Source organism: Labrus bergylta, chromosome 1 (assembly GCF_963930695.1).
Source record: "Labrus bergylta chromosome 1, fLabBer1.1, whole genome shotgun sequence".
In the NCBI taxonomy this organism is placed as follows: Eukaryota; Metazoa; Chordata; class Actinopteri; order Labriformes; family Labridae; genus Labrus; species Labrus bergylta.
Genome location: NC_089195.1, coordinates 12,649,830 through 12,717,548, shown reverse-complemented (window position 1 = coordinate 12,717,548; position 67,719 = coordinate 12,649,830). Strand labels below are relative to the sequence as shown.

At 43.6% G+C, this 67,719-nt stretch overlaps 2 protein-coding genes and 1 non-coding gene across 3 annotated transcripts; 2 read left to right on the top strand and 1 right to left on the bottom strand.

The window, feature by feature from the left end:
• Positions 1 to 19,131: 19,131 nt before the first annotated feature.
• On the bottom strand, positions 19,132 to 23,589 carry LOC110001409 (fibroblast growth factor 20-like). The gene is made up of 3 exons (XM_020656905.3): positions 22,779 to 23,589; positions 20,515 to 20,618; positions 19,132 to 20,406 (listed from the first exon to the last, which is right to left on the bottom strand). The coding sequence occupies exons 1-3, from the start codon at positions 23,110 to 23,112 to the stop codon at positions 20,161 to 20,163; spliced, it is 684 nt and encodes a 227-aa protein (XP_020512561.1). The 5' UTR covers positions 23,113 to 23,589; the 3' UTR covers positions 19,132 to 20,160.
• Positions 23,590 to 30,931: 7,342 nt separating this feature from the next.
• On the top strand, positions 30,932 to 64,616 carry micu3a (mitochondrial calcium uptake family, member 3a). The gene is made up of 13 exons (XM_065954307.1): positions 30,932 to 31,265; positions 39,158 to 39,305; positions 40,258 to 40,289; positions 41,838 to 41,916; positions 44,729 to 44,776; positions 46,496 to 46,578; positions 47,382 to 47,453; positions 56,305 to 56,399; positions 56,529 to 56,700; positions 60,282 to 60,390; positions 60,744 to 60,901; positions 61,586 to 61,650; positions 63,053 to 64,616. Exons 1-13 carry the CDS (start codon positions 30,999 to 31,001, stop codon positions 63,057 to 63,059), a joined length of 1,335 nt encoding a protein of 444 aa, XP_065810379.1. The 5' UTR covers positions 30,932 to 30,998; the 3' UTR covers positions 63,060 to 64,616.
• A 1,532-nt stretch (positions 64,617 to 66,148) lies between these two features.
• LOC114921663 (small nucleolar RNA U3) lies at positions 66,149 to 66,365 on the top strand. Its single transcript, XR_003809966.1, has one exon. It is a non-coding gene; the product is annotated as a small nucleolar RNA U3 (small nucleolar RNA).
• Positions 66,366 to 67,719: the final 1,354 nt, after the last annotated feature.

Genomic DNA, 67,719 nt, shown 5'->3' with positions numbered 1-67,719 from the left:
GTTGCAGCGATGGAAGCGTGCAAGTGAACTGGTTCAGATAGAAGTGATTGTACTCAACCTAAAAAGCCTCTGCATGTTTCTAATAAGCTCCACGAGCAGAAACGTGCTCAAACTAGGATCAATAATACTCTTGATATGATTTTATTTTCTGTAGTAACTTTATCTCATTTCTCAATGATAATTTGTTCATCATTTATGTATGTTTTCTCGGCATCATTGTAAATGAGGGTCGCCCTCAATGATCTCTCCAAGAACTTAAATGAAGGTTGATGATGATGATGAATATTGGAGATGCTTTTGAAAAATGGAGAGAGGTTAGAACACAGAAAGGTTTACAGACCGATGCAGAGCTGGCTAAACACTGAAGCTTCAGTGTCCACCACATGGCAACCTGTGTGAGTATCAACTCTAGAGAGGAGGGGGCGGGGGGAGACAGCTCTCTACAATGTTTAGAATTTGGACTGCAGTACCCATTTTAAACACTAGGTGTCAGAGTTACATATTGCTCCTTAGCTAAAAACGTGCAAAGAGAAATCTTTTAAGCCTGCTTCCAAAAGATGACACAGTTTTAGCCGACCCTAGTTCATGTGGTGACTGATCTGATCTGGATCTGAACTGTGCATTTTAGGAAGACCTTAGTTGGAGGATCTGAGCAAGGCGTCTGGTAGGAGGGAGCGAAGACGTCCATGGATCTAAAAACATTAAGAAATATAACAAAATGAAGTCTTTATTTGCCAGAGAAGAGAGTGGTCCAGCTGTAGTTGCAGGTTTAACTTCACATTCCACGTCCTGGATACAGCACAGCATGAAACCCTAAATAAAGACACTGCAGACTGATGCATGATGGGTAACTCCTGTGATGGTTACGACTGTTTGTGAATGCAGTAAAAAAGCAAGGAAGCCATTTCCTGTATTGTCCTTTAGCCATCCCAGACAAACAGTCAGCAGCGTGCAAATGTCTGCCTGTTTTAATCCACCTGGCTGCCTTCAAAGCGAGCGTGCAATTCCAGCACGTTGGTGACATGCAGTAAAAAGTGAGAGTAGTGGATCGTTTGTGAGGCGGGCACACCAACAGTCCCACTTTAACCAAGTTACTGGGATGGTTACTGACTATCGGCTCAGATTTGTTTTGCCCCACCTGTCTTTGCTCAGGGCTGTAGGATCCTGTATGTTTCAGCTCGGGTCTGTTATTTGAATGCTTATAGGTTTGTAAACAGCTTTTTAACTGCTCCAGTAGATTCCTCGGTGAGTGGCTGTGACATCATACCTACAACAGCTAAAAACGAAATCCTCTGAGGTAGTAGAGGAGCACGTCAGGTCTCTGGATATCTGCCGGAGGAGCTGCATGCGTGAACGCAAAGAGCTGAATGTTTCTCTCTGACTTCACCCGGAGTTTCTCCTCCAGAGGTGAATTCTCTGATTATATCCTGCTGCGTTCTCACATCAGCTCACTCTGACTTTCTGCAGAATAAATATGAGGAGGCTGGAGGAGAAACTCCGGGTGAAGAGAGAGAAATATTCAGCTGTTTGCGTTCACACATACAGCAACTACTGCAGATATCCAGAGTTTTTCAGGAGTAGGATGAGATTTTGCAGGAATGAAAAAAACCCACTTCATGCACATGGACGAAATGAGTAAGAGACAAGATGAACAGCTTTGTCCACAGGGGGCGCCAAAAAAGAGACAAAATGCATTTCCTCACAGGAGCGTTGAAGTTGCTCACCTGTAATTTTCTGAAAATTTCATTGTGGATATTTCGGCTGACGCAACAGCCGGCTGGATCAGTCCACTGTAGCAACATGAGGAATATCATCTGAACCTGAAAGCAGGAACAGGTAACAGGATAAAAACAGTTCTCCATTTGCTCTTCACCTGCTCACAGTTTGTTTTCTGCAACCTGTAGCCTGGAAGAGACCGAGTGGCATTATCTGTGGATCAGCCAGTAACAAAGAAAGGGAATCAAAGCAGCGGAGGAGAGATGGGGAGGGGCCGCAGAGATGCATGGCAGAGTACTTCAAAGGTGAACACAGAGTTCACACAGATATGAGGCTCAGACAGCGGGGCAGAGCCTGCATGGACTCTGACAAAAAAAGAGCGGAGAACATACACACAACACAGACTCAGTGGGGGGGCAAAGCTGCCCATACCGTCAACAATAACATCCTTCATCCTTGTTGTGTGTGAGTGAAGGAGCAGCTGGCAGGCACACAGGAGGAGGAGGAGTTGGGGGGCTGCAGGGGTCCAGCGGGGACTTATGGGGGGTGGATGTTGTTGTGGGGTTCTAAGCCAGGTATCAGGTGTATTTGGGCCCCTCGCATTGGGCATCCTATTCACCTGCTGCTCGGGCCCCGGACAAAGGCTGGGGCTCACGGTGCTCCGCTGGGTCACAGACAGACCAGGTAACACGAGAATCTCTTAATGGTTTCCAAGGTGGAGAGACGATGGTAAGAAGAAGATTACAACACGGGAACATGTGGGGTTAAAACACGAGCTGCATGATGATCCGAGACTCCAACATTAACGCGCTCGTCTTTTTCCCATGCAGAAGTTTTAAACAGGATGTTTGTTATTGCTTATTTCAGGTACAGAAAAGTCTGTATTTATTTATTCTACATCCAAACACACAAATCGTTAAAGCTTTATTTATGCTCAGCTCATGGCTCTTTGGCTGTTTTTGCACGTCAACTTTGACGCTCATTTTATTCCTGATCTGCCACCTTTTGTATTCCTGATTATGTGTCTTTGTCTTTGTGTGCCATCCCTCCGTAATGACCATTTCAATTTCAAAATCGCCACACCAACCGGAAGTCTGACTGGGGTTTATGTCATAGGAGTGTTGTATGAAGCAGCAGTGACCTCGGTCGCCCAATCAGGCGTCTCTGCTCGTCCACATAGCGGGAGAGTAACTGTGTGTGTATGTGTGAGCATGTAAAAAGTCCAGTTAGCAACATTAGCACCAGCGCTAGTTTGGTTACGTCTGCCATCGCACTAATCTCATGTAAACTAAAGAGACAGCGTCCCACGATGACGTCACGGAAGAGAAACCGACCGCAGTACAAAAATACAAAGAAAGGCAGATCCATCTTCTTGCCTTTCTTGTCCTCTTTCTAACATCTCTCTTCAGACTCTACTTTCTGTTTTTCTTTTTTTACTTTTCACGTGTAGGTATGACGATCAGTGAAAGCTGGCATGGAGGTGGGTGTCTCTGGGGCGCCGGAGCTCACTGTCTCCTGCCTGACCAAAGGGTTGAAGGACTAACTTGATGAACAGCCCGTGATGAGAGGTCACCACTGGACATGGATGTCCTGCATCTTGCTGCCCATCGGTCTACATAGTTAGCATTGCAAGATAAAAACCTCAGTTTGAACTTTCTACGAGCAGCAGAATATGAGACGAGTAAGGCCGAGGCAGTGAGTGTACCCTGAGAGGAGGGGGGGTCGAAGGCAGGTGCGGCGGCTCGGCATTTGCATTTAAAAACTGAAAGACTTTCGTTTTGTCTGAATTTTTAAAACAAGTTTTCAATCATAGAAATTGAGCTGAACAGTGTATATACAATAAGGTCAGAGTCATAGCGTGTGTGTGCAGGAACGGAGGGCAGGGAGGAAAGTAGAGACATCAAAGAGTAGTGCAGGAGAGAAACAGCTGGTCAGTGTGTGTGTGTGTGTGTGTGTGTGTGTGTGTGTGTGTGTGTGTGTGTGTGTGTATATACCTGAAGTGTGTGTGTGTGTGTGTGTGTGTGTGTGTGTGTGTATATACCTGAAGTGTGTGTACATGAACTCATCTTCAAAGGGGACCCTAGATGTGCCAGCCCACCTGACATCAAGCGTCAGTATAGGAACACATCATGTACACATCCTTGAAAACTCACAAACACACCCTGAAATAAATACTAACACACACACACACACACACACACACACATGTTCTGTACATACAAACGCACCTGTCACTGTGCGTGTTCCTGCGTGTGTGTGTGTGGTGTGTGTGTGGTGTGTGTGTGGTGTGTGTGTGTGTGTGTGTGTGTGTGTGTGTGTGTGTGTGTGTGTGTGTGTGTGTGTGTGTGTGTGTGTGTGTGTGTGTGTGTGTGTGGTGTGTGTGTGTGGTGTGTGTGTGTGTGTGTGTGTGTGTGTGTGTGTCTGTGTGTGTGTCTGTGTCTTGTCAGTGATTAAAGCACACTAAAGTCACACACATAAATCACCGGTTCTGTGGAGGTTCAGGGTGTACGTGTCCCAACATGTCCAGGCTCGATGCACCACAGCTGGGCAGGATCGGCCTGGATTCATCCTCTCTGGAGGAAAGGAAACTGACTGCAGGAGGCTGCTGTCCCATTTTTTACTCAACGATGTTTCTGCGTTGTTGCCAGAGAGCTATGGACATCATTTTTCACTGCAGAAGAATGCTCGGGATTTTTTGTTGCCGCCTCTGTTTCACTTGTAATTCTTGGTAGGCCAATACCTCAGGCCGTCACAAGTTGATAAGGACAACTCCCAACTCTGGGCCGTTTGGTCTTGGAGGGTCAAAAACCAATTTTTGGAAAAAAAAAAGCTTTGATCAAGATAATGTGGATTCACAAATAAACTTTGCTTTTATGGTCATACAGATATAAAAATTTGGCAAAGAGTATCCTGAAACTTGGAGGAAAGTAGCTAAATCAGATTCTGTACTACTGGTATTTCTAGAAATTGAATTTCTGGATTGAAAGTTAGGAACAGTCCACATTTCCAATATGGCGACCACCATCGTTAATGCTAATTTCCACATATTCCGTGTGCACTGTTGTCCATCAGTGCCATAGTTCGCTGCCACTCAAGCTGGACAAACTAAATCGATCCTGATAAGAAGTCAGACAAGGAAATGCACTGAGCGTCCGGTCAATTTTAAAATCAGAATCAGAATCAGGTTTTATTGCCAAGTACATTTACACATACAAGGAATTTGTCTTGGTATATTGGTGCTAAACAATTAACAAGGAAATAAAGCAGAGCTAGCAACAACGGGCAGCTGTGGCTCAGTTGGTAGAGTCATCATCTCTCAACGGGAAGGTCAATGGTTCGATCCCCAGCTGAGCAACATGTCCAATGTATGAATGGATTAGTGTTGTACTTACACTCTGATGTACATCACTTTGGATAAAAGTGCCTGCTAAATGAATTGTAACATTGTAGCTTAAATAATTAGTATAGCTTAAAGTATAAGAATCAATTACAATATATAAAATCTAATTTAAAAATGTATAAAAGGTGCAATGTAGGAGCTGTGCAGTTGACTATGAGAAAAATAAAACAATATACAGACTCCTGATCATATTTTCCATCACTTTATCAACATGATGTCAAAAACAGAACAACTAATCAAACAGGAAAAGACAACATGTTGTTTACATGTTTTTCTCTGTATTCCCACCTGATCTTGTTGTTCTCCTGTGATCTTGTGAACCCGTGTGTACAGCTGCTCATGGCGGCGTTCATCTTTCAGAAATGGACCCAGTGGGTCAGAGCCTGGACGTCCGACCGTGACGCTGAAAGACCGCAGCACTTAGAGAATATGTGTAAACTGACAGTTAGGCTTCAAAACACCTCTTCAGAAACCAATGAGCGACTAAGGCCGTATTACGCGCTGGCAGTGTCCACATTTTCAAAACAAAACCAATGCAGTCTGACATTTTTAACTCTAAAACCCCCCATAGCATCAGCTGTTTTTGGTCGCTGTGCTTACACCTGGAACACCGCCATGCTTGTCAATGTCTCTTCTCCTTCACCGACCAATCAAAATCAAGAAGGGGCGGGACTTCTGATATCAGCTTTGTCAAAAATACTGGTGGAGGGCACAATTTCTAGTTGAAGTGGAGCAAGCAACCTCTGAAACTGAGGTTGTGAGCATCCATGTTTTAAACGGTCTTTGGCTGTTACGGGGGCGCCAGTAGCCCAGTGGTTAGTGTGGGCTCCCCATGTACGGAAAACCAGAGTTCTCCAAGGGGCGGCCTGGTTCCAATCCGATCTCTGACTCCTTTCCCTGAATGTTATTCCCCACTTTCTATCTCTCTCTATGATTTCTGAGTCCACACTCTGCCCTGTCTCTAAAATAAAGGTATTTACCTGTTGCTATTCCACGATAAGGATCACAGCAACATGTGTCCACGGGGGTTAAGTAAGGTTTACTCGTCTTCATCGTTCATAACTCTTTGCTGTAGAGCTTCGTTTACAGCTTTGAAAGTGACCTGAATGAGGCTCCTCGTCAATGAACACGGCTCTCTCTCTCTTTCACTCCCAATGAGCAAGATATAGGATACAACCTGAGGGGACAACGTTGTCTTTTAGCAGCTTGGAAGTGGTAAGGAGTTCACACACACACACACACACACACACACACACACACACACACACACACACACACACATACAGATTTAATAGAGCTACAGCTAGGAAAGGAAACTCCCTGGCTTAGAAAGGCAGTGATCACTCATATCCTGATCTTCTGATAACAACACACATGTGGTTTTCATGTGTGTAAGGGGATGTGTGTGTGTGTGTGTGTGTGTGTGTGTGTGTGTGTGTGTGTGTGTGTGTGTGTGTGTGTGTGTATGTGTGTGTGTTGCTCTTACATTGTCTCATATGTTTCTATTGCCATGGTTATTGTCTGTCCGTCTTCATTCATTAGTACAGCTGCTGTGATGAAGATTTTGAAGCTTTGCTGCCACACGTGCAAACACAAAAAACTTCAGCGTGTCGTAAGACCTCAGGTATGGATTCTTTCATCACAGGTGAGCACGTCACGCTAGCTCTCTCTCTCTCACTCTCTCCCCCCTCTCTCTCTCTCCCCCTCTCTCACTCTCTCTCTCCCCCTCTCTCACTCTCTTCCCCCTCTCTCTTTCTCTCCCTCTCTCTCTCCCCCTCTCTCCCCCCTCTCTCTCTCTCTTTCTCTCTCTCTCTCTCTCTCTCTCTCCCCTCTCTCTCTCTCTCTCTCTCTCCCCCTCTCTCTCTCTGTCTCTTTCTCTCTCTCCCCCTCTCTCCCCCCCTCTCTCCCTCTCTCACTCTCTCTCTCCCCCTCTCTCACTCTCTTCCCCCTCTCTCTTTCTCTCCCTCTCTCTCTCCCCCTCTCTCCCCCCTCTCTCTCTCTTTCTCTCCCTCTGTCTCTCTCTCTCTCTCCCCCTCTCTCTCTCTCTCTCTCTCTCTCCCCCTCTCTCTGTCTCTTTCTCTCCCTCTCCCTCTCCCCCTCTCTCCCCCCTCTCTCCCTCTCTCTCTCTCTCCCCCTCTCTCCCCCCCTCACCCTCTCTCCCTCTCTCTCTCCCCCCCTTTCTCTCTATCTCTCTCTTTCTCTCTCTTTCTCTCTCCCTGTTTGTGTCAAGCTCTCTTGGTTTAGAGAGAAATCATCGTTGAGGAGGAGGTGACACAATCACAACAGAAGACATTATCAAAGTTCAGCTTCTTTTTGGATGCATGTTTGTGCCTGTGTACCTGTAACTGACAATCAGCGAATTATGGAGAGAATGGAGGACGCCGTTTCAAAGGTTGATCTAATAGCACAATCACTTTCAGAAGGGAGAATGGTGTCTCTCTCATGTCATGTGTTTTCAGCACTATGTAACTTTGGCAGCGGGTCGAGGTCATCTGGTGAGAAGTGTGTACGTCTTTACGGCGCTAGTTCACACAGCAGCCTTCAGCTACAAAGCAGCCAGTTAGCCCATCTCTGTACTGTTTGATACAACGGCTGAGGCTAAGAGGAAGAGGACGGTGAGGCTAAGAAGAGGAAAAGGAGAAAGAGCCAGACTAGAGGAGCTAGTTAACAGATGCCCGTTGTCTAACAGTGGGAGGAGTTAACAGCACTAAGTACATTTGACGACTGTGTAGTTGCACTTGGAAACCTTAAGTGGGCGCCAAAGCGCACCAAACCAAATTCCTATATTTCTATTGTTGCTTTAAAGGGGACATATTTAGAAAAATCCACTTTTACAGTGTTATTGAACATATATTTGGGTAACCTGAGTGTCTACCGACCCAAAAAAATTGAAATAAACCCATCCAGTCCTTTGTTTGTGTTCTGCATAAGTCTTACAACACAGAGAAAAATGCTCTGTTTCAAATGTCCTCTCCTTGTGATGTCACAGTTGGATTCTGGTAAAAAAAAAAATCCCCTCCCCTCCCCTGGTATCTCCATCCATGGACTCCACCTCCAGACTAGAACAAAACTTTTGCGCAGGTCCGCCATTTTTATTCTTGCTACAGAGGAGTAATGTTGACTGGGAAACTCAGGGGGGGCTCTTAGCATTTAAAGGGACACACACACCGAAACGGAGCGTTCTGAGAGAGCTGGTTCATACAGGGTCGCAAACCTCATCTGGTGCTTGATTCATGTTATATTCTGACCAAAGCACAGCACAGATGTTTCATTTAGACCACAGGGGACTGTTTGAAAAGGTGGAGAAGGGGGATAATTTGTCCTCTTTAAAGAGTGAATACTTGATTATTTTCATCAGGCCCTTGTGACACTGATTGTGCTACGTCTTTATGAATGTTTGAGTCTTTGTGTAATCATTATCATTTTATTGATCAATGCAGACAAACACTGCTTTGCTTCTCTTTGTAATTTTTGCAAAACATTTTTGCATCCACATCTGTTATAGTGAACTTAAAAACAGACCTGCTGCACCCTGTCTGTGTGTGTGTGTGTGTGTGTGTGTGTGTGTGTGTGTGTGTGTGTGTGTGTGTGTGTGTGTGTGTGTGTGTGTGTGTGTGTGTGTGTGTGTGTGTGTGTGTGTGTGTGTGCGTGTGCGTGTGTGTTTGTGCAAGGATTAATCCTTCGTGTTTGCACTGACAGCTACATGTTTCATAAAAGAGAAACAGATAAAAGCTCAGAGGAAGGCTGTGTTGTTGTGAAGTCATGTTTTGTTCTCAAAATCTGGCAACTCTTCAGCCCGGCCGCTGTCTACACCTATCACAACACACACACACACACACACACACACACACACACACACACACACACACACACACACACACACACACACACACTTGCTTTTAGAAAAGGTGTAATAAAACTTCCCTGTCAGTCTTTCATGTGTGAGGCTTAAGAGCTGTCAGACTCACAGGAGGAAACCACCACAGCTTTGATAGACCTTCGAAACTGAACGGAGCACAGCACACAACGTGCATGGACGTGTGTGTGTTTGAGTGCATCGCTGTCCCAAGACCTCTCAAATTATTATTGCTCAAAGAGCTAACTGGATATCTCAATGGATAAAGAGAAAGACGCACTTTCTCCCAAAGTTTAAACCTTTAGAGTTGTTTTTAACAACACGATAGGCTGGCTTGGAGGTTGAGATTTCACGCCAAATGGGATCATCCTAGCCCTCCACAGAGGCCATGTTGGATATTGGTGTCATGGCCTCTGCAGACGGCCCCCTCATCAAACGCCAGTACCGTCTTCATAACGTCTGACATTTTCTCAAGTCGAGGAAATTACAAATGTGTTCAATGTAACTGTAAAAATGCTGTCTGTTTGTAAATCCTCCCTCTGGGGTCTTTTGGTTCTCCTCTTTGTGTGACAAATATCAGACTGCCGCCGCCTGCTGGTATGGAGAGGTATTGCCTCTCGTGCCTGTGCAGATTGCGTGACCTAATTGAAGATATCAGTTCGGTCTGAACAGTGGGACTTTACGGCCTGACGGCGGCGGTTAGGTGTTTTTTTTTCACAGCTTGTTCTCTGTTTGAATTTGTACCGGCCTCGCCGAAGATAGTGGTCATCAGTGTCTCCCTGTAGTCTCAGCGATAGAAGGACTCTGCTGCATCTTTGAATGTCTCATTTCACTTTAACAAACTCTCAGACAGCTCAGCTGACGAGTCCAAAGTAATATCCACCTTATGACATCACATGTTGACCTTGTGACATCACACATTGACCTTTGTTACCGTTCTTTTGAGCTGTTTGACCTCAGTTTGGGATCCCTAACCACTTCCTGTTTCTGTGCTTAACTTCATGCCCCTATAATCTTCCATCGACCAGGAGCTCCTCACTTTATTTCAAAATAAAAGCACACAGGAAGTAAAGTTCTCTCAGCTTAAGGCCGTGTGTCCGCCTGGCCTTTTTTCTTGACATCATCTTTTGTTACTGTTTTGACTGAGAGACCCCGGTGGTGGAATCTACATACTGCATGTTTAACACCGTTTAGAAAGTTCTCCCATAGACGTTTCGCTCCTTTCCGCCATTCTTTTTATCTTTTCATCAGGGAAGGATCTTGTTAATCCTTCTGCAGAAGTTTGGCTTTGCTCCAAACGTCCTGAAGTCCAGAAAACACGCCCTGAGTGCTGCAACCTTCCAGATGTCACCTCGTCGCAGTTTTATTAATCCATCCATCCTTTTAACTCGATTTCTTATATTTGATCCACACATCGATTAAAATCTAGAATAACTCTCATCACGTTGTGAAGCATCAAATCTAACAAACTAAACCGCATTACAGCTAAAAGAAGGTCATTCAAAGAGTGGAGGGACTGAGCCTCGATCCAAACCCACTTAGGATTGATCACAAATCGGAGATAATCAATTCGACTCCAATTGAATTCACATCAAGCCGAAGGGGAGAGGCCCTTCAACAGAGCAGCAGAGGCAGCGGAGGCGTTCTCCTCCTTCGCCATTGATGGTGCGTTTGACACACATTTGTCATGTCGGGACCTTGTGGAGAAATCCAAACGATTATTCAGTAAAAAATCCATACCGCTCTACTCCCCGGACACTTCTGCAAAATCTCTGCACTCGTTTTTTCCCCCCGTCATTCCTCGTCGACTTGGCTTTGTCCCGGCTGCAATGCGGAGTCACCAGGGTATTATGTATTTATGATGACCGCACAGCCTGTGTGGACTGAACACACACACACACACACACACACACACACACACACACACACACACACACACACACACACACACACACACACACACACACACACACACACACACACACACAGGCTTCTCCCCCCAATGATAAACACAAATGCTGTTCTATTGATCCGCTAATCTAGTGGGGCGGGGAGTGCAAGACTCTCATTTAGTTAAAATCATTACCCCTCCCACAAGATAGATAGAGATGGAGGGATTTACAGAGAAAAGGGGAAAACATGGAGGTAGAGAGAGGGGTTGGGGGAGGGGGGGGGGAGCAGAAGAGGTGAGAGTAAAATCAGAGAAAAGGAGACAGAGGGGGGTGGGTAAGAAGGGGTGAAGAGAGAGAGAGAGAAACATGAAGGACAATGCTGCAAAAAGCATCACCTTCTCTTTCCCTCTGTCTCTAAATTCCTCCGTCCTCTCACAAACACACACACTGCAGAGAGGAGTGTGTTGCAGGGGGAAGTCTTTGCAGTGGTCGATAGCACTTGGCGAGTGATCTATCGACAGAGCGGGAGCGTGTGAGAGATGAGTTCAATATACTTCAATTTAGCTCCACTTGCTTTAATTACTTCCACCCTGTTTGTGTGTGTGTGTGTGTGTTTGTGTGTGTGTGTGTGTGTGTGTGTGTGTGTGTGTGTGTGTGTGTGTGTGTGTGTGTGTGTGTGTGTGTTTGTGTGTGTACACCCACAGAAGCTGAGTCTAAGAGTGCTGTTTGACTACTACGACTGAAGGTTGATAATAAAAAATACAGCTTCGGCCTGTCCGTCTGAGGGCAGCCAAAAGCCACTTGGAAAAGGCGTTAAACCCCAATGCATGATGGTATATGGCTTGGTTGGTTCACTACTTTTCACAATGCATTGTGGGATACAGTGAGCACACTTTGTAGGGTATGATCATGCTCTCTCAGTATGAGGACACCACGGCGTATTCTATAGGCTAATCCTGCAGCACATAATGAGTCATGTGCGATTTCCGGCACAGGGCCATGTCTTTGTAAGGGCTGTGATTTTTTTTTAAACAGCTCCTTTTTGATTTTATGAACGATGCGTGTTATCCATAGTTAGGCTTGTAGCTGACATGACTGACAGGTGGGCGCAGTGTAACGCTTTGTCAGGAGGTTTAAAACCCGCCTCAGCTCCAGCTCTCGGCCTGTCGTTAGGTTGACTGAAAGTTAGGCTGAGACAGCATTTCCAGCATGGAGACCGCCATTGATGGGACTCCAGCGCCCCCTGCAGGAACAGATGGGTGACATCACTCAGGCTTCGTCCATTCACATGCACAATCTGTGGTTTTAGACCATTGTTGGCGGCAAGCCAAGCAGAGCAGTTGCGGTAGGGTGGTCGGTGCATTCTTACTTCTGCTTCCAGTTGGGTTGCCAGGTCTTGTGAATCATATCCCCCTAGAAGCTGAATACAACATTTCAAATTGGGAGCTAATCAGGAGAAATTACCGATCAGGGGATAAAGGGTTAAAAACAGGGTGGCTTCCGCTGAAATCGGGAGTGTTGTTCAGGTCTGTAAGAGAAAAACAGATGAAAACTTTCATTCCCCGGCCGTTTTTATTCCACGTAGTGTGTAATTTGTGGTTTGTGGATATGAGCTGAAGACAGTAGTTAGACGGGTGTTTGACAAGGAATCTGCACGGCGACTTCTGCTCAACAACATGTTCTTCGTCTGCTTCAGAACTGTCGATGATGACAGGGTTGAAAATATGTGCAACCGGTCGGCGTGAATCTTTTATCTGCAATATGTCAGCCAAAACAGAGCGGGAGAAAACAGCAGGATGGGCGTGGAGGTGAACATCAGGTACACTCAGTTCACTTCAGCTTGTGATGTGGTTTCAGTGAGTATTGTTGTGTCTCTGAGATAATTTAACTCTTACGTTGGATGTTCTGACTCTACTTCCTATGTTCCTATTACACGCTTAAAGGTGACATATTCTCCTCCTCTTCAACCAGTTTAAATATCCCCAAAACATGTGTGTGAAGTTTCTTGTTCTAAATCCACTGTGATCCTGTATTTGCCATCACGCCTATAAACCCCTCTATTTCAGCCCTGCTCAGAACAGGCTGTTTCTGTGTCTGTACCTTTAAATATGTAAATGAGCTGTATCTGACCACGCCCCCTCACTTGAAGGGCTTGGGTGTCTCGGGCTTTCTCGCTCCATGTTCTATTGTTTACTGTTAGAAGGCAGACTCAGAGCGCAGAACAAACACCTAGCTGTGGGAGTGTCACCCACCTGGGGGAGGGGTTACTGCCCTTTGTGATGTCATGAAGGGAAATTCAAACGGCCTGTTTGAGCACACATTTTCTGAAAAGTGGAGCAGGGGAAAGACGGAGGGGATGAACTTTTCTCATCATGTTTGTAGACAGACTAGAGACACATATTAGAGTTAGAGAAACAGATAAACTCCACCAGTACTCGAGAAACAAACAGGACCTTTGAACATGAGTGAAGGTCCAACAAAAACAAAGAATTAAAGAAACCCTGACATTAAAAGTAAAGAGAAAAAGTGCCCGACTACTCACAAGTGTCATACTAGCAGCTGAAGCTTGCGTCAGCAAACAGAGCCAAAACATGCAAAACGAGCTGAAAACAGACCTGAAAACTGTTAAAGACAAAATCACGTCCCAAAGGAGAAGCAAAGCAACAGAGCTCAAGGATGACATCGACCAGAAATGTGCAAAAATAAAAAATAGATGCCGCTTTGACATGCACGGAAGACAGAGCAGCTTGTGATGACATCAGAGTTTAAAAGGTGAAGTCATTCGTTGCTCTTAAGCTGATGAGTTCACAGCTGTCTCATACGTCTAAGAATTTAGGAAGGATCTTTTTTTTAGTGTCTGAATTCACCACAGCTGACTCACGGCTGCAGCACCATTAATCTCACACCTAGAGAGGTGATGACGGATGTGTGCTTCTGAAGAGTTTGTGTGTGTGTGTGTGTGTGTGTGTGTGTGTGTGTGTGTGAGTGTGTGTGTGTGTGTGTGTGTTAACGACTGCAGGAGGAACACCTGTGTGGACTCCACAGAGACCAGCAGAGATCACTGACTTCTACACCTGCCTGATGAGGAAAACAAAACGCACACACATGCGCACACACACACACACACACACACACACACACACACACACACACACACACACACACACACACACACACACACACACACATACACACACACTTCATGACTCATAAAAGAGACAGTGTAAAAAGTGCTTTTAGTGTGTTTGAATTTGAGTATTCAATAACATAACAATTTTTCTTACAGTTGATCAAGCAATATAACATTTTTATTTTTAAAAGATCAGTATGTGACTCTGACACCTAGTGTTTAAAATGGGTACTGCAGTCCAAATTCAAAATTACAGAGAGCTGTCTCCCCCCGCCCCCTCCTCTCTAGAGTCAATGCTCATGCAGGTTGCCATGTGGTGGATCCTGAAGCTTCAGTGTTTAGCCAGCTCTGCATCGGTCTGTAAACCTTTCTGTGTTCTAACCTCTCTCCATTTTTCAAAAGCATCTCCAATATTGATCCTAGTTTGAGCACGTTTCTGCACGTGGAGCTTATTAGAAACATGCAGAGGTTTTTTAGGTCGAGTACAATCACTTCTATCTGAACCAGTTCTCTTGCTGTTTCCATCGCTGCAACACCTGTTGGTTTGACCTGATAACTGCTCTCATATCTGACAAAGTGAGGGGCGTCCAAAACGGCCGTGAGGGGGTGCCTTAAAACCGCCTACCTTCTCTGGTCCAAACAAATCCAGAGCATTCAGGACCAGAATCTAAAGTTAGAAGGAGGACATACTGGCTGCTGCATTGTTGTCAGAGAAGCCAGCACTTCAACATAGCATGTTTCCTTAATGTCTGATCATATAGTAAGGTCACTTTATCATTTCACTAACTACACATCTTACTGATTGGACCTGTAACAGGATTACAAACAGTTGTAATTTATGAGTCTTTTTGAGTGTTCTTTTTTTTTTGTAAAATTGCCCTTTTGCGGATTTCATTTCCTGTTTTATTTTGTCATTTCACACCTCCTTGTGTTCCTGTTCCCCTTGTGTGTCTCTAACTGTAACGCTCTGAAGTTCAGTGTTTCATTTTGTAGTGTATCTGTTTTATTTTGTAGTGTATCATGGCTCGTGTTTCTTCCTGCCTCTGTGTGTTTCCCTCCATTTTTGATTGCCCTGATTGTCTTCACCTGTGTCTGTTTAGTCTCTGTGTTCCTTCCCTTCTGTGTCCGTTCATACGTCTTATCTCCGAGTGATTCCAGTAGTTTCCATGTGGCTCCTTGTTATTTCTCTTTTGATTTGGATTTTGGACCTTTGATGGACTTTGTTTTGAACTTAAACTCTCTCAGGTAACATTTAGTTTTTTGCCTTTTTGTTAATAAGTCGTTCTCTGCACTCGGGTCCGACTCTTTGTCTTTGACAGCGTGACATCATCATCATCATTTAATTATTGATTCAGGATATTTCAGGGGAATGATACTTCTTGTAAATTTGAATTAGAAGCTGAAAATCCATATGATTCATTTATGTTAAACATAAGGCAATAAAGTCTTTAGATTATCGTCGCGTACTTTATCCTCATTTCTACATATTTTGCTCAGGTTATTTCTGCATGGTACATTAGCTGCTGGATCTAACAGAGATCTAACCAGTCGATGGAAAACCCCACGGAGGACAGAGAGGGAAGAGAGGGGGTGGAGGCAGGACACTACACACACACACACACACACACACAGACCAACACATGAGTCTTCACACATCAGTCAGACAGCCCTCTAGTCAGGAGAACCCCTGGCTCACCTTCACACAGATTCACAGATCACACACACACACAGATGTACACACACAGACGCACACACACACGCGCACATACAGAAGTTGTGCTGACATGAATCTACGCAGTCACTTTGACTCACATAAACATGCCTCCCCTCCCCGTGCAAACTCTCTCTCACACACACACACACACACACACACACACACACACACACACACACACTTCAAAGAGAGATTGTAACCTGACAGGCCGACAACACTCAGAACCCACATACAGATTTTTTTTAATACTCTTCTCAGAAACCCACCTGTTTCTTACACACCTTAAAGTCAGACCTCGCGCTCTCTCTCTCTTTCTCTCTCTCTTTTTCTCTCTCTCTCTCTCTCTCTCCCTTTCTCTCTCTCTCTCTCTCTCTCTCTCTCTCTCTGTCTCTCTCTCTGTATCTTACACACACTTTGAGTTTCGATCACATGCTGGTACTCAGGCGATGTCCGTCTGATGTTCTTTCCACCACATCCTACACTGTGTACCCTTATCGTTGGCTTACACGCACACTCAACCTTGTCCCAACTAGACACAATGTAACCGTGCTCCTGCAGGTACAACTGGCCAGATGTGAAACGCAGTGCTCTGTAATCTTATCTGAAACATGTTGGCGAGCAGATGAGCCTTCGTGCTGGCAGCGACCTGAACATGGCAACATCGCCCTTGATGTGAAATGCAGCTGGGGACATAAAACAATTCAGGACAAATCTGACAGAAGGGGAGTTTCCTCTAGAACACTGGCCAGATGTTGAGGCTGGCGGAGCGTCCTATGGAAGGTCAGTCTGGTTTTGGACATCCCTTGTACACACGGGTCCTGTGGAGTCCTGTGGTGCTTTGTACCTCGCTCATATGGAGTCTGTGAGGGCACTTAGCCTTTGCTAAGTAGAACAAAGGTTACGACACATTACAGGAGGTTAAATTCCTACAAGGTCCCCCAGGTAATTCTAGTCCCTTGCAAAAAGGGATTAAGGTGTGCCCAAGTAATTTACGAGATTGACAAGTTACTGAGCTCCGGTAACTGAATTATGCTGTCTAGTGTTTCTCTCCACTTTCACAGCAGCCTTAAACATTTGAATTAAGAGAAAATGATAAACACACACACAGTGACTGCTTAAACGATTTTTAGCTCAGGTGCAGCGTTAGTTCATCCTTGAGGTCCTGCCTGGAAAGTGAAGTGACTGCAGTGATCGTGGGATCGACTATTGTAGGCCCCGACCCCCTTTATAACTTTTTCCAGTCTTGTGAAGCTTTCAGTTCTTTTATTACTCAAAGTCAGGGAAGTGCACACAGGCAAAAATAAAAGGGCTTTAGCACCTGCCGTTCCATTGTGAAAGTCCCCTTTTTGTTTCGCACACAGCCTGGCCCTCTGAACAGATATCTTTGGTTAAATAAGAATATTAGGTCAGGCCAGCACGATGCTCTCTGCTCACTCCTGCTGCAGCTGCGAGCACATTGGTAAACGTGGGTCGGTCTGTAAACCTCTTTTTCAAAAGCATCTCCAATATTGATCCTAGTTTGAGCACGTTTCTGCTCATGGAGCTTATTAGAAACATGCAGAGGCTTTTTAGGTCGGGTACAATCACTTCTATCTGAACCAGTTCTCTTGCCCGCTTCCATCGCTGCAACACCTGTTGGTTTGACCTGATAACTGCTCTCATATCTGGCAAACCGAGGGGCGTCCAAAACGGTCGTGTGGTGGGGTGTCTTAAAACCGCCTACCTTCTCTGGTTCAAATAAATCCAGATCATTCAGGACCAGAATCTAAAGTTGGAAGGAGGACATACTGGCTGCTGCATTGTTGTCAGAGAAGCCAGCACTTCAACATAGCATGTTTCCTTAATGTCTGATCATATAGTAAGGTCACTTTATCATTTCACTCACTACACATCTTACTGATCAGACCTTTAACAGTTTTCCAAAGAGTTCTAATTTTTCAGGTGTTATTTTTGTGAAAAACACAGCCCCTGCCCCAGTAAATCGTTTGTTTTCTCCCCTTTTGCTTGAGTGACACCTGGTCAAATCAGTCTCAGGTGTCGTAACAACATGAGATGACTCACCATGACAGGCGGGATGAAGAGAGAGATAAAGGGATGATGAAGAAAAGGATGAAAGAGTGTAGCGGTGCACTCAGCCTGCCAGTCACTTGTGTAATTGCAGTGTCTGTCAGAGGAAGCGTGTGCTGTCTCTTCACACAGATGACTTCATGTTATGTTTCTCCTCGTTTCCCATTACTCCCATCTCTCTGTCATATCTCTATTAGCTGAGCCATACTCCTTACCATTTGCCATTCTTTCCCTCTCTCTCTATTCTCCCTTGTTTTACATATTCTTAAGCACATTTTCATACCGTATTCTGTCATCGTGAAAGTGCCAACAGGAAGAGGTCGTGATATAAAACTGTTTCTGCACATGCACTCGTGATCAGGATTCACCTGCAAATCTTCCTGAGCCCCTTGTTCACACATGCACCTCACAGAAGGAATAACTTCCTTCCCTGACAGACATGAGGGGGTCGTCTCCGGAGGCGAGACAAGACTGATGCTAAGATGTCAATTTTGCCTTACTCAGTACTACATGTTTGACCACAGACTCTAAATGTGAATGTTTGAAGCCTGAGTGACGTCCCCGTCTGTTCCTGCAGGGGGCGCTGGATTCCCATCGATGGCGGTCTCCATGCTGGAAATGCTGTCTCAGTCTAACTTTCAGTCAACCTAACGACAGGCTGAGAGCTGGAGCTGAGGCAGGTTTTAAACCTCCTGACAAACCGTTACACCGCACCCGCCTGTCAATCAGGTCAGCTACACACCTTATTGTGAATAACTCTTATCCTTCATCAAATCAAAACTGATGAGTCATCAAAACATTCACCCCCAGTACAGTGTGTGTCGATCGAGACATGAGCTAATCAGACCTATTTGGTTTTTGTAAACATGTTAATCTCTGCTGTAAAAACAGGCTTTTTAGAATGGGTGTGTATGTGACTTCCTGTGCTTCGGCAGCCAGCCTCTAGTGGACACTCAAGGAACTGCAGGATTTTGCACTTCAGCCTCGGGTTTCATTTTTCATCACTGGAGGTTGCCACTGGGTCTGCTAACAGAGCTGGCCAATCAGAGGAATGTTGGCACATGGGGGGGGGGGCCTTAAAGAGACAGTAGCTGAAATTAAACGTTTCTGGCAGAGGCTGACATTAGGGAGTTTATTGGCGCCAGTATCAGATAAATAAGGAGCGTTTTGAGCTACACATCTCTCAACGCTACTCAACATGTGTCCTAGGCTGACATCACTAATGATGAAAGTGAGTTTAATTAACTGATTCCTTGGCAGCCGTGTGATTGTAGTAAATATGACACGATTTTAAAGCACATTGCAGGAGATACAAAGTCTGAATATAAACCTCTTCTGACAGTAAGAATGGAAAACAGCGTTTCATCACGACACAACAAATGATACAAATCTGTCATTGGTCTGTTTAGAATATCCTTTTTATTTTATCTCATACCTGTAAAAATATATTCTCAAAAATAAATAAATATATGAAATAAATATAGTCATATATCCTTGCAAACAGAAGCTCATAAATTAGAATAAAATCTGTCCACAGGTGCGTAAAGGCGTCTCTGACCGGGGCGTCGCTCTCGTCGTTCTGACTGCAGTCAGCAGGAAATTCCTTCACAGGGTTTAAGGACGCGTCTCTGGAGTTCAAACAGAATGTGCAGTATTCCACCACAGAAGAAAAACTTCTTCTTCTCTTGTTCCTCATGCACTTTGTCGAAAAGTCACATTTTGCCTTTGGAGCAGTTTCAGTTTTAATCTGTCAGCCGGTCCAGATTTCCCCCCTCACACCTGTTTTCCCCAAACAGACATGGCCGCCTTCCAGTGCATAAAAACTACCTTTTTGTGTAAACCAGCCACTCTGTATGGATGATAATGCATTTTTAATAAACCATTTACTTAGCAGCGTTTTTTTAAATAATATTAAAAGCCCAGACAAAATCAGTGGAAATGACTCAGCAGTCTATTTCTAATCTCACTTATTAGTTCCCACACTTTTGTCCTCTTCATGCACTTTGGGCTCGCAGGTGTTTGGACTCAATTTAAAAATAAGTAAATAATCTGTTGGCCGCCATGGCCTCTGCATAGGCCAATAGAGGGGCAATACTAGGGGCAAGGTAGCGACTCCATCCGTCCATCATGAGGTCTTCAAATCTTCCCCAGATGATCCCTGGTGCCGTTAAGTAAAACTCCACGCTTAGTCTGCTTCAGAGCGGGTCCCTTTCCCTCCTCCATGTCAGAGTCGGGGAGTGATTTGATGCACTTTTTATGATCTTGTTTCCTCTAGACTAACAAGATCTCCCCTCTCACAGAGAAGGGGTCGTTTAATGTGCACTTGCGTTGCTTTTTCAGCTCATACTGGCTTTGACAGGGGTCATGGTTTTCTCCCCTTTAGTCTCAGCTCTGGCCCAGGATGTCTCTGTAAAGTTCTGGTACCCTCTCAGGGTCGACAGGCCTCGGCAGGAAGTGGGTGAACCTCTGGTGTCTCCTCGACCTTGTTCCGTCCCGGGATGTCCCATCTTTGTTCAGAGCAACGAAGTAAAAAGCGCCTTTTTCTCCATGCCGGTAGATGTTGGACGAGTAGGTGTTGTACCAGTTCTCCTCAAATTGCTCCCTGAAAACAGATTCTGCAGACAGCTTCTCCTGCGGGAAGACAAGGAGAGAAAATGAGTCCAGGCCTGCTGGAAGCTGTGTGCTACACACACATATGTTAAAAACTGGATCAGACCGACTGGGTTTAGGCGTACTTACCGATCCGTACAGTTCTCCCTTGTTGTTCATGGCGAGGTAGAGGCCACTGTCCACCCCTCTGATGCTGACCAGTCCTACAGCCAGACTGATGAACTCCAGAATACCTGAAAACACATATTAACACACAGTTATTACACCACATTGTTAATTCATATAGGCTTGTATGATAACTCAAAGAAAGAAAGATGAGCGTTAAGGTTTTTCCTCTATGTGCTGTTACAGTATGCTTTATTTTTTTGAGGGGAAAATGGACATATATGTGCTATATGAGCTACATCAAAGCAATTTGAGAGGTTAGACTGTGACACTAAAGTGTTCCTGCAGTTTTCAGGATTTCCAGAATTAGAAACTGCTATACCACCGATATCGATACCTGTTTTGTTACCACAGCAACAGAAATACAAGTCCTAGGTATCCAATATTTAATAATTTTCTTGTTTTTAATTACCAAAAAATCCAAGCAAACTAATTTCTCACTCCACTGTCTAAATTGCACAAACAGCTCGCCGTTAAGTCTGAAATGGAATAAATCCTCTAAATCATGTCCCCCTTGTACGGAAGCCTGAAGTGGACATACGCACAGTTGTACTTTTTTATTTTGCCCATCTTCCCTTGATGACAGGATGTCGGGCGTTTGGAGAGAGACAGGAAATGATCATAAGAGAGAGTGGGAGACGACATGCAGCAAAGGGCCGAGGTCGGATTCAAATGCAAGGCCGCTGCGATGAGGACTAAATCCTCCGTACATGGGGCATGCGACATAACCACGAGGCTATCAGTTTTCTTGAGATTTGGACTTATCTGTCTAGCTGTCGGCTGTTCGGATAACAAGGCTGGTTTTTCAACGATAATGTGGTAATTTCTCAAGACAAACGTCTGACATGACGAAAGCAACAGAAATGTGTGCAATGATATTTAATGATGCATGTCCACTTAGGGCTTCCGTAGTCCTGCAAAAATAGATTTGATGAATCTGGCTGCAGGATGAAAGCTGCAGGTTCAGTTGGAGCAGGAGAATTTTATCAACAGGACTTGCGGTCATATAGTAACTCCTGTTGAGCAGCATGGGTCTAATGATATTTTTATGTTTCCATGATTATATAAAGTGGGTCCCCCCTGTGAAGAGGAGGATGCTGCTTTATGTCCACATGAAGGAACCATTAGGGCGTCTCCAGGACTTCTGGGCCCCATGACAAGATCTCACGTTGGGCCTCTCCACCACGGCCTCAGTCAGCCCTGTGAGTTTTCTATTACACCTCCTCCATTAAACAAATGACCAATGGAAAAGCTTCAAAATAAGGTGATCAAAATGTATACCAGAGGGGTTTTTTGAGGATATATTGAATCAAAAAGATTCTACTTCACAGGATGTCGCTGAATTATTTGCAAAGTAGCCATGTGTGCAGGAGAGTGCTTGCATTTTTTGATCATTGAGGAGAAGAAAATGTCCAATATTGGGTGTCTGAAACTTCTATTTTTGTTGCTGTAGTATCGAATCAGGTGTCGGTATCGATTGAATTTGTCTAGTACTGAAGTAGAAAATTCTGGTATCATGACTACTTTAAAAAACGACAAAGTTGGGGTTCCTGAAGCTGTAGTGATTAGTGCAAGCTCCCCATGAAGTCCTCCAAGCGGTCGACCTGAGGTTCAAATGGCTCCTTTCTTGCATGTCATTCCCAGCTCTCTCTCTCTCTCTCTCTCTCTCTCTCTGTCTCTCTCGCTCCCTGACTGTCCGCTGTCCTGTCTCTCTGATAAAGGCATAAAAAGCCCCGGCCCTCAGGGGCAGTTTTAATTTAAAAATATAAATTAACCTTTGTTACCTTTTTGGTTTTCCATTCGTTTCCAAGCATTTAAAATGTTTTTAATAATTGTATTTTTTAGGATTTTAAGAGTAAAGAAAATATTTAAGAATCATAATAATTTATTCAACCACTTTTAAAACCTTTCTTCGGACAGTTATGATTTGGAGAAACGAATTAAAAAGAGGCTATACGTTCATTTCAGACTCAACAGGGCCCTGGGTCGTCTGTCCCACTTCCCCCCACATGCTGTCAGTTTTGCTATTAAAAACAAAAAAAAACAGTTTTTAAGTCTTTACATCTAAAAGTCACATTTAGCAATAACTAAAGAGACTTAAAAACAAACGTGTCTGTTCTCTCACTGTGAGGATTCCTGTTCCTGCTGCTGATATACTAGATCATCACACAAGGAAGGAGTCTGATAAATAATAATTACTGTAAATTTAATCCTGAAAGGGTCCGTACCGAATCTGCTGTGGTCCTTCCTGGTGCCCTGCACGGTGCCGTCGGGACGGATCTCCAGGTGGAACCCGGTCCTGCAGTAGAGCTGCCTCCGCCTCAGGATCCCCTTCAGATGGCTGAGGTCTGCCAGGCTCCGGGACAGCCTCTCCGCGGACACCAGGTGCTCCTGCTGCTGCCCCTGTCCCCCCATCATCAGTCCGCCCACAGAGTTGTAGTCCACCGCCCCGGCTGGGGTGAGCACGAAATGAGAGCCAACGGGAGCCGGCGCGGCACCAGCGGGACCGAAGCTGTCCAGAAATCCGTTGACGAAGCTCCCAACGTCCGCTGCTGCCCCCATCACAGAAAATAAAATCAAAAAACAGATCCGGTTTACAGCAGCTCCAGATCGGGATCCAAGTGATGAACAGAATGTCTCAGTGCGAGTCGTGAAGCGGAGAAACAGAAAAGTTGGACGTGCGGGCGGAGAAAAAGCCCAATTCGTGCGCGGTTTTGCGCAGTCACCGGCACCGTTAATTAAATCGACACCTGATTGAGATCAAACTCTCCTTATGTCTCGATGTGTGCAGGTACCTCCGCTTGCAGCAGCCCGTGTCCCCTTCTCCTCCTCTCTCACTGCTATTTAACCCTCTCTCTCTCTCTCTCTCTCTCTCTCTCTCTCTCTCTATCCTGCTCTCTGCGCGCTCCCTCTCTCTCCTCTTCACCTCGGGATACTCCCCTTTGCTCCGGAGCACTTTAGGGTTTTCCTCTCTCTCTCTCTCTCTCTCTCTCTCTCTCTCTCCACAGTTCACTTCAGCCTGTTTATTCCTGCGGTACCCTCCTCTGCCTGCTTCTTCTCCAGCAGTTGTGTGTAGCACATAAGCCAGTTTTACACAGCACTCCACATCTATATAAAGCAACCCCCCCCCATATGGAAATTCACCCTGAGTTGCCTTTTTATGCAAATGCACGCAGATCTTCCGCCTTTATGGCTCATTTCTGCTCCCGTTTGAACGTGCGCCTTCATCCCTCTGCTCGTCGTGCTCTGCCTCATCTTTGATGTTCAGTGTCAGTGCAGGGAGCGCAGGGACTTAGGGAAGGGATGAAAAACTGCTAATAAAAATGAGTCCAAGAGGCGGAATTCCCCTTGCCTCTCCCTGCAGAAACGCTGCGCTTATGAGCTCACATACATGAGATATGCCATTGGCTAATTGCTCGTGGGCACTTCAGCTGTGGCCAGTTGCTGTAGGTGAGAGAGTGAGTCGTGGGGGAGTGCGTAACTCAACTTGTGTGTGCAGTGGACATAAAGAAAGTGAGAGTGTGTGTATGTCAAACATCGTGAAAGTGTTGTTATTCCCTGAACGCCCCCATCCCCAAATGACTCAGGGGCGGCTGCAGAGACACAGAGAGAGAGGAAAGCCCCCATTTGCGTAATTTTCGCACTCGGCTGTTGATTTATTGCCCCTGTTTTATGTAACCCAGCCGCGCGTTTACTGCACCAGCACAGACACAAACACACACACACACACACACACACACACACACACACACACACACACACACACAGCCGTACACACGCACCCACACACACCTGTGCAAACGACATCACTTGACTGTCAATCCCTTCATTGATCTTCCCGCGATGCTTTGAACAGTTCGGGGAGCCCACAGCCCTAGATATCCTTAATTGTGGTCTTAAAAAGACGAATCAAAGACACAGATGCTTCAAAGCGGAGGGATCTTGTAAGGGGATCAGGTAAAAACAACCAGAAGAAGGGAATATACCTGTTTGAACTCCAAGCTGGGATAATACCCGACACTTGACTCTTAAAGGGCTTCAAGTAGCTGTTAATTCTTCTTTAAACAGACACACTTTGTTATGCATATACAGCTTTTTATTGATCACCACTTTGAACATAAGTTACCATCACGTGAGCTATGGGTCACTTAATGTTTATGCTTAATTATGCTTTTATAAGAATAAATGAGGGGATTCCCAATGTTATGAACCTTTCATATTTGCATGTGATAGGTGGAAACAGTGAACACTTTGTGTTGAGTTGTTGTTGTTGTTTACCTTTGCACAGCATGTTGATGCTTAATTCAACTTTAGTCTGCCAATAATTTATGCAGAATTGGTTCCCAAAGTGAAGTTACACATGCAGGGGATGTGAATGTTCTGAACTCAACGTAATGTAAAATCTTTCTTAAAGGAAGAGTGTGTGACTTTTTGATCCAATCGCCCTTGAGCACCAGCATGAAACCAAAGCAAACTGCTGTTTGGCCACTTCTCCTCCATACTGAAGCCTCCGCTGTCCTCCAGAGAGACACACAAGTGGTGGACAAAATTGTCCTTAGCTCGAGCTGCAATCACCTGTGTCCTGCGTTGTTGTGTTAGCATGCTAATGTTAGCACTCTTTAGTTATCTCGTAGCTTCACATTTCATATAAATTGACACAGAATGAGCGTGATCTAAAAACTCTTACTAACATCCAAATAATCAGTGATGTTCTTCTTCTCTCTAGTCCTTGACTAAAACAGCTTTTATACACAAGGGGAGGAGCCGGCCGTCCCGTCCATGTAAACACGGCTCTCACAACAACACAGCCAGCGGGACTCGAGCTTCTCACTCATTGTAGACAGTCATGAGTCAGAGACACATTTACACAGGATAGACGTCATTCCTGATATATTTTCTGTATGTGAAACATGTTGCACAGTCTTCCTTTAAATAAAAACATGCACCTCAAAGTGCTTCCGAAAGATGACAGACAGGAAGTAAAACAGAAATTGTCAACAATAGTTAAAATCCTGAGAGAGTAAAACAGGAAAGACGGTGATAAAATTAGTAAAACATAAAATAAATGGGACATTTAGGGATCGAGAACGAGTCAGGACCAAGACCAAAGCAGGGCGAGACAGAGACAAGACTAAGACCTGAAAAATCACTGAAAATCATCATCTTGTATGCAGTGGGTGTGTCACTTACTTAGACTGTAACAGCGGGAAGGTGGTGGTCATGAATTGAAGTTTTTTGCTCTTTTAAAAAGAGGTGTTTTCCTTCTAATCACAGGAATGATGTGGGAAAATAGCCTGTCAGTGGTGGTCTTGACCGCTTCTTGATTAAAAATCCGGAGTCCTCTCAGTCTGAGACCGAGACAAGACCGAGTAAAAATGCATTCTATTCAGAGACGAGAGCTTCAAAAAGAGGTCTCGAGACGGCATGCAGCTAAGTGATCGATTCATCTCCATGATCTGGTTTTCATGATCGTGGGAAGACAAAATTGTAATTGAAATTCAAAATCCATTAATTTCCCAGCCCTACAGTAATTTAGGTGCATGAAAACAATGCTTTAGAAGACTTAATCACGCTATATAGCTTAATTTCCTTCTTATCTGTGTTGCAGGACTTAAAGGGTCAAACCGCATTCATGTGGTTTGATCCAAACAGTGGCACGAGAGGCCATGTTCCAGCCTATATGGCATTGATTTTGGCATCTATACAGACCTGCGCTCGTGCACAGCTGCCCCCTCCCTTGGGAGCTGCCTTGATAAATGAGTTGAAGGAGCAGAGGTGTTTGTGCGCGTGTATGCGCGTGTGTGGTCACTCCACCGCAGGTCATTTTTTTAGACCGACTTATATCAGTTTCTACAACATGACAGGAGAGGAGAAGAGAGGCCTTATAGAAGAGCTGCGTTTATATCATTTTATTTTTACCTTTGTGTGTGTGGTGTCCCACTGCCTCTGCCCTGTGCTTCATTAATTAATTCAACAAAAAAAAAAAAAACTTTCTTAAAGGAGACACGATCGATCGGAATCGCCTTCAGGCTGATCAGATCTGATATATTGCATATCGACCCACCACACAATGAAGGTGTCGACCACAATGGCACATTTACAAACATGGGCTCAAGCTGCAGTGAGGAGTTCCCATAGAGTCCCACGGTTTCATTTAAAGTGAATTTTCTCCAGGTTTACAGCTCTGTTTGTTATCGAGAGAAGCCAAGCATGTAGCCCCCATTAGAGTCATGTAGGCCCCAAGGGTTAAAGCCCCCACCCCTCACCCACCCACCCACCCACACACACACACACACACACACACACACACACACACACACACACACACACACGCACAAAGAAATTACAACCCAATCGAATGCCTGGATAATGGAATAACTGAATAAGTAGCCTGGAGGTCATTAATGCAAGTGGTTTCCAAACTGAGGTCCAGGGAACTCCAGGGGTCCATGAAAGCAGGACTCGAGAGACCACGTATCAAATCAATCAATGTTGATGTTGATGTTAATGTTGATCCAATCAGAGATTTGATATGATACGCTAAACCATAAGATAGAATGTACGATACAATGTAGGATACGATGTTGGATACGATGTACGATACGTTGTACAATACAATCTACGATACGCTGTACGATACAATGTACGATACGATGTACGATACGTTGTACGATACAATGTACATTATGATGTACGATACGATGTACATTATGATATAGAATACGATGTACAATACAATGTACGTTATGATATACAATACGATACATTGTACGATACAATGTATGCTACAATGTACGATACGATGTACGTTATGATATACAATACGATGTACGATACGTTGTACGATACGATGTACGATACGATGTACGATACGATGTATGATACGTTGTATGATACGTTGTACGATACGATGTACATTATGATGTACGATACGATGTACATTATGATGTACATTATGATATACAATACGATGTACGATACGTTGTACAATACGATGTACAATACGATGTATGATACGTTGTACGATACAATGTACAATACGATGTACAATACGTTGTACGATACGATGTACATTATGATGTACGATACGTTATACAATACGATGTACATTATGATGTACGATACGATGTACGATACGATGTACGTTATGATGTTCGATACGATGTACGTCATGATGTACGTTATGCTGTACGTACAATGTACGATATTATGTACGTTAGGATATATGATGTACGATATGATACAATATATGTTACGATATGCGATATACAATACTATAAGATACGATGAAAGGAACGATAGGATACCATTATGACACAATAAACGATACAATAATGAAGGGATTGACAGTCAAGTTATGTCGTTTGCACAGGTGTGTGTGGGTGCGTGTGTACGGCTGTGTGTGTGTGTTTGTGTCTGTGCTGGTGCAGTAAACGCGCGGCCGGGTTACATAAAACAGGGGCAAAAAATCATACAATACAATACAATACCATGTGATAAGATATAAGATATTATGTACGATACGTTTGGAGAAAGCCGTCATTGATTCAAAGTGCTGCACACTTTCAGCTGCTTCCACGAGAATCAATCAATAAAAAACTATAGAAAAAAACACATGTAAACAGAGGAACACAACAACATATTTTGCACATTAATCAAATTGCACAAGATCGGCATAAAACACAACAAAGTCACAACAAAAGCAACTAAAAAATTGACGTAAAAAACAGGCAGAAAGCAGCAGCACAAGAGTCCCACAGAACATCAGGCGGAGCTACCTGGAGCTCTGTTACATGCCAATATGATAAAATGAATAGTGGAGCAGTCACTATCGAGTCATCCGAGGTGTTAAATGAGATGTGAGACTCTCAGAGACAATCAGAGAATCATCATCAGGGTAGTCCAATTTATTTTGGATTATGAGCACAATCCAAATCAAAAGGAGACATTAAAGGCTTCACAGCGTTATAATCAGCCCATTAAAGAGGTTATTTCTACCAGGAGGTTTTTGATATTCAGTGTTTGATCTGTTTTCAATTTTCTGGTTTAAACAGAGCTTATGGGTCACAGTGATCCAGCGTGCTTCATGTGTGAACAGGTGACAGGCTCATGTGTTAGACTCCTCTCCTTTATTCTCACAGCATCAAAGTCATGAGGAAAAGCCCCATCAGGTTAACATTAGTCCTACATGTAAAGACTTAAATGAAGAGTTCATCTTTGATATTCGTTTGATATCTGCTCTCCATTTGGCTGCTTTGAACCTGCGCCCTGCATCCTTCTCACTGGAAATGTGATAGCACACTGACCCTCAAAGAAAGGAAGAAGATCGACAGATGTTTACATCATGGGTCACTTTTCATTTGCTCCATGTGAACAGAGATATTTTTCAAGTTCATTAATAGTTTACACACTCAAAAAAAAGATTCAATTGCAAGACACCATAGGGTTCAATACGCAGGCAGTCCAAAAACACGAGCAAACAAATCCAGAGGATCAAGCAGAGGAGAGGGTCAAAGGGCATGCAGAGGTAATACGGAAAAAAAAAACACTGACTGGGAAAAACTGCTAGGCTTAGGCCTCTTCCACAGGTAGGCCGAATTTTTTTTTAAACTGATGTTTTCCTCTTCTGTTTGAAAAAGAATCCCGTCCACACACGCTCAGTTCTCAAGAACATCTTCGTCCACATGAAAACGCATTGTTCCTTCTGTCAGCATGCAGGGTCAAGAACAATGTCGTTGACATGCTAAAATGTTCTCGGCATCCCTCTGCAATGACCATTTCATTTTACAAAGTTGTCCAATCAGGCGTCTCTGCTCATCAACATAGTGGGAGAGTAATTGTGTATGTATGTGTGAGCATGTAAAAAGTCCAGTTAGCAACGTTAGCACCAGCGCTAGTTACGACTGGTTACGTCGGCCATCGCTCTAATCTCATGTGAACTAAAGAGACAGTGTCGCCGTGACAATAAAATAATAATAAAAAATAAACAGATAAAGTAACGTAACGTCTGGATTATAGACTGTAAATATTAGTGGACGAAGCCTGAGTGACGTCGCCCGTCTGTTCCTGCAGGGGGCACTGGAATCCCATCGATGGCGGTCTCCATGCTGGAAATGCTGTCTCAGTCTAACATTCAGTCAACCTAATGACAGACTGAGAGCTGGAGCTGAGGCGGGTTTCAAACCTCCTAAAAAACCGTTTCACCGCGCCCACCTGTCAATCAGGTCAGCTACACACCTTATTGTGAATAACTCTTATCCTTCATCAAATCAAAACTGATGAGTCATCAAAACATTCACCCCCCGTACAATGTGTGTCAATCGAGTCATGAGCTAATCAGACCTATTTGGTTTTTTGAACCAGGCTGTAAACATGTTAATCTCTGCTGTAAAAACAGGCTTTTTAGAATGGGTGTGTATGTGACTTCCTGTGCTTCTGCAGCCAGCCTCTAGTGGATACTTGAGGAGCTGCAGGATTTTGCACTTCTGCATTGGTTTCATTTTTTCATGATTGTTGCTGCTTGGTCTGGATGGAGCATGAAGTTTGCTTCCTCTAAGATATTTGAGTAAACAGACAGATTCCCCCCTTACTGTTACTTTTTTAATTCTATTAACTGGATTTCTTTATTGTAATTTGTCCTATAGGTCAGATCTAGAGTTTGAGTGTTGAATTGTGAGGAACACATACAAAACTAAATCAGAACCAACCTTCATTCATCAGAAAAAGAGCCATAAAAATTAGAAATATGAATTGATGCATTCATTTTTTAATAATGATTAAGCTCATGTTATTTTGTCCCTCAAGGCTCACCGTAGATAGTCGTCCTCAGTGTCTCCCTGTCGTCTTAGTGATGTAAAAGAAGGACACTGCTGCATCTTTGAATGTCTCATTTCACTTTAACAAACTCGCAGACAGCTCAGCTGACGAGTCCAAAGTAATATCCACCATATGACATCACACATTGACCTTATGACATCACACATTGACCTTTGTTACCATTCATTTGAGCTGTTTGACATCAGTTTGGGATCCCTAACCACTTCCTTTTTCTGTGCTTAACTTCATGTCCTAACCTTCCATCTACCAGATAGGCCTTACTTTATTTCAAAATAAAAGCGCATGTTTTGTGTTTGTATATTTTAATGCCCTCTTCTAAGTGTGACGGTTTGTGTGGACTGTAGTGACTAAAATAATGTTTCCAAATGTACATTTATATATTCCTGTAATATATATATATATATATATTATGTGGACCCTAGAAAGAATAGCTGAGCTCTTAGAGGGTAGGCTACAGCCAATGTGTGTTGGACTACTGTCAGGTCAGAATCAGCGCTGCAAGTAAATCTCGCGATGACATCAAGAACCGCGATAGCTTAGTGCTGCCTGCAAAGTTAACCATAGCAGCAAGCACAGCAGCGACAGCAGCAGCAGCAACCAAAACAGCAGCAATGGCCGCTTTCCGCAGGGTGGCTGCGCTGGCGGGGAAAATGAACCTCCTGACGGCGACGAGAACCGAGCTGGTCGGTGGTCAGGCTGCCGCTGGAGGGAGAGCACGGAAGTGTCTGGCTGTCGGTATGTGTCTCGCAACGGGAGGCGCGGTGGCTCTTTACTTCTACAACGATTTGACGACCGTCGCCAGAGGCAGGAAGAGGATGAGGAGTCCCAGCATCAGCGGGCTACTGCCCTCCATCCCAACTGTAGAAGCCAAAGAGAAGGTAGGAGGCTGAGATAACCCGTGGCTGTGTGTTGTTACCGGTATTAAGGAGGATTTAGTGACACAAAGATGGAAAAAGTGTGGTCTTAAGTGTTGGCCTCGGTGTGAAAAACAGCGGAGAGGAGACGACTTTAAACCAGCGAAATGACACCGTAAGGCCTGCTTCTGTTTCCCAGCCAAGGTTGGGCTCTCAGTTTAAAATGTTTTTCCTGTCGGGTGGATAAAGTGTGTCATTCATTCCCAGCACTTTCAGTGGAAACTGTTCGCTCACTGTTTGGCTTCACTGCGGGACGATGTGCGCGCGCAGATGCAGGAACGGCGCTCTCCGCTCGAGCTGGTGCTGAAATGACAACAGCTGTGTGCCCACATCTGCCCACCACTCACTGCACTCAGTGGTGGAGTGCACGGAGTAAACCCACTAATTTTTCAGTCTGCACAGGGTATATGTATCGTATACCCACTTCTGAAAAACAACTGATTTGAATTGCAAAACCAAAGCATTATGCAACTTGTTACACCAGAGTTAGTAGGCCTACACTAGTACATTGCTTCTTAACCCCAACACTGCTAAGGAATAAGAAATAGTTGGCTCAAAGTGCATCACGATGTAGTTGTCTCAGCCTTTAGTCTGTTGGCTAGTTACAATTAAAATCTGCTCCTTTCTGTGCCTTTCTATGTTAATTTCATAACAATCCCTACTCCCTTAAAGGTCACATATTCTGAAAAATCCACTTCACCATGTTCCTCTAACTCTAATATGTGTCTCTAGTCTGTCTACAAACCCCCCAATGATGAGAAAAGTCCATCCTCTCCATCTTTTACCTGCTCCACCTTTCAGTGAATATGTGCTCAAACAGGCTGTTTGGAAATTTCCCTTCATGACATCACAAAGGGCAGTAACCCCTCCCCCAGGTGGGTGACACTCCCACAGCTAGGTGTTTGTTCTGCCCTCTGAGTCTGCCTTCTCTCCGTAAACAATAGGACATTGTTAGGACAGCGAGAAAGACCGAGACACCCGAGCCCTTCCAGAGAGGGGGCGTGGTCAGACAGACAGTTCATTTACATATTTAAAGGTACAGACACAGAAACAGCCTGTTCTGAGCAGGGCTGAAATAGAGGGATTTATAGGCATGATCAAATACAGGATCAGAGTGTATTTAGAACAAGAAACTTCACACGCATGTTTTAGGGATTTGGATGAAATGACAATATTGAGTATGTCAATCACTTTGCTAAAAACAGTCAAAACACACATTCACTGCATATGATCGAGCCCAGTATGACATACTTCTTTGCATGCATGTTGAAAACACAAGCAGCTAAACTAGCATAGTGGCTGTCGTTGAAGACAACTCAACATTACTTGTTTCATAATCTACATATGAACCAGGGCACAGAATATTAAAAATATGAAAAGCTTTGGGACAAGCAGACGACCACGCCTGAGTATCTCAGGCATTAGCTTAACAAAAACACACTCAGCAAACTTTAGTCACTCAGCAAGAAGAGCAACAGATGGCAAGAAATTAAAAAATGCTGTCACCAACTACATTGCAAAGGATATGTTGCCAATTTAAGCTGTCGAGAGAGATCAGGGCTTGACATTATAACTGGCCTGCTGGCCCAGATGAATGATTGACAGAGTCCGGGCCAGCTGATTGCACGTTCAGCTCCGGCCAGTTCAAATACTGCCTGAAAAAAAAATAGACAGTAACACGTTTTCAATTTCACAGCGCTTTCCTGTCATACCAGTGTTTTGTAAGTCATTTTTTTTAAACGTTACGCTAATAAACGCTACAGCATCAACGTATCATAAGCACTCGTTCGCATGCATGTGTGTCACAGTTGAAAGGCAGCCGACGGCATCAATGCTGTACCTCCCTACTCTCAAAATGTACACTTGCACACAGATCTTAGCGCAGGTTTTTTCTAATAAAAAACACGTTTGGTTAAACGTTTTTTAAAACCATCAGATCCCGACAAAAGCCGAGCTTAAATCAGCATTCAAAGAAAAACATCACCAGAAGAGTCGAGAGTGACAGCACAACATGACGAAAACAGAAGGGAGAAAAGTTTCAGCCACAGTGACAGACAGCTGGAGGAGCTGGAACATGCTGCAGCTAAATTTCCCCTTAAAGTTAAAGACTAGATCCTGGTAAAGATAAAAGTTATTCACAAAGCATCTTAGCCATTAAGAGAGCTCCTAAAGTAAAGATCTAAGGATGAAGAGTTTCTCACAGAGAAGAAAGAAGGAGAGAAAGGTGATCATAGATCATAACAATTCCAGCTCTATCACAGCCTCATATTAATATCAGTCAGATTAAAGGGATACTTCACCCGTTGAAACATGAATCTGTATTGACATTGGGTCATATACATAGATGTAGAAATGTGAAATAAATGTTGAAGTTTGTGCCTTCTTGGCCGAGAAAAGGCAGAAAGTGTCTTTTTGGCTCAGGTGGATGTGAGACACCAAATCCCAGAATGCACAGCACCGCAGGCCACATACGGCCGTTTACACAACTGATTCCGAGATTTCTTCCAGAAGGAATAAGCATCTTGGAAATTCCTGGCAGAAAACAGACTCTATGTCTGTGTCCATAGGCAAACAGTGAGAGCACCGACACTACCAGTCCGCCCCGGCTCCTCGTCCTCGAACAGGCAGGCGGCCAGCAATATAGCAATATAGCCCCGAGATAGTTGCTGCCGACAGACCGGTTTTGTTTCTCGGCTGCTGCGGCCAGTGGTCAGCGGCGGCCCCGGCGGGCAGCGGCTGAAGCAGCAGCCGTCTCGCCGCTATATGTATATTTTTTCGCCATTATCAGCTTTCTCCATAGAGCCTGTTAGCATAGCTTCCAAGCAATATGGCGGACGTTAAGTTTTGATTCTGGGAGTGAGTTCCCAACCAATGATTTGTGATTGGTCTGTAGCTTCAGTGGTTGAAAATATGAGGAACTAGCGTTGTAGTTTCACCCCGCTAACCACAACAGCTTCCAGTGATGCAAAAATCGTCATTTTGCGTCACTGGACACTCCTTTTCAGACTCAGAAATACAAAGATTTCAGTCAGGAATTCTGGTCATGGATTCAACAATTTATTGCACTTGTGGTTTGTACAGTTGTATTTGGCAATATTGGTTCTGCTCTTAGCTCTCAGCAGTGTCAGTGCAGCATTCCTAAGATCTTGCTGAGAGCGCATTTAAAGGTGACATATCATCCCCCTTCTCCACCTTTTCAAACAGTCCCCTGTGGTCTAAATGAAACATCTGTGCTGTGCTTTGGTCAAAATATAACATGAATCAAGCACCAGAGGTTTGTGACCCTGTATAAACCAGCTCTCTCAGAACGCTCCGTTTTGGTGTGTGTGTCTCTTTAAATGCAATGAGCCCCCCCTGAGTTTTCCCCGTAGACATCACTCCTCTGTAGAGAGAATAAAAATGGCCAACCTGCTCAAAAGTTTTGTTCTAGGCTGGGGGTGGAGTCCATGGATGGAGATACCAGGGGAGGGGAGGGGATTTTTTTTCTTTTTACCAGAATCCTACTGTGACATCACAAGAAAAGTAGATTAGAAACAGAGCATTTTTCTCTGTGTTGTAAGACCACAAACAAAGGACTGGATGGGTTTATTTCAAATTTTTTGGGTCAGTAGACACTCAGGTTACGTTCAGAAACACTGTAGAAGTGGATTTTTCATAATATGTCCCCTTTAATTCATGCAGAACAGAACCTGAATGTGCATGAAATGATATCGACATCTTACATACATAACAAGCAAGTGATTCATCCTAGAGTATAAAATGCGCTGACTGAAGCTGCTGGAGGTCGGGGTGGTGGAGGGAGAATTGCACAGCAGAGTTTAGGAGCAGAGTGGATGTGATGCAGGAGGAGTGAGAGGCAGAATGGTTTAAATAGACAGCCTTGTTGTCAGAGTGTGGTGATGATTGGTTAGAATCGGGGCGGTTCTCAGATCAGCTGATGGCCGCTTGTGGTCAGGGCAAACATATTCCGCCTGAACTAACACAGGGATCCATTTAACTAAGTAAATCCTGTAGGTCACTTTGAAATGTTTTACTGATCCTTACTCTGTTTGATCCTGATTCTTGCTCTGCAGATTTCACTGTTTTTGAATTGCATTTACTTGACCTCCATGAGAAGGCGAGCAGATATGAGCCTATTATGATCAGTAGAAACGTCCTGATTGAAGTTATTTTTCTTGGGCTCACAATCAAACTTGACTTACTTTGGATATCTGCTGAGTGTACTTGTGTTAAACTGGTCCATATGAGCACACTGAACTTCCTTTAAAGGGATATGCAACGTTACTTAAATATGTATCTGGGACACTGAAATAACAGCTGTTCTTTCAGGAACATTTAAATGAACTGATGGCATTGGTTAATCAGAACTCGTGGTTAGAAATCCTATCAGTGGTGTTAAGTATAATGTTGCTTCGTAAATGTAATGTTGGATGGAAGAGTTGATTGTCGGGACGCTGCGATAAGGGGAGCATTTGTTGCCAGTTTTAAGCACAGGAGCCCCAAAGGAAGAGCGATGGCCACTCAACTCAGGAACAGGATTATTCCAGTGGGAAAAGGAAAAACAGCCATCTGTTACTCTGTTAATTTATCCTGAAATAATTCTGAAGAATAAGGTTTAAAGATTGTGAAAACTCACCTGCAGGGAAACATATGTAAATTAAATCTCCAATTTATAAAAACCGTCAAATCTACAATCATATTTCAACCAAAACCACGATGTTTTCGCCGACAAACAAACAACGTCTTTTAACCATTTAAAAATTTACTGAACTCTCCTGATCCTAATAATCCTACAAACATGGGTCGCAATGATTTAAATCCAGTGAAAGTTTTGATCACATGACATCCATGAAGATCCACAGACTGCTTCATATTGACCTCTGCTGTTTCACTGACGTTTTGAGGACATCTCATAACAGCCAATCGGAGCCTGAGTTGAAAGGAGGTGCCTGCCCCTGTTCTGACGGCCAATTATATGCGACTGTGCCCATGACTGGCATCTCTTGCAGCCAATAAAATTCTCTAAACATGGATATGCTGCTTCTATCAATACTTGGGGGGGATATCTTCATGCACACACTAAGGAGAGGGATTTAAAGTAAGTTTGGTTTGAGGGATATTTATACCAAGATAAGCTCTGAGCCATGAATTATTTGGAGAAAACAGACAAATCTGTGTAAAATTAGACATTAAACATCCCCCATAAATCTGGAATGGAACGATCCTTGTGAGTCTGGCAGGCGGCCAAGGCTCTGGCCAACGAATCGACGAGTACTCGACCATATTGGGTCGCCCCTCTGGCAAACACCCGGCTGCCTGAGAGGAGATCACTACAACATCTGTTCTGCAGTCATGACAACATAAGCAGGCGACAAACACAAATTCAGTCGTAGCAGGTAGATAACATGGCATTGCAACTATACAAGAACACAAGTGTACCACACGGTCATTTGACATCTTCTCTATTTCATTACTTTGTATACCAAGACGTTGCATTCCTTTCTCCATCATGTTGTACAGCATGCGTGTGCACAGAGCTGCCTTTGCAGAACTTCATAAACTTAATTCATTAGCGTCAGCCGAAGCCATGGGCGTCTTTGCTCGTGCACTTGATTACAGTGCATTCCTATGAAGCCGAGTGCTCATCTCCTATTCATGCCTTCAAAAGCCCCCTCGGTGGAGGCAGCATCAAAGCTTTATGAATGAGTCTGTGCGCTCATTAGCATGTTAGCTGAGCTGAGCGGGAGCCTCGGCGCACTGGGCCCTGCAGCCAAACAGGTTTAAATTTGGAAACCTCTCTGCTAATTACGCCGCTCCATGCAGCACAATCTGTTGGCGTAGCAGCTTTCCTTCACTGCAGCTAATCAAGATGAAGCCCTGGCTCCTTACAGAGAGAGCGAGAGAAAAAGGAGAGCGAGATGGGAGAGATGCTAATTAAGTAGAAAGTAAGTGACAAAGTATGTGTGTGTGTGTGTGTGTGTGTGTGTGTGTGTGTGTGTGTGTGTGTGTGTGTGTGTGTGTGTGTGTGTGTGTGTGTGTGTGTGTGTGTGTGTGTGTGTGTGTGTGTGTGTGTGTGTGTGTGTGTGTGTGTGTGTGTGTGTGTGTGTGTGTGTGTGTGTGTGTGTTCGTGTTCGCGTGTGCCCCTGTTCTCCCGTTATAGCCCTGCGCCAGAGGTGCTTACTGTTTATAATCTCTGAGAGCTAAATGGAGAGAGTTGAAGCCAAGAATAGATGGGTTTCCTCATTACTGAGGTTCAAAAGCAGTGAAGAGGCAATTCAAGTTGAGATTCAGTACGAGAGGCAAGACACTGTCTCTGTGCAGAAAGCCACAGCTGGGAGAGTCACGTTCAAAAGAACATCCAAGTGAACCCCACAGTGAGTATTCCTGTGATACGTCTCTCAGTCTATAAAGGTAAAAAGTGATTAAAATATGTAGATATATATTTCCCAAAGGAGCAATATGTAACTCTGACCCCTAGCGTTTAAAATGGGTACTGCTGAGGCAACTGAGGTCCTTTGGAGTATGCAGGACTCTGCTCAGGACTTTTTTATGACACTGTGGTGGCGTCTGCACTTTTCTATGCAGTGGTCTGCTGGGGAGGAGGGAGCACAGAGAGAGACAGGAAGAGACTGAACAGACTGGTCAGGAGGGCCAGTTCTGTCTTGGACTGTCCTCTGGACTCTGTAGAGGAGGTGGGTGAGAGGAGGATGTTAGTGAAGCTGACATTCATCATGGACAACCCCTCTCACCCCCTGCATGACACTGTGGGGGCCCTGAGCAGCTCCTTCAGCAGCAGACTGAGACACCCACCCTGTAAGACAGAGCGCTACCGCAGGTCGTTCATCCCATCTGCCGTCAGACTGTTTAATCAGACTCTTTAACAGCATCACCACCTCATGCTACACACTGTGTGTGTTTTTTAATCATAAGTCTTTCCACAAGTGGAAATGCACATACCTGGTATTATTCTATTATTGTTTTTCTCTCTACCGTTATTTAACTGATGTACATATGTTTGATTTTTATTTTTATTTTTAATAATTTTTCCCTTTTTCCTGTTTTCTTGAGCTGCTTTAATACAAAAATTTCTCCCATAGGGGATCAATAAAGTTTTTCTTTATCTTTATCTTTATCTTTATCAGTCCAGATTCTAATCATTGTAGAGAGCTGTCTCTCCCCCCCTCCTCTCTAGAGTCGATGCTCACACAGGTTGCCATGTGGTGGACACTGAAGCTTCAGTGTTTATCCAGCTCTGCATCGGTCTGTAAACCTTTCTGTGTTCTAACCTCTCTCCATTTTTCAAAAGCATCTCCAATATTGATCCTAGTTTGAGCACGTTTCTGCTCGTGGAGCTTATTAGAAACATGCAGAGGCTTTTTAGGTCGGGTACAATCACTTCTATCTGAACCAGTTCTCTTGCCCGCTTCCATCGCTGCAACACCTGTTGGTTTGACCTGATAACTGCTCTCATATCTGGCAAACCGAGGGGCGTCCAAAACGGCCATGTGGTGGTCGCCTTAAAACTGCCTACCTTCTCTGGTCCAAACAAATCCAGAGCATTCAGGACCAGAATCTAAAGTTAGAAGGAGGACATACTGGCTGCTGCATTGTTGTCAGAGAAGCCAGCACTTCAACATAGCATGTTTCCTTAATGTCTGATCATATAGTAAGGTCACTTTATCATTTCACTCACTACACATCTCACTGATTGCTCTTTTTACTGACTGTGCAGAGGTAATCAGAAGGCTGCTTTGTTCATCTTAAATCTCATATTACCTAAACAATATTTTACATGATTCTACATTTCCTCAAAGTGAATAACATTTCTTTTATGTTTTGCATTTTTCTGTCTGCAGGCTCGTCCCTTTGACTTTGAGGATGGGGACGTGTACATGTCGTCCCACGAGCATCGCTTCCGCACGTTCAGCTCTGTGGAGTACGACGGGCAGCTGTACATGACCCCACAGAACTTCATCGAGTCGGTCACCATGAGCGAACCAAGAAGTAAGGCACAAAAAGGACCTCTCACTGTATTGTGTATTTCTAGTTTTTGAAGCAAAGCTGTGATCTAAAATTGACATTCCAATAATGACATAGATTGAGGTGTGAGGTAAATCTTCTCTCTTTTTTTTTTTTTTACTGAAACAAAGTCTTAGAACACTTAGAAATCCTGAGTCTGAACAGGTCTCTGCTGTTTCTGTCAGCCTGCTGCCAGTAGTAACAGATTAGTCCTGGCCGGCCTCATAGCAGATGGCTCTCAACTATTGTTTAGTCTGAGGTTAATGTTAGTCACACACACACACACACAAAGACACACACCTGATACACTTTGTGACTCGTCCAGCGTCCATTTATGCTTTCTCTCAACGATTAAACCATCCTAACCCGACACTTTAGGAATTATTCCCTTTAAGTGGTTTGAATTGTTCTCAAAGGTTGAAATGATCAAAAACACCTGTGCACGCACTGTTCTCTCCTGCAGCTAATGGGTGATAGGTGCGTGCAAACCGTGCACCTGTATGTGTGTGTTTACATCTGCCCCGGCTCACTGACACACGATACAGCAGCACATAACCTCTCAGCGGCCGACATCCTCTGATGCCTTCTTTGAAGTTGAATTAGATGAACTTTGTTGTATAAAACAGAACAAAAGTAGTATCTGCTTTTACGGGGACATTCCACAAACTACAAAGACGAGCACAGGGCACTTTAGACGCTACAAATGGGCCTGTGATGATGACAGTGTATATACAGTGTGTGTGTGTGTGTGTGTGTGTGTGTGTGTGTGTGTGTGTGTGTGTGTGTGTGTGTGTGTGCCTGTTGTGACAGTACCAAGCACATTAAGACCCGTTCCTAGATCATACAGATGCTATCTGACCGAGCCCACCCAAACTCTCTTCTTCTCTTCCCCTCCTCCTTCTTCTTCTTCTCTCCTCTTTTGTCTCGTTCCCGGCAGACAAGAGGCCCTGGAGGTCCCTGACCAAACAGGTGGGAGACACACTCTTAATGCCTCTGTGGCTGGCATCTGTTGCATGTTACATCTGTAGCAGTCCTTGTAAACCCTGCACAGTCAAATCTGGACTTTGCAGCACATGATCAGAGGCTGTTCTGTGTGTAGCAGCAGTTTTACATGTAGCGTTAGAATATTATCGCATATCCTGATTTCAAAAACAGAGATAAGGCCTCATCCTGATAGTGAGAAATCTGATTTTGCTACCTGGAGAACTCTGAAAGAAAACAGGAAACTGTGACACTTCAAAGAGCCTGCGCAGGCGTGGCCTCAGCTAAGTGGTTTAAAGGTTTAGTTTTTCAAATTCAAGACAAAGGTTCAGTGTAAGGGGGAAACAAAAACACACACATGGGAGATTTCAAACATCAGTGCTGAAGGTCAATAGAGTGAGTTCAAGGGAGTGCAGACTTTCAAAAAGGAGTGATTGGGTGAATTCAATGTAACCAACGAGTGACAGAGTGCAACCAATCAAGGGGCAGGAAAGGAGAAGTAATGTAGGTGAAGAAGGGAAGTGAGAGCAATCCTTAAACCCTTGCTGCATGTAGTGATTTACGAGGGGAGAGGGTTCATCTTTATGTTTTTAATATGTTTTGGTGTCTTCATCTTCCTACCGTAGTGTCATGCATCACGTATGTTGTGCTGTTTTTTGTCGTTCCTCTGTTTCATTTTCCAATATTTGCACACAGCTTTTGTCCTCACTTTGCTTCTAAATCCTCGCTTTGAAACAAGACGCACTCTCCATCTCAACATCTTCACTTGATACTGCCGTGTCTGTACTGTCTTCCTGTTCTGCTCCTGACTTCAAACAACAGAGGCCAAAAGTAAATAGCACCCTCTGCTGGTGAAAACATTTGAGAACTGCTGTATTTATTTTGTCCCATTGATTTGAATCGTCCCCCATCTGTTAGCGATGAACGCTGATATAGCGCAATATACAAACAAAAGGGGAACCTCCTAATTAAACATGCAGTGTTTTCGGACCAAACAGTTCTGGGTCCTTGTTGAAGATGAACTATCCATTAGAGAGTTCCCTGAATACTGCAAAGCATGGGAACTTTATTTTGTGTCTGCATTTGCACCGCCTTGGTACTAACTCTGAAGCAGGAGCTCAAAAGGTTCCTCTTAACCCAGTTCAACAAACTAAAATAGTTCATAGTTCCTGTGGTGTGGAATGAATAAAAAAAAAGAGGATGGTTTCCAACCGTTCCTAGAACTATGAGGATGTTTCTGCGTTCCGAAAAAGTCTATTGCTTCAAGCTAGGGATGCATCTGTTCATCATCTCTATCTGCTGATATCGACCTCGAAGAGAATTACATTTAATAGCAGAATATCTGACTTGTGCCGCTCCAATCGATAGTTTCTAGGAAAATGTTTTCCTCCTGCATCTTCATGGCATGTTGTCCTCTCTCTCTCTCTCTCTCTCTATCCATCTCTCTCTCCCTCTCATGCTTTGTATATTTGTTGTTGTGTGATGCACGTCGAACGAGTCATTTTAAAATGTTGTGTTTTTGTGCATGCTCATCAGGAGCTGGAGAAGATTTTGACAGATACTCCGCCCGTATGGAGAGGATCCTCCAAACTGTTCCGCAACCTGAGAGAACGAGGTGAGAGAGTGCACACACACACACACCTATAAGCTAAAAAAAAGCAGGTATAATAGCAAACACTAACATAAATGCAAACACTTTAGGTTACTCTCTCAGCTCCACAGCGTACCTGCTTATGTGTGACTACACAGTGCTTGTGAGCGTGTGCGTGTGCGTGTGCGTGTGCGTGTGTGTGTGTGTGTGTGTGTCACTGTAGGTGTCTCTAATCCGGGGTTGGAGTCATGCTGTCCTTCCTTAGAGCCAAACAACCTGCTGAAAGAACTAAAAATAAAAATCTCCTCCTCTCCTTTCCTCTCCTCTTCTTTCCTCTTCTTTCCTCTTCTTTCCTCTCCTCTCCTCTCATCTCCTCCTTCCTCTCCTGCCTGTCCTGTCTTGTCCTCTCCTCTCCTTCTTCCTCTCCTCTCCTCATATTAAATCAGAACATTTTAATCAGCACTAAATTGACGATCAACTCTACCACTGAGTAACAGTCTATCTCGACCAGAAAGTCGTTGGACACGCCCTACACGTTGCACCATGGGCTTTACACCGTGCTCGTTGGATCGTACAAATACGGCCAAAGAAGTGTGAAAGGGAATAACTTTGTATAAGAGACAAAAGAGAGAACGATTGTAAACCTTTACTGAGTCTTCAAGACGAAGAAGACATTGTATTTATATACACTGCAGGTCTGTTCAAAGTATTGTTGGAATATTGCCAAGACCACACACACACACACACACACACACACACACACACACACACACACACACACACACACACACACTCGTCAATCCCTCTCTAATATACCTTTTCGTTTATATTTCCTCCAAACCTCTCATTTCCTCTTTTACAAGTTTATTCACAGTTTTCTGTGTGTGTGTGAGTGTGTGTGAGTGTGTGTGTGTGTGTGTGTGTGCGTGTGTGTGTGTGTGTTTGTGTGTCTGCTGATGTCAGTACATGCTCGTCTCTTCATGCCATGATGAGCGAGGACAGTTAAAATCCTTGGGATGACTTAGGATTTCTGAGAATGACAAAGGAATGCACGGAGCTGCCAGAACAATGTTGACTGTGTGTGTGTGTGTGTGCTTCTGTGTGTGTGTCTGTAGTGTGTGTGTGTGTGTGTGTGTGTGTGTGTGTGTGGCTGTGTGTGGCTGTGTGTGTGTGTGTGTGTGTGTGTGTGTTTGTGGCTGTGTGTGTGTGTGGCTGTGTGTGTGTGTGTGTGTGTGTGTGTGTGTGTGTGTGTGTGTTTGTGTGTGTGTGTGGGTTGTAGGCTAAGTAGCTTGATCCTTGCTGCTGCCTGTGTTGCTTTATGATTACGCTGCCTTAACATAGGTGTTAATAAATGTTCAAATAAAAAATGTCGCTATGCATTAAGCTAACATCTTACTAGGGTATTAAACTGTGGTTACTTTCCTTCCTGTTTGAATTCAGCCGTGCTTTTATTCTGAAATACAGTAAGGCCTATCTGGTAGATGGAAGGTTAGGACAGGAAGTTAAGCACAGAAACAGGAAGTGGTTAGGGATCCCAAACTGATGTCAAACAGCTCAAATGAATGGTAACAAAGGTCAATGTGTGATGTCATGAGGTCAATGTGTGATGTCATCAGGTGAATATTACTTTGGACTCGTCAGCTGAGCTGTCTGCGAGTTTGTTAAAGTGAAATGTGACATTTAACGATGCAGCAGTGTCCTTCTTTTACATCACTGAGACTACAGAGAGACACTGAGGACGACTATCTACGGTGAGCCTGAAGGGACAAAATACCATGAAAGTATTTATAACCAAACGTTGGTTCAAACTCAAGAGTCTTCCAGCATTTTTTGTCAATGTAAATGAGACTCAACCTCATATCGGGTGGACCTACAGTAGTACTTGTATTTTTGTTGCCATGGTGATATAAGAACAGGTGTCAATATTGTTTGATTTGAATTGTACACGTTTAATAATCTCTTATTGTGACAACACTACTTCTTAAAAGTTCTTATCATGAAGGAGTGAAACACAAACTGAAGTATCCCACAGCTGGTCTCGTACAGAGTTTCTCCCACGTTAACATGTGTGTTGAAATCTGTGAATCCAGCTCGTTATGAAGCGTTGATCACTGAGACTTGGTGAGTGTAAACATGGTGAATGTATTTGAGAAACCCGAGACGTGTCAGAGTGTATCTCCTGGTGTTTGCACAGCTCGGGCTACATGCAGAAGAGTTCCAAACCAGCTCCTCGACACAAAACAGTCGAGCATCATGAAAACACAAAAACTCACACAGGCCTTGACTGGTGTCATGTTCACCTTCACACACACACACACACACACACACACACACACACACACACACACACACACATGCATGAGAAAGCAGTCTCCCGTAACACTCAAGCGAGTCACCCTGAACTATCTAAGCGATCAGACAGAAAGCGAAACAGAGGGAGAGAGGGATGAGATGGAGCTACAAAGATTCCTAAATGGGCCTGAGGCAAGAAAGGATCATCTCCTGAAACATTTTTCACTTGCTTATCCAAACACAGAGACACACACACACACACACACACACACACACACACACACACTGTCCCACCAGCCAGGGTCTTTACTTTGGACACTCGGGGTGTAGAAAAAGAAACGGTGTGTGGCCAAATGGCTCTTGGCGGCTCGGCTCGAGAAGACACATTTTAAGATGCTATCTTCATGAAAGGAAGGATTATGTGTGTGAGTGTGTGTCAGGAGGCCCACGCTCTTTGAACATCTGTAAACACTGTGTGTGTGTGTGTGTGTGTGTGTTGAATGTGACCTTTTCTTTAACTCCCTGTGTCTTGGTTTTATTACAGGCATCATCTCGTACACAGAGTACCTGTTCCTGCTCTGCATCCTGACAAGTGAGTCTCTCTCCTCGCAGCCTCCTTCACTTCATGTTTTACTCTCTTCTTCTTCTTGATTTCTCGTTTCACTTTCTCGTTTCGCAGTTTTGCGGCGCGTATTTCAGAAGAACAAGGTTAGCTGAGGTACATGATAGAAACTAAACTTCGGCCCACCCAGAACTTAACAAGAGGCAATTATGACTGCTGGGTTTCCCCTTCCCCTTGGGGTAACACAGACGTTAAAGAGAAGACTACCTCCACTTACACTCTGAAAACTTAAACGGAGACAGGAATGTGAGGCTTACTGCCGTATCAGTCAAGTCACATTCATTTTCTTATTAGACTCTGAATAGTTTCCTAAATGTTGACCAGGTCTGCCTCTGTTTACCCTGGAGTTACTGTTTCCCTTCTGCTAAGCGCTCTTTTTTAAATACAGAAAAAATAGAATTTAACACTTCTAAACAGTTAGCCAGAGAAATCCTTCATTTTAGAGTTTTAACCGGCCTTGCCTTGTTTTGGCCTTCGCCATGACAGACACCGCATGTTAATCGTTGCCGTGGAAACACCAGATGTTACGTTTAAGAAGGCGTGAGCTGCTGCTGAAAGCTGCGTGCTGCTGCTGAAAGCTGCCGTACTGTTGCTGTATGTGCTGCCGTGATTAAAACGTCATGTAGATTATACTTGGATACATTAGCTCGTCTGTAAACATATTCTCTTCCTCAGGTCGGTTTCACCCGGTCGTCATGACTACGGTCGACTCGACGTCATCTTATGTTATTGTTTTAATTGAGATCCCCCTGGTGGTGAAATCTACATACTGCGCATTTAAAGGTCTCACATTCTCCTCATCGTCAACCAGTGTAAATAAGTCTCTAATATAAACCCCTCTATTTCAACCCTGCTCAGAACAGGCTGTTTCTGTGTCTGTACCTTTAAATATGTAAATGAGCTGTGTCTGACCATGCCCCCTCTCTGGAAGGGCTTGGATGTCTCTGGCTTTCTCGCTCCATGTCCTATTGTTTACGGTGAGAAGGCAGACTCAGAGGGCAGAAGCTGGTTGATGTTACTCCCTCCTCACTGACCAATCAAAATCAAGAAGGGGCGTGGCTTCTGATACCAGCTTTGTCAACAACAATGTCAAATGAGGAGCTAATCTGACTCGTCTACTTGAGGGTCCAATTTCCAGGTGTAGAGCAACTTTGGGTTAAGAGCCATCACTCATGTGGCTGCAGGAGCTGGGGATCGACCCCCGACCTTCCGTCTGAGAGACGACCGACTCTACCTCTATGTGGACAGTTTTAGTTTTGTAGCTCTCTGCAGCAAACGTCTCTGTTCTGGTATTTTCATATTAATTTGACCAAGCTGAAACTCATTTTGAAGGATCACCAGCTTCACACGATCGATAAGAATCAGGTTGAATGGTGCAGAAAAATCCAATATCAGCTGTAGCTTGTATTCCATATGGATTCATCTGCCTCGTCTCCCACATGTTTCGCCTATGCCCCTTTTTCACAATGCTATTTCTGGATTTAGAAATCGCTCAACGCGCGCACACACACACACACACACACACACACACACACACACACACACACACACACACACACACACACACACACACACACACACACACACACACACACACACACACACACACACACACACACACACACACACACACACACACATACACACACACACACACTCACCCTATGTGCTCTCCTCTCTGTTCTCCAGAACCCCACGCTGGCTTTAAGATTGCCTTCAATATGTTTGATGCGGACGGCAACCAGATGGTGGACAAGAGGGAGTTCATGGTGGTGAGTCTCTGATCCTGAGAGAAAATCTATCCCATCATTTTATTTTTCAGTGAATTTCTTAGTTTAGATAGACCTGCACGTTGACTGCTGCTCATCAAAACTCTTGTACTGTTCCAGGATATAAACTCCTATAATGAAGTGTTTACTATCGTGCTGTATATATAGTGTACGATAGTTCATATATCTATGAACACTTATAACAGAATCATTTCAAAATAACAGTAATCATTTCATCTTGATTATCTTGTTTTCATGACTTTGCTTGTAGCAGAAAGAGACTACAAGTAAGGCTTTCACGCCTGCAAAAAACTCCTAATATTTCCAGGCTTAGCGTCATGTGTGAACACAAACAGCTGAATGTTTCTCTCTGACTTTTTTTCTGAGTTTCTCCTCCAGCCTCCTCGTATTTATCCTGCAGAAAGTCAGAGTGAGCTGATGTGAGAACGCAGCAGGATATAATCAGGAGAATTCACCTGGAGTGAGTGGGAGGGGGTGTTGACGTTTATTCCCTGTGAAAAAAATTATGAAAAAGTTTATTCCCTGACATTATCTCGATATTTTCAGGAGTGCAGATGTTAAAACGACATATGTCATTTATTAAAATTATTATATTATTTAAAAAAATGGTGCTGCCCTAAAACGATAGGTCCCTTCAAATGCCAAACTGGCAAACCGACACTCTCTTCATGACTTTGACAAAGTCATCAAAGACCATGTTGCCCCGATGAGCGAATGGTTGTGTGAGTTTAAACTTTTAAACTTCACGCTGAACTTTGAGTTTACGGTTTGATCTCTTGTTTCAGCTTCAGGAGATCTTCCGTAAGAAAAATGAGAAGAAAGGGCGGAGAGGAGATGCTGAGAAGTCGGCACAGTTGGTAAGAAAGCTGGTAACTGAGGCAGAGGGGTTAGTTTATGTGTGAGGAGAGACCTGTGTGTGTGAATGGATGGAGACTGTAATTACACTGCTAATAACCACTGTTACAGCTAAAAGTAAAAACATGGATTTTATGTCTGTATGTACATGGACGTCAGTTGTGCTGCTTTCATCTGAGTGGAGAAGTTAAAATACAAAGAATATTCTGAATGTCAACAATAAAGAGGAAACGTTACTCTGGAGTAATTTTTCAACATCCATGAGTATAATGTGGCACCGCATCTCTTTTGTTGTTACTTAAAGGAGCAATATGTAACTGTGACACCTCGTGTTTAAAATGGGTACTGCAGTCCAAATTCTAGACATTGTAGAGAGCTGTCCCCCCCCCCCCCCCCCTCCTCTCTAGAGTTGATGCTCACACAGGTTGCCATGTGGTGGACACTGAAGCGACGTTGGTGTTAAAACATCAAATTTGTTCTTCTTAACATTTTGAAATATAATGTCTAGACGTCAAAAAATAACCCCTTAACAAGTACATTTTTTACATCTCAAAGGCCCAATCAGTAAGATCTGCTAAATGATAAAGTGACCTTACTATCTGATCAGACATTAAGGAAACATGCTATGTTGAAGTGCTGGCTTTTCTGACAACAATGCAGCAGCCAGTATGTCCTCCTTCTAACTTTAGATTCTGGTCCTGAATGCTCTGGATTTGTTTGGACCAGAGAAGGTAGGCGGTTTTAAGACACCCCCACACGGCTGTTATGGACGCCTCTCGGTTTGCCAGATATGAGAGCAGTTATCAGGTCAAACCAACAGGTGTTGCAGTGATGGAAGCAGCAAGAGAAGTGGTTCAGATAGAAGTGATTGTACCTAAAAAGCCTCTGCATGTTTCTAATAAGCTCCACGAGCAGAAACGTGCTCAAACTAGGATCAATATTGGAGATGCTGTTGAAAAATGGAGAGAGGTTAGAACACAGAAAGGTTTACAGACCGATGCAGAGCTGGCTAAACACTGAAGCTTCAGTGTCCACCACATGGCAACCTGCGTGAGCATTGACTCTAGAGAGGAGGGGGCGGGGAGAGACAGTTCTCTCTAATGTTCCCATTTTAAACACTAGGTGACAGAGTTACATATTGCTCCTTTAAGATGAACATATTTTACGTTTTAACACCAATAGAGGTTTTGAGCCTTTCCGCTTCCCATAGTTAGTTGTCACACTTTAACCTCATGTTATATGAAAGTAAACTACCATCAATCCATTATTCCATCCCTGACTATCTTTTCTGTTTGGATGAGCTCTTATTTGTTCTTGCTGATAACTGTTGTCACAGTATTGGTTCCATAATGCTGGTTAGATGATAGTTATTGTAATGTTTAATGACCTGTTCTGTGTCTCACCTGCTCTCCTTTTATAGTCTCTTCATCGTGCTTTTGTATGTGAATCTGTGCCTCGTTATCTGTGCTGTGTTGTGGTCAGTGTTGTAGCTTTGCTGTCCAATTGTTCCTTTACACCACAACATGTTTAATGACTCTTGTGTAATGATAACAAGGCTGCTTGCAGGGCACATACAAACACGTACAGCGTATGTTTTAATTTGAAAAGAATAGTCCGTTACATCTACAGAATACTTACCAACGTGTATAGATCTAGACGAAATAAGTCAAAAGTATTCCTGACTTCAGAATTTCAAATACTGGTCGCTTGTGGGTGGATGGTCCTCAAAGGTTCTACATCAACATCACTGGGATTTGCCATAGATTCAAAACAAAGTTGCACAAATTAATAGAAAAACACATTCTTATTTCAAAATAAAAGCTGGACCACTGTGTAATATCTAAATAAAAAGAGAATGTGATGATTTGCAAAAAAAACTAGAGATATCTGCTTGTCTTTGGAAAGATAGATGATGGCAGCAACATGTTGGGACAGTGTCAACAAAAGAAAATGTGTGAAACGCTTATAAAACAAACTTCCAAACTCTGCTCGATCTGCAGAGTCCCTTCTGCATCTTTAAGAAAAAGCTGAAGACCCAGCTCTTTATGAACACCTACGACCTTACTGATACTGATGATGATGATATTTAGGACGGTTTTGATTCTAATTAGCGTCTCAGGAACAGCTCTCAGGAACAGCTGTCGATGTTGTCGATTGATGATATATTGACTTGGTGGAAATGCTGACAACAATGGAACCAGACAACTTATTATCCAGGGAATGGCTTGCTTATTTCTGAAAGACAACGCCCACAGCGTAAAATACGACAAAGGAGACACTGAAGTGTTGAACAACTGAAATCCTACATTTAACAATATGGTGGTAAAACAATCCACTTTCAAAATCAAAGAAATGTGTCTTCTCAGTTCCTAAAATGCTTACGCTTAGTTTAGTTGAAAGTACAAAGTGATGCAATATTGTGGTAAACAACCTGTCCCGACTTTTTTTGGAACATGCATCAAATTCAAAATGGTGGAAATGTTTCAGTTTCAACATTTGATTTGTCGTCTTTTTGCTGTTATCAATCGAATAACGGGCTAAAACATTCTGCAAATCATCACATTCTGTTTTTATTGACATTTCACACAAAGTCCGGACATTTTAGGGAATGGGGTTGTAGTTGTTTTTCTAATACTTCTTAAATAGAGTTTAACGATTAACAATGCGAGCTAACAGAGCCAACAGGCTAGCTGACTAATGAGAGGCTGTGAGCTGTGGTGGCAGCGGAAGCTGAGGTGGAGGTAATGACAGTGGAGCGTAATGTGGCTGACCTTGTATTTACACAGAGCAGTCTTTCATCAGCCTGGTTGTCAGACGGACAGGACAGACGAATCACACGATTGAAGGGGGACAGTGTAGACAAAAAGGAGAAAAAACAAGGACGTTAAAAATGTAATTAATCGTCTTAAAACAAAAACATGGGAGATCAAAAAAGCAGATAATTGAAGAGAACCCAAATGTTGGTATTGTAACAAGCCAGCAGAAACCTGATCAGATAAGCTGTAAACATGAGGAGGAGATAAAATCAAAGGGACAACAAACAGGTGAGAGAGGCCCAAATAAGACGACACAGGTCAGCACAGAGAACAAAAGTCGAGGGACAAAGTGGGCGGGGAGAGAAGCAGTTCGGGAAATGCATTTAGTGGAAAAGAGAGAAGCAGTATTTAGAGAGGGATGTGTTTACTCAACAGATTAGTCACCATTATACCTCTTTGCTTTTGTCTGGAGGAGGAGGGACTGACTGAAAGGCTGAGGAGGAGGAGGCAGGGAAGCAAAGAGCACATCACCTTTATGTTTGTCAGGTGAAGGAGGTAATGACGGGTTGAGTGAGGAGAAAGGAAATCAGAGAAACCAGAGCAGGGGCAGAAAGAAGGAAAAACACCCAGAGAGAAGGGGATAGGTAGGAAGAAGAAGGGGGGTTATCTGTTTTTACCCTGTGAGGTGTGAGTGACCGACAGTCTAAGGAGCGACGACGAGCTCTTCCTCCGACGTATTACTCACAGAGAGGGAGGGTGAGAGGAAGACTGTTTAGTGTTTACATCAGTAATTACTGTTTTTACCTTCAGCTTTGTGATCAAAGTCTGTTAAAGCTCTCACACACACACACAGATGGACAAATATACAGATGTTTACACCAGGTGTTGGCTCGTGCCTGGTGGGCGTGGTTAACATTACGTCTTTGTGGGGATGATGAGCTCACGCTGCTGCCACACTTCCAGGAATGATGAGCTTGTTATGATCAGGTTGGTATTATGTCTACCTGATGTTACACTGACGGGCTCTTACAAGGGTTGTTATTTATTTATTTACTTAATATCAAGACAGCTTTACGCCTGGCCTAAGTGCTGCATAAAAACTGATGACCAGACAAATATGCAGATTTATTCTAGAAAACAAACTCCAGGGAGGACGAATGCCAATTTAACAAACAAAACTTATTTTCCTCTAACCAAACTATCTCACCTCTAATATATTAATAGAAATAAATCATTTACATCTAACCGCCTTTCAGCACAAAAAATAGAAACAGGAGAAAATCTGAATCTGAATCAACCAAACCACAGCAAGCAAACTAAACCAGTCAAACCAGACCAACATATCAAACCAGACCAACTAAACCAAACCAAACCATCTAATCCCGACCAACCATCAAACCAGACCAACTAAACCAACCAAACCAGACCAACCTATCAAATCAGACCAGCTAAACCAAACCAAACAGTCAACCAAACCAACTAAACCAATCAAACAAAACAACTGGCAAACCAGCTAAACAAGCTAACACAAACATGCACATGAACTACTAAAGTTCCTCTTTTTTTCTAAAAGTAAATCTCTAATCACATATCCATTTACAGAAGGAGAACAAAGATTGATTTTAGGCGTCTCTGCTTTTTCTTTTACTTAATCATTCATAACCACAGAAAAACAAAGCATGAGAAGAAACAGTATAATTCCTATAATATGGAGATAGGAGGGACGAAAGGCAGAGACCCAACACACCTGGATGCTGTCTAGATGTATGAACAGATCGTGTGTCATAAAGACGTCAGTGCTGCGTCACTTTAAAGATAAAAGGAAGAAAGTATTTTTTTCCTTTTTGTCAGAAATCAAAGGCTTAATGAAGAGACCTTAAGTGAGACAGAAAATAAGATGCTGACATGACACGTCTGTAATGGTTTCAGTGTGTCTGGGTTTAGAAGTATGATAAGTCCCAGATCAAAGAGAGGACCACAAAGTGAACCAGAAACCGTCCGGAATTATGGCGGTCCAAAAACTGATAGATGACAGCTGGAACATCTACAGGGTTATTTTATTTGTAAGATTTTTTTATTATCTTTAATTTAATAATTAATTATCTGATTGTTTTTCTGCTTTGCCCATTATTACATTCGATGAATGGGACGCTTTTACTCCTCAAGGCCTCTATGACGTATTCACCTGAGACAATCTGAAGATAATTATTGCTGCTAGCATGAAGTGCTTATGATATTTTTTGGCCTAGCCTCTCTTGAGGGGTCATAAGTTGAATCCTTAAGGGCTTACAACACTCAAAGAAAGAGCTGTCGTGTGATATATATGTTACATTTCAATCACCTGTGGTTGTTTTGGCATCTTAATCACATCATCCCCGCTCGTCGAGTCATTTGCTCGTTTTTGAGGAAATGAATGTACACATTTTATGTCACACAAAGCATCCGAGTAAAGGCCTGTGTCCAGCTAGCGTTTTAGCTTCTTTTTTCAATTGTTCCCAATGAGGACAGTGTTTTCTGCAACATACTGCCGCCCAGAGAAAAGCGTCTTTCTTGCGAGACAGCCTTTTTTGTGTGGTCGCACCGAGTTTAAAAACGTTCAACTTCTCAGAAAGGCAATGTTGACTTCACCAGGACTCTTTTCAACCAGCCAACCATATGAAAAGATCTGTCAGGTCCTTACTCCCCGTCTGATCAGAGCCCTGATAGCGTGGCCATCGTTTAACGGAGCAGTGTCGGTCATACAGCGGCCATTTTCAAGAGATGCTACATTCAAGCGCTCCCGTGTGCACAGTCAGCGCTTTTCTGCCCAGAAGAAAACACCAGTTGGACACAGGCCCTTACTGCAGCTTCTGTCAAATGTGTGAAAGTACAGTTTTCACACTTGAAGAACTTTGTTTTATTTAACTTCTGTAAAACCTGTGTCATCTTGTCTGACGTTTTATCATCCCACTTTGGATTTTAGGATTTTACTCTTGAGGTAGAACCACGAATTGCATCGTGGTTATGATGATGATGATGATGATGTTAGAAATGGAAATGGCTTCATGCTCTTCCCCTTTCATACGACATTAGATTCCAGACAATCTGATGTCTGCAATGACCTCAGCATGGCCTTGGATTGGACAGGGAGATGGCTGAGAAGGGCATGGCAGGAAGACGGGGAAAAGATGGGCGTTTTAAGACCCCTTTGTGATGACACTGCAGAAACAGCACAGTCACCTTTTTCTGATGTTGCATTAAATAAATAGTTTGGATTCATTCAAGCAGAGTTGTTTGAGGTACTTGTCTATAGTAGCCACAGGAGAAGCTGTCATCTCGACCCCTTTATTGAGAAACCGGCCCCCATAGAAGCTAGGCTATACACGGCTTTGATAAGGTTAGCATAACATGTGGACCATGTGTTGTGTCATTTTACAAAAACAAAACAAAACAGTGCAAACTGAAAATTTACATCCATCCAAATATGCATTTTCTTCCGCTTATCTGAGGCCGGGTCGTCGTGGCAGCAGGCTAAGCGAGTAGACCCAGAAGTCCTCCTGCCCAGTGACATTTTCTAGCTCATCTAGGGGGGGATTTCCAAGGTGTTCCCAGGCGGGAAGGGATATATAATCCTTCCAGTGCGTTCTGGGTTTGACCCGGATGTCCTCCCAGTTGGGCATGCCCGGAAGACCTCCAAAGGCAGGCGACTAGGAGGCATCTGAAACAGAAACAGATGCCCGAACCAACTTAACTGACTTCTTTCGATGAGAACGAGTAGCATCTCTACTCCAAACTCCCCCGCATGTCTGAGCTCTTCACCCTTTCTCTTAGGCTAAGTCCAGACACCCCCTCCAGAGGAAACTCAATTCAGTCGCTTGTATCCACGATGTCATTGTATTGGTCACTGACCGTAGCTCATGACCACAGGCGAAGGTTTGAATGTAGATTGATAAATCGAAAGCTTTGCTTTCCGGCTCAACTCCTTCTTCACCATGGCGATCTGGTACAACACCTGCATTACTGCAGGACTGCAAAACTTACATCCATCCATCCCATATATTAACTGCTTTTCCCATTTCGGGTCACGGGGGTGCTGGAGCGATCCCAGCTGTCATTGGGCGAAAGGTGCGGTCACACCCTGTTGGCCAGGCAGTCACAGGGCTGACAAACTTATATTGTAGTCACATTTCTATTCAAGGTTCATAACCCTGGGCTCACAGTTTACAAATATCCATCACCAGAACCTTCGACTGGTTTCTCCATCAAGCGTCAGTGCTGAGCTGGATCTCCTGAGTAATACTTACTTTGGACAAGTGCCTCAGACAACCTGCTTCAACCCTGCGTCACTATCCCTTCAACACATACAAACAGTGAAGTACGAACTTAGAAACAGTTTGCTTAAGGGCTGATGAATCTTCCCACTGTCACCTTGTTCTGTTGTAAGCGGTTTAAGAAATGTAAACAACAGATGATAGCGTGAGCAAACATTACGAACCTACCTAAGCATGTTTAATCTGTTTTAAATGACGAAGGTCAGACAGTAAACACACATGTATATATTCACATGGAGTAAGTATATGAAAGGAACAAAGAAATAAACAGAACAACTTTCAAATAAATGAAACTACAATTCTCCTCTGTAGACGGAAAAAGGTGGAATCGGCCCACAGCCGCTGCATTTGTGCTTCTGTGGTTGTGTTGTTTCACTCTGCTGTTTGTGATTTGAGGTTCGGTTGATGTGTGTCGATGTGGCATTGGCAGAAAAGCGCATGTGTGTGTGTGTGTGTGTGTGTGTCCTTGTGTTTTCAACAGGTAAGTGTTGTGTACTCTCTGTCTCAGTCTTAGTTATTCATGTTATCTTTCCCGCTCTCTCTCTCTCTCTGGTCATCTCTTTCTTCTCTGCTGTCTGACAAACTGTCCTCCTTTCTATGTTTTGCTTACCCCCACTCCTCTTTGTAATTTCATTTGTCTTTGCTACCTGAGCGCTCCTCGTGTCTTCAGCGGTATCGGTCTGTTTCATGCTGCTGCAGCAACACTTCTTGCCAGTCCAGGCAGCATAGATATAAATGTTTGAATCCAAATGAACAAAAACCTGTCTGTCCATTTGACCTCATCACCCCATTTTAACTTTGTACTCTTTACATTTTAATCCTCCTGAAGTTAAATAGCTCCACCCAGGGGTGAAAGTAGTTTCAAACTCAAGCCGGTACGACGACCACGACCTTCATCGCTTCTTATTGTTCAACTCTCCTCGGCTTCATGCATCCTTAAAATAAATGTTTCAATATTTAAAACCTATATGGAGTTGAAAGGAATAAAACGCTTGAAATTGATGTCCCGGGACAATAAGTCAAATGCTTTCAGAGGCGCTGTGTGAAGTCGCATGGCGTTGAAATGAGTGACAGAGCGATCCCTGATCGTCACCTCACACACAGCTTGTCTGAGCTTCTGTCAGTGCTGTTGGAATAAAACAGAATATCGTGAAACATCAAAACGTATTCTGCTACACATTTTTACTTGGGAGATTTTGCAAACAACATAAACCTGCCAAAACTCCACAGCCCTCAATATCCGTCAGCTGTAGCGCGCTGGAGGAAGCTCGAGCTCACGTTAATTAGCAGTCATGAAGGTGTCTTCGTCCAGCACGGATCAAAACAAAGCACAGACAGTTCAGAAGGAATATCGGAACGACTTAGAAGTAATTATTAAGGAGAAAAAGTGCCTGGTTTTGAATGTGGGTTTTGACAGGCAGCTGCTCCCGCCTCTTTCCAGTACTGCGCAGAACGCAGGAACGGACCAAACCGGACCGTACTGGACTACTTTCACCCCTGGTTCCACCAATCCTTTTATCATAGTGTTAATATACTAATCCTGAGAGGTTTTTTTATTAGCTGCCTAGACTGGTTTGTTGATGTCATGATGGCCGCTGACTGTTGTCTGAGCTCTTTCGTTTGATTGGCGGTGTTTCGATGCTTCCTGCTAAGCCTGGCACCACGGTCGCCATGTTGGATTGATGATGGACTTGTCCCGCCCACTGCTTCTTCTGCAGCCATAGTGCTTGATTTGTATTGATCAGTAACTAACAGGTGCTTATTCCTCCCTCTCTGATGGTTAACAGCGAGCAGACGAGAGCATCACCATTGACACCACCCTGTTGGTGCATTTCTTTGGGAAGAAAGGGAAGGCGGAGCTTACGTTTGATGACTTCTACAGGTAAGAAAATGTGCAGTTGACACCTTAAAATATTGGGCTTCTGTTTTAAACATTAACCAAATAACCGGGTTATCTTTCCTTAAACCCCCCCCCCCCCTTTTCCTGTTTTTATTGCTTTTTGTGTTTCAGGTTTATGGATAACCTTCAGACAGAGGTGTTGGAGATAGAGTTTCTGACCTACTCTAAAGGGATGACCACCATCAGTGAAGAAGACTTTGCCAAAATCCTGCTGCGCTTCACCAACGTGGAGAACATCAGTGCCTACCTGGAGAACGTTCGCCATTGTATACCTGACGAGAAAGTAAGGCATCAAAACAACAAAACACCATAGAAAGTACTCTTAGCTTAAACCACTTCAAAAGTACAAAATAAAAGCATAAAAAAAAATACTGTTTCAAAATTGCAAAATAATGGAATTTTAACACTCTTGGTATCGAATGCTTCTTAAGTATTGGAAATTTTGACATCCTTAGTTGTCTGTATAAAACATGGACGTTGCCTCAGTGATGTCATTGATTGGTTTCTGAAAAGCCATTATGAAGCCTGACTATTGCGTTAGCCATAGTGGAATGCAAACTTTTATTCCATCAAGAAACAGAAAAAAAAGAGAGGTAGTGATGAGGCAGGCGGCAAACAGCGAGAACACACCCACCTGTCAGTCAAATGAGCCACACCCCTAATAACATTGTGGTTCAGGAAGTAAGATCTCGTTAGTTTTCCCAATGCGGATTTGATTATTAGCCATAATGTCATAACCATCATAGGTAGACTGACCATGAGCTACCTGAGAGTGAAGCTATGATTTATGCTCCTGTAGGAGACACAAGGTCGTCTGAGATCAATCTCGTTTAAGAACTACACGGTTTATTCACGATATCGGGGCAAAGAACTACACTACCCTACTAAAAGACAAAGAGTAAGGTATTTTACCTGCTTGTATCTCGAGATAACACTTGTTATGAGTTGACACTATACAAATAAAAATTGATTGATTGATTGATTGATTGATACCCACAATCATAGAGTGCCACAGAGACGTCTGTGATTGGTGGAGCTCGCTGTTACTTTGTCCATGTTTCATGCCCCTCGGCGGCGTATGCAATGGACAGTTTTTGTTAGCAGGCTAGCTAGTTAGTTAGCTAAAAGGAAACATACTAATAACCTTGTCATGCCACAGTGAATGTAATTTATATATTCAACAACACAAACTACAAGATAGAGCAACACTTGTATAAACAGCATAAACACGATAACAATGGCTTAAGTCACATTTAAAAAGACGCAGTTTTTTGTGCCAAATCAAATGTTTCATAGTCACGAGTATTGGGGTAGCAGGTTGTCATGGTAACATGCATTAATCTTTGGCATTTGGAGACTGCCACAAGGGGTCTCTGGGAACTGCAGTTTTAATCGTCAACACCAGAGGTTACCGCTTGTTCAGCCCACACTTAGTTAAAATTGTGGCATGCTGTTTTTTAAATTTCTATAATCTCTATCAGTACATTACAAAGCGGTGTTGGATTGTTATCAAGCTTCCTCGATCCTTTGTGTTTCTGTTTGATTCCTTCCTCCTGTTTTTATAGTCCTTCTCTCCTTCCAGCCATCTACGTAGAGCAGCCGAAATTTCCCAACACTCGTCTCTGCCTGAGGCTGTTGTGGCTCTCCACGCTTCAGCGCTGCCTCACTTGACCACACACCTACACAAAAACACACACACACACACACACACACACACACACACACACAAACACACACACACACTACCACTTGACCACACCTCCAGCTCTATGTGAATGAAAATGGTCTATCTATCTATCTATCGCCCTTTTCATACTGCCTTTTTTTTTATGCAAAAGTGCCGTAACTAAGCTCAGCCTTCATCACATCCTCGCACGTTCATATTGATTCCACGACAGCGTCACATTGCCGTTCCAGTCTGTGAATTTACATTACATTTCGGCTTTGTGGAAGCACGGCGCAGCAGGAGCTCCACATTCACTCACAGTCAGACATGCACATACACACACACACAGCGCTGCGCTCCCTCGCTGGCTCAGCTGATCCAGTCTCTCCTCTGTAACGCCCTGTTACTACCTCTGAGGACGGGACAGAGGGGGGGGGGTCACTTAGTCCCCCCCATAACGCCCAATTTCTCCTCCACTCTAGTCAATGATTGAGTTTCCACAGCGCGCGGTGTGGTCTGTCTCCGGAGCGTACCAGCAGTGCCACTACACTCTGCTCCCTTTTAAATACGCTGTGAGTCTATTTTCGCAGTACGCTGCATGCACGCGTCGAGCTGGACAGAATAGAACGACCCGAGCAGGAAGTTAGATAGGGAAACACACAAAGCGTCCGGTCAATTTCAAGTTAAAACACAACATACAGACCCCTTATCGTGTATATCCAACATGACGTCAAAACAGGCACCGTACGAACTACAAGTCATCCTCAGAAAGATAAAGCAACATGTTTTTTGCAGGTTCTTCTCTTTATTCCTGTGTGATCTTGTAGTTGCAGCTCACGCTCCAGAAACAAACCTAGTGGGGCGGCGGAGCACACAGTATGTGGAAATTGGGGGTTACAACTCCGCAAGGGAGGGTTAGGATTAGGGAAGACAAATCGTCAAAGGGGCGTAAATGTTGCGGCTTGAAACGGCAGTCTGAACAGGGCTTCTCAATCTATACAATCAATCTATACAAATCAGATAAATAAAAATCTACACATTGACGTGTTGTTTCTGTGCAGCCCAACACTTTCTCTGTCCCTCCCTTCTTTCCTTTTCATGCTGTTGAAGAAGCAGGTTGGTTTTCTGCCTCGTACAACACACTAACCTGCAGTCACAACCTGTCAGTGTTTCCTGCTCTTCAGTTACCTCGCCACCTTTGTTTAGCTAACTAAAGACACCGCTACCGGGTTGTTTATTTTTGTATTGATCTGCATCTACTCTTGTGAATGTAAAAAGAGTGCTTCCCTCACTTCTATGATGATATTAATCTAGTTTAAAGAGGACATATTATCCCCCTTTTCCACCTTTTCAAACAGTCCCCTGTGGTCTAAATGAAACATCTGTGCTGTGCTTTGGTCAAAATATAACATGACTCAAGCACCAGAGGAGGTTTGTGACCCTGTATAAACCAGCTCTTTCAGAATGCTCCATTTTGGTGTGTGTGTCTCTTTAAATGCAATGAGCCCCCCCTGAGTTTTCGTGGTAGACATCACTCCTCTGTAGAGAGAATAAAAATGGCGGACCTGCGCAAAAGTTTTGTTCTAGGTTGGGGGAGGAGTCCATGGGTGGAGATACCAGGGGAGGGGAGGAGATTTTTTTTTTTATCTAAGTCCCAATGTGACATCACAAGCTGAGCACACTTGAAACGGAGCATTTTTCTCTGTGTTATAATACTTATGTAGACCACAAACAAAGGACTGGATGGGTTTATTTCACATGTTGTGGGTCTGTAGACACTCAGGTTACCCAAATATATGTTCAACAACACTGTAGAAGAGGATTTTTCATAATATGTCCCCTTTAAGGTTTTTGTTGATTCACAGCAGAGAGCATGTGGCAGTCACAGCGACTTGTTGAATGGCTTCAGCATTAAGCCTGTTTGCAGACACATCAGGATTCTGATCCCGCCATTAATGACTTTGAACGCCATTAATGGGCCTTTGCAGTAATTGTTAAACAGAATGCATTGCAGTCAGATGCTTTTATTTTGGCGGGGTTGATACTTCAGACAGCGGAGTGGATGGGCCTCCTGGAATGCTGAATGCATGCCTGTCGAGGTCCCTTTGGATGCCAGTCCGCACTGAAACACTGTAGTACTCTTCACTTTCACGCTGCTGCGGTGGTCGATGTCACATGTGCCGTCTCTGGTGTTTCAGGGAATCACCTTCGATGAGTTCAGATCCTTCTTCCAGTTTCTTAACAACCTGGAGGACTTCGCCATCGCCATGCAGATGTACAATTTCGCCTCTCGCTCCATCGGACAAGGTATGTTGGATGTCATCCTCAAAACGCATTAGCCCTCTTTCTCTCGTTTGGGCAGCTAGAGGGTTAAAATCCGCTTCCCTGTGTGTGTTGTGCTTTATGTGTCATTCTTCTGTCTCTTGCAATACACTGTTTTGTGTTGTCTGCCCGCCTGGCATCTCAAATCTCACTTCTAAACAAGGCGCTTCCTCAACTTTAAAATCCCCCCTTGCTTCCATCACGTCTGTACGCCTCTCTTCATCAGCTACTGACATCAAACAAAGACAGCCAATAGCAGAAAGCGCCCTCTGCAGGAAAAAAAAAAGAGTATCTCAGTATAATCTGAAATAATTTAAGTACATTTACTCTCCTACTAGATGAGTTTGCCCGAGCGGTTTATGTGGCCACGGGGCTGAAGCTGACACGTCACCTTGTAAACACCATCTTCAAGATCTTTGACGTCGACCACGACGACCAGCTCTCCTACAAGGAGTTCATCGGGATAATGAAGGACCGGCTGCACAGAGGAGCCAGGGTGAGAAACACACAGATCAGCACAAGAAGAGGTTGAATAAGGGTCGTCAAGATAGCACATTTTTTAAGTCAATTCTTGTTCATGTTGGTCCTTTGTTTCAAGTTTTTTTTTTTGGGGGGGGGGGGAAGAAGGTTGGGAACCACTTAAAGTATACCTTGAATAAAATTGTTAATTTTATAAGGATGGACATGAAATAGCTGTTTGAAAATCTACACAGAGCAAGATAGAGAAGGTTGTGCTTTTCTTCAGGAGGTCAAATCTTGGTCATGAAGGTTCAACAGCTTTAATGTTGCTGTGACGACATGAACTGGAAACCACCTTCTAGAACCGCTGAGTAATCTCAGCAAGAAGGAACACTGCCCTCTGGTGGTGAATTCAGATACAACAGAAGTAAACCCCTGCACATGAAAAGTCACAAACTGGAACATTTCAATAAAAAGTGAACCTTAATTGTGTTCGTTTCATGACTCTTTTAGTTCTTTGATGCTCTTTGGCCTCGCAGTCTTGGCTTATTAACACACCTCTCTCTTTGTCTCCCTCTCTCCTTACCTCGTTTGCTCCCACACTCACCTGTGCTGCTGTTATTCCGACTGCTCCTGCGTCCTTTCTACATCTTTGCTGCTTCGTACCTCTCCTCCTTCCTCCCTTTCTTCCTGCCATGACGTCTCCTCGACCTCCTCTCAGGGTTATAAATCTGTGGAGCGTGCCACCTCTTTTAAGTCCTGTCTGAAGAAGGAGCTGGCGAGCAGATAAGTACCACTCACAATTCAAATGCTTGCTTGCACTCATAATAGCCACTGTTTGTTGTTTTAAGTTTTGTATCCAGAGTGAGTGATGAGGAGAGTTTGAGGAGTATTTAGAGCCCGTACCATGTTAGACCACACGTCTCAAGCCGTGATATTTACGCCCATATGATGTTTTGCCTTCAATCTGAGTCAGTCACTATGGGGGGATGAAGTGATCCACACTCTGTCCCCTCTTCAGAGGAGTGAGACAGCATCGGCAAGCCAGACCACGTCACAGACCACATCCCCTATCAGCTGCTCCTGTGAGCGTTTGTGTGTTACTCCCACTCTACTCTCTTCTGTTTCTGGGTTCGGCCGGCTCAGCTCGAGACCCAGGATTATTACAAAGAGAGAAAAAGATAGACCTTTATCTGACCTCAAAACCGGGATGCAGGCCAGGTTGGTATGGTCTCTGCATCAGGCAAAGAATCTAACCTCTAATCCATGTCCTAATTGTTAACATGGAGAAGGCAGTTTTATGGTTTATGATATTTACTGCAGCCCCTCAGTAGAGGGCGCTCTAAATCTTTTGGCTTCATATGAGGTACTTAATGTCTGTTCTTTATACAGTCTCAGATCCTGACTCAGTACTTGGTCCTTCTGTGGTGCACAAACGGCAATGGGAAATTTGAGTTTAAAGGCAGGGTTGGTAATTTCCTCCAGATCCACTGTTTAAGATTTTGGTTGAAATTGTCTTTAGGTCCTGACAGAAATAATAACTCAAGTTCTCTGAAAAAGGAACAAAAAAAATCTATCATCTGTATCAGTTGTAAGCCTGTAAAATCTTCAACCAATGTCTGCCACGAGGTACCAAACTGAAGAACCAATTACGCCTCCCTGTCTCCCTGCTCGCTCTCTACCTCTTGCGTGCTCTAGCCCACACTCAAAGAGCGTCACAGATGACAGAGTTTATACTGAGTTTACTTACTGCTGAATGAGACATGAGACGACGTAGCTTCTACACAACGTAAGAGATGAGCTGAGGTCCACTTCTGGAGAAACGGCACTCGTTCATGTAAGTGAGGGGGCGTGGCTTATGAGGGAGCACAGAGGGGAGGTGGTGGGTGCAGATGGAGCACTGAGGGAATGCTACTTTCAAAATCATGCTAGTTTTTGAAAATTACCAACCCTGTCTTTAAAGTGACTTTTACCAGATGTATTATTCTTCCATTTTATTAGTTAAGTGTCTCTCATAATCTACCCCATTACATTTTCTCAACTTTGTTTTTACCCTAAAACAACCTGGAACATCGTTTTTTATTACAGGAATACTTTTTTTAATCTCTCTTGATGTACTTCACCTCACTATTCCATAACACGTTCTGGCTCTGTACGTCACTGTGCCTCTGTTTCTGTCCATGTGTACCAGGTGAAGGGACGACGCCACGCCTCCTTCTCCGACTGCGTCCGCTCTGAGGCCGGGAAACAAGTTCACCAGCTCTGGAGGAGGTTCCAGGAGAAGCCGTAGAAGAGGAGAGAGTCTAACGGCGGGCAATAAAAACACAAAAAATGAAGGAAGCATTTTGAAGTACGGGTTAAATTAAAGTGAGAAAACAACTCTGTGTCTTCAAGAGCAGACGTCCAACGCAGATGATAACTACAAGCATGACCGCACACAGCAGCTGACTGACTTCCTGTTTATTAGCAACATGACTCCTCTCCTCCTGTTTGTGACATAGATCTGATTCCAGTTATTATTATATAATATAACTTTATCCTCGATGCATGGTGCCTCCTTAACAGTCAGTGAGACTGTGACTTGTTTTTTAAATGGAGCTGTAAATGTGATGTTATGAAATGTAATTTATTCCGACCAGTGTACAAAAGCAAAGTTATTGTTTGAACGGCTGCACTACAAACTGAAGGAGCACAAATATAATGATATAACAATCACAACCCCATGTGATGATAAAATTAAACATGCAGGATTAACTACAGTGGTTTAAAGGAATACATTAGCAAAGAAAAAACACTAAAAGGTAGAATAGAAATGCTGTTAATTGTTTAGTCTTTAACCTAATCACTGATCTTTATCCGATATGTAATCTGCACCTTTGGACATGTTTGACCTGGATGTATCAGCATGAAAGACATCCATCCATTATCTAGACCCCTTTTCCTGCTCGGGGTTGCAGGGGGGCTGGAGCCGATCCCAGCTGTCATTGGGCGAGAGGCCGGGTTACACCCTGGACTGGTCAATCACAGGGCTGACATATATGGTGCATTCAAGTGATATCAGGAAAAGGAGTTTCCGGAAACTCCTTTTCAAAAAATGAGGTGCCCGACCTGCCGACTTGACGTCATATTCGTCATCACATCGAGGGAAAAATATGTTTAATTAATGTCGAGATACTTTTGATTAATTTACATATTGCACATCAACTTTTTGCTCAAATATAACTCATAACACAGACATTCACACATATTCTTCATAGCATCAACGCTGTTTGTTGCTGTTACAACATTCCAACTTTCTGAAGTCAGGAGAACGACTTCCCAAACTGGGACCATCCGAGGAGCACCTGAATGCAGCATAAGACATAAGACCACACTCACATTCACACTTAGGGGCAATTTAGAGTCAGCAGTTAACCTAACGAGCATGTCTTTGGACTGTGGGTGGAAGCCGGAGTACCCGGAGAGAACCCACACATGCACGGGGAGAACATGAAAATTCCACACAGAGAGACTCCTGTCAGACGGGGATTCAAACCAGGAACCTCCTCGCTGGGAAGTGACAGAGCTAACCACTGTGCAGCCCATAAGATATTCTTTATTCAATATTTATCACGACTTCTTTCTGAATACGTTGGCCTGTTTTAGGTTTGAATACTTTATGCAGTATATGTGATGGAAATCTACAGAGGTGCCTTGTATTCATTATCTACGTTATCTGAAAAACTGACATTAAACCAGACTTGTTGCAAATATTTCACCCCTCCCCATGTTACTTTTATACGGTGGCCCTGGAGGTCAACTGCACAAATATTTCATGACTGCAACAAACATTTCATCAGACACCTAAAACATTTCACGAAATGCAAAAATATTTCAAGGACAGCAAACATTTCACTTACTTAAAAGAAAAATAATTAACCTGCGAACAAATATTTGAGAAACCAGTAAGGGTCAGACTTTACTACTTGTTTTTGATTGGACTGAACTCAGGTTAAAGAAGGAGAAAGAGTTTGAGGAAGCCATCGTTAAGGAGCAAGATACTGCGTTTGGAAACAGCAGTCTTAATAATGCAAAATAAATTTGGTCTCACATCTGTCTGAAATCTCTCCCATGTACGGGTCCTAAATACTCCTCAAATGGTATTACTAGATGCAAAATTGAAAAGGAATACTACAAAAATAGTGAATAGGCTATCATGACATCCTGTTGAAATGTGATCATACTTTTCTGGAAAGTTAAGTAATTTGAGTTCAACGCTTGAGCGTGGGTTTCAGTGACATTTCAGAAAATATTTCTAAATTGATTTGGTGCAAAAAACGCTATCGAAAACGAAGAAAATGGCGAAAACTGAAGACTTAATATTATTTTCAAAGAGTTAAGGAACTACGCATCCCACAATCCACTGCGATTCCAACGAGACCCAAACAAACGATAGTTTAGCGTTTCTTTCTGAACACGGACTTTGTAGCTACATTTTTTTCTTAAAGTGATTAAATTGTTAATAATAATGTTAATAGGATTTTAAATTTCGGAACCGCACTGTTGAACTTTATTTTTTTGAGTAGTTACATAATTTGACCTCGTCGATAATTAAATGTTGTCCTCTTTCTGTGACCAAACATAAAACTGAAAACCAACGACCATGCAGTCAAGTCTACAGTAACCTAAAGGCAAATGTTTGCGTAAATTAAGTCAATTAAAATAATGTACACAGAGTATCGGAAGTCAGCTTCGACCACCCATTAACCTGTTAAATTCATCTATACAAACGATGGTTAATGCTCTTATTACACAGGCTGATCTGGTATTGAAAGTGTATGCGGAACTATACCTCTGTCTCTGCACAAGTTTCTGTCAGGAGCATTACAAACAACGCACCATCTGCCCCCTGAATCTCACGTAAAGTACAACGTTATTCATTTTCGTACATTAAACGTTGTCACTGTCTGGTCGTTACGAAATAAACAAAAAAAGCTGGTCAATTTACAAAGTTATGGCAAGTTAGAACCATAGGTTAGAACAGACACATATCTTAATATTTCATGGTGAAAACATCTACCGTCCATTACTCGGTTCGCAAAGCATTGTGGGTTGTTCACAATCCAAATCACCACCATCAGCTGTAAAAACACAAGAAGGTAATTATGGTGATCTCTCCGGTTAGTTACGATTAAACGTTTCCATCGGTCACCGGTCTTTCACTAGTTTGCGACAGTAACGATGAACCATGAGTGAGAGTGATCTCCCCGCACATCACTCACTGCTCTCTTCTGATTATCTAGTTAAGACTATACTTTCAGGGATCATTTCTATAGTTTCTGACTTGAGAAATGTGTTTCTAAAGTGTTTGGTCTCGCTAACCACGATGATGAGTCGTGATATTCTCTTCTGAGCGTGAAGCGGACACAGAATAATGATTCACTTCATATGTTCTCTGTCATTGATGATCGTTCATAACTTCCTTTGTGGAGTTTTGAGGAAGAGAATATGATCAGAGTGGTTACCATTTGTGTGAAAGTAATATAATGAATTGTACAGTCAATATACGGAGAAAACTTTAAAACGCAGACCTATGCAACCGGTTCACGCCGTTTTGGTAAACTTTAAACCTGATAATACTCTTACAGAACAGGAATAAGACTCGGTTGTCAGAGTGGTTGAGATTGTTCTGATAATTGTTTTCCTCATTATTGTGTTTCAATTAAGGGGGCGATGTCTCCTCAAAACTAGTGATGGGAAAAGCAGTTCTTTTCAGTGTACTGAATCAGTAGAATCATTTCAGTAAAGTGATTTGTTCAAAAGATTCGTGCACCGAATCGTTTAATACTTCTCTGCAGCTCTGTCTGTGAATCAGAATTTAATAAACTGAAACACGGCCAAACGTTTAGTTCTGCTCGCGATCGTACTGAGAACAGCCGGTGGTGAATAATAAACTAATGAGCTGAGAATTTAGTTGGATAAAGCTACAGTTTGCAAACTGAAAGCTGCTAAAACAATCACATTTATTTTCCCCGACCGTTCTGTTCAGTACGTTCAGTACACAAATCACTCACTGACTGACTGACTGAGAGGAAGAGAGAGACTCACGTCGGAGCTCAAGTTCAGTTCGTTCAGTGAACGAAACTCTGACTGAACGTGAACGAGCGAGACTGCGAGTCACCAGCCACACACACACACACACACACACAGTACTGACTGAAACACGATGGTTAGTAGATGTTAAAACAGTCAGCTGAGTGAAATTTAGTTGGATATAAAAGCTGTTTGTAAACTGACGGCAGCTATAAAAAGCACATACATTTCCGCGACACCTAAATGTTAAATAATATATTTTCTACTTCCTCAATTTTGGAGACATGAGAGGGAGAAGTAGGGGCGGGCTTTAGTGAAACAGAGCTCCCGACCGACTCCGTCCTGTTGGTTCAGTCAGTACGTATCACTGACATGAAAGGAGAGGGAGGGTGGGCTTTGATCGACTCTTACGGTCAGGAGAGAGAGACAAGAGACGGGAGAGAGGAGAGAGAGTTGAGAAATGAACGACTCTTTTCAGTAAGTGATTCAGTTCAGTTCGTTCACCCAGATGATTCGTTCGTTTTGAACGGATCGTTCATGACCGACACATCACTACTCAAAACCCTCATCAGCAACAACATTTTTAATTTAATCCCTGAAGATAATTCTGGTTTACACTGTGTTATTGTGAGACATGTTTCTCACATCCAGGCCCGAAGTACACACACAAACATGATCTGTGGATATGCACTAGTGGAGATATGTGCGAGTGGGGCTGCTACACAGGGAGTGCACCAGAGCTGTTTGGTGCCTTGCTCTGCAGTACTCTGGAAGTGCCCTGGC

Excerpts from the sequence above, each read along its gene's own strand:
- LOC110001409 (XM_020656905.3), bottom strand. The coding sequence starts at position 23,112 with ATGGGGGCAGCAGCGGACGTTGGGAGCTTCGTCAACGGATTTCTGGAC. Across the intron at positions 20,619-22,778 it reads GAAGGACCACAGCAGATTCG|GTATTCTGGAGTTCATCAGT; the intron begins GTACGGACCCTT and ends ATGTGTTTTCAG. Across the intron at positions 20,407-20,514 it reads AGGGAGAACTGTACGGATCG|GAGAAGCTGTCTGCAGAATC; the intron begins GTAAGTACGCCT and ends GTCTTCCCGCAG.
- micu3a (XM_065954307.1), top strand. The coding sequence starts at position 30,999 with ATGGCCGCTTTCCGCAGGGTGGCTGCGCTGGCGGGGAAAATGAACCTC. Across the intron at positions 39,306-40,257 it reads CACCATGAGCGAACCAAGAA|ACAAGAGGCCCTGGAGGTCC; the intron begins GTAAGGCACAAA and ends CGTTCCCGGCAG. Across the intron at positions 44,777-46,495 it reads CCTGCTCTGCATCCTGACAA|AACCCCACGCTGGCTTTAAG; the intron begins GTGAGTCTCTCT and ends TCTGTTCTCCAG.